Here is a 72,089-nt window from a genome sequence, read left to right on the forward strand (position 1 = left end):
CTTTGGGCTAGCTGTCGTTGTACATGTGCTGAGTCATTTTTCAGCTGCTTTAAATGCTAACCTTTTTCTGTTGTTTGTCTTCTAGTGAGTTGGAGATGGCAGTGACCGAACAACTGAAGCTAACGTGGCAGAATTTGAAGCATTGCCTGCCACCAATCCTCCTTAGGCATTTGATGTCTTCGAATCTTAATCAAAGTTTCATCGGCCTCTGTATACCTGTAAAAATTAGGAGGAATTTCAAAAAGGTGCTTCACCTCACTCTCAATAAAAAACAGGCCTTCAAGTTTATTATATAAGCTCTATCCTGTTGGAGGCCCTGTTTCCTGAGAGGTACTGGCAGATGCAATGATTTGGTTTTCAATATAAGCTGCCATCCTGTTAGCAAATTGATCTCGGTAGATCAGCTTTCCTGCACCGCTTAGTAGGCTGGGCAGTCCTTTTGCTTGCAGTGCTGCCATCTTGTGCTGGTACTCATGTACTTCAGCTTGTATCTCAAAGCACTTTCTCTCCACTGTCTGTACATAATTCCTGAGAGTGAGTACTTTCTTGGCTGTAAGGACGGCCTCTGTTCTGTTGACTATGCCCATGGCTGCCAGTTCCTCCTTTTCTTGCCTGTTCAAAAAATCTATCATTCTGTTGGCCTGTTCTGGCTTGTCTCCCAGTGTTGTCTTGGCCCTCTGAATCTCTATTTGTGCTAGGCCAATTAAATCCATCTGCTCATGTATGGTTTTAATTGATCTCCATTGTTTATCGATGGATTGGCCAATTTTGGCCCACAGAATTCTCCTTATTTCGGCCATGGCACTTTCCAGATTCAGCTCCTTTTCCAAGGCCTTTATCTTTTCTTTTAGGGCCTTTATTTCTCTGCCTTGTTCTGCCACTGTCATCTTTGATTTGTCATACTTGGCATCCAATTCTGCCAATTTTTCTTTGGCCTTCTTTATTTCATCTGCCTGGAGCTCCATTTCCTTAATGGCCTTGGTTAATTCTTCCACACTTGCACTGGAGCTTGGAGCTGTTGCTGCTGCTTCTGTCGTAGGGGCCACTGCTGCCTCTGTAGTTGTTGCAGTGGTTGAAGTAGTTGGAGGAGCTTGGGATGTAGATTCTCCCTGTTTATCTTGCAATGCTCCTTCAAGCTCCTTCTCCAAATCGAGGACCTTTTGATTTAGCTGCATTATGAGGTCCAGTTGCTCATCAGCCTGTTTTTCCTTTTGTAGCTCAGCTGTTTGAGGGTGCTCTGTGGGCTGCAGCTTTAACCTCTTCTTCAATGCATTGAGGTCATCTTCTTTTTTCTTCATAAGGGCCTTTACACCCTTTGGATCCTTAGGATCATGCCCTAGGTCAACAATAATGTCCTCTAGTGACTTTATTCTGTTATCTTTGGCTATGGAGGACATTCTCTCAAAGTCCAACTGAGTGTTGGTATTTTTGAGTGACTCTTTTAGTTCATGGGCCAAGGTTGCCCTCTCCACCAAGGTTGCATAGACCATTTCTCCAGTCTGTTTGTGGAGTTCAATCTGGTCCATTGGATGGATGTCTTTGGCTAAGACCTCCACCCTTGTCTTCACATAATCTGCTGCGGATTTTGGATGGGGCACTGTAGGCTTGAAATGTCTGAGGATCATTTTCTCCTCCTGGATGTCATACACAAACATTAGACTTTCCTTTTGGGCTGGTGTGGCATTGAGAAATTGCTTATAAACCTCCACCCTTAGCAGGTCATTCTGTGCCTTTATTTGTTTGAAGAAGTCCTTAGTGCCTTTGGGCTTCTTGCTCTGCTGTGAGGAGGAGGACACCTCCAAACCAAGTTGTAATCCTTGCTCCTGCTGAAAGGAGCTTGTACCTGTGTGCTGGCTGCCCTCCCTGTTTTTCCTTGAACTGTTAAGGAATTCTTCAGTGATGTCTTCTACCTCCGGGGAATCAGCTCTTGGCCTCTTGGTCTGGGGTTGCTGGGAGGATCCACTAGCAGGAGTGGACTCTTCTCTGGCTCTCTTCGTACCCCTGTCCTCTTGTGCTGGGGTCTACAAAATTGGAGCTGTGGGTGCCTCAGTTTGTGGAGGGGGAGTCTGCTCTTGCTGCTGCTTCGGTTGCTGCCCTTGTGGTTGCTCTTGTTGATGTTCTTGTTTCTGCCCTTGTTGCTGTTCACTTGAAGGGGCAGACTTTTCTTTCATGGTTTCTTCCTCAGCACCCATTAGGCCTTTCCCTTTATCAGTAGCTGGTGCTACTGTGGAAGGTGCCTGTGCGACTGGTGCAGTCCTTGAGGCCGAGGTCCCTTCTCCTGCTGAATAAGGCCATTTGAAAGGTACCTGCTGCACAGAGTCTAGGTCAATAGTTTTTTCAAGCTCCTTTACATTCTTTAGCATTGTCTCTTCTTCAGTTAGTTTTTCAACTAGAGTACCCTGCTGCCATTCTTGCTGGTTGGCATATCTTTCAATGTGTGGGTATTGACAATGCCTATAACCTAGAAGCCTGTACTTGGTTCTTCTAGCAGTAATGAAGCCTTCAGGGTCATAAGGGACCCACCGAAAACTATATGATAACTTGTATTTGTCTTTTAGGATTAGGTCAGCATCTTCCCATCCTTCTTTCTTATTCATGATGAAGGGGCCCAACTGGTGTTTGAACTTGAGGTGGGCCTTCTTTTTGGAGCTGTGGAAGTGGGTGAGGTCGGACTGAATCAACTGCCTGTAATACTCCAAGGCAAATAACCTCATAGGCACATATTTTGGGAGCCTGTATGGACAGAGCTCACAGCCATAGACTCTGATGACTGTATGATTCTCATATAGGTACCAATCACCTATTTTGTATTTTTTGGAAAGCTGCAGAGCTTTCTGTATCTCAGTTGATATTCTGGGAGGAGGGGACCTCATCAATAGGCAAGAGACTGGGTATACAAATTGGTCAACAAATTCACAATAGGAATAGGGTGAATTTGAGACTTTGTGATAGACAGAGGTCCAGAAGATAACAGATCTTCTTTCCCCTCTATAATCCAGCTTTTTGATGTAGCATGGAAAAGCCTCAGACTGATAGTACATGAAAAGGTGATAGATATAGGCCGAGTACTTGAAGACACCCTGTCTATCCACTTTGCCCAACTGATCATGGATCTTGTTAGTTATGAACTTGGCAAAGTTATATTTGCGGGCAGGGGGTTGGCCTGGGCTGTAAACAGCTAGCAATACCAGCATTGTTTCATCCACATGCTCGCTGGTTCTGTATCCCAGCACATAAGCAATCATGTCCAGTAATAGTCTGCCTACTTCAGTAAAATAGACATCCAGATAAGGAGGTGGCCCTGTAGGCTGGCACTCAGGTCTCATGAATGTCCTGGTGACCTTTTGAATCTCCTCACTGGTCATCTTGGCACCAGTGTCCAGCAGATAATTCATGGAAAATGGGAACAGCAGCTCTGTCTGATCAAAATGGAGCATTTTATTGATGGATTCAGGATTAATGTAAAAGAGGATCCTCCCAGATGGAGAGCTAATAGCTCTGTGCTGCACATCATAGTTTTCTGCACATAGGCGAATGATCTCAGGAAAGACATTGACAGAGGGGAGACAATAGTATGGCAGGTTTGACTCCCATATCCCATATGTATCATGACCATTCAGGTAGTCCTCTCTCAATTGCCTGAAGGTCTGCAGAAAGTCCCTGTTACCCACAAAGTCTTCAATGAGGTAGTCTTTGTCAGCAAAGGGCAAGGCCTCCAGGTCTTTATTTGGTGGATTTAATGGAGCTACACTAAGGGCTGAGGGTGCAGGGGCAGCCATTGTATAATCTGATTTTGAACAAGGTGAGTGCAATGGATTGCAAGGTTCCTCAGAGCTTAAGTGATAGACTTACTGTAGACAATGTTTGAAATGTTTTTCACAGTGGAAAAGGCAGGCTTGTTTCTGCAGTTTTTGGTAAATTCACAGGGATTGTGAATTGCTAGGGGTAAATTGCAGAGGGTATGAGATTTACTTTGGTAAGAAGCTGCAGCTGGTCTACACCCGGCAAAAGGGAACAATGCCGGGCACCTCGAGGACAAATTTACAATTTTGGTCCGCGAATTGTCTGTTTTAATGTTAAATTATGGTGCTAGGGCAATGCAGGTTACCTTAGCTCACTTTTAGGTAGCAGACAGAGTTTAATTTGGAATTTGACAATTTCTTTAAATGGTAATTTGCAGAGAAATGGTATGTATGGGCGAAATGGGAAAATTATGGTGAATACCTGGATAAAATCGCTTGACAAGCCTGCGGGCCGAACTGTGAAGGCTCAATGTAGCTGAGTTGATAAGCTTGGACGGTCGCAAATTCAAATTTGGAGGTTCGGAAACAATCTGGCGCGGAAGCAGCGACAAGAGCTCTATGTATTTCGCTCGAAAATGACATAAAACGACTATTTCGGGCGTTTATAACGACAATTTTGGTAAAAGCGGGTTATTGGCGCTTTTCCGCCGATGACGTCAGCATGACGTCATGGCGGGCCCGGGTACGGAGGGTGACGTGGGCGCTGAGGTGGAGGCGAGCGTGGCCGGACACGGTGGCGGGCGGATAAGGTGGCAGGGCTACGTGGAGGGCCACGCGACGCGGGGCGGGAGATGGTTCGACGTCATGGTGACGTGTAGGTGACGTAGGAGGGAAGGTGGTAACGGGGAGGGTGGTAAGCGGTTTCCCCGCACCACCTTTGGGCAAAGGCGGTATCGGGGAGGGGGGCTCCGAACAACCCCGCCACCTGCCACGCGTCCCATGTACGGGGCGGAAAACCACCGTTCCCCGGACGCTAAAGGTCGGCAGATCTAAATCTAGAAATACCCGCCCACCGTTGGATCGGGGGTGGCAGACGATGGACGGCTGGTGGGCCTCCCGACGGATCGTGCATGTTGGGGGGTCCCGCCGGCATATTAAAATATTCAAATTAATATTTTGGGCGGAGAACTTTAGGTTTAAGGGCTTTTTGTGGGTTTTTCGGGGCAAGGGTTAATCTAAGGGGGGAAGAAGGGTTAAAAAGTGGGTTTTAAGCAGAAGGAAGGGGTTTTTGTGGAATTCTTGAGCAGAGGTGAGGTGAGGGCTTAGGGGGAGGTTACCACTCCAACCAGAGGTTAGAGCAATCCCATGACAGGGTTGACCATAGTCCCTGGTGGACTAATGTCTCCCTTTAGACAAACTTATTTAGCTATAGTGCTAAAAAGGGAGGATATTTATACAAAGCTAGGGATTTATACACCATGGTGTTATAATAGTAGGGAAAAGGTAACATAGGGGATTTAGATAATAGAAGTAAGGGGTTAATATGGATGGAAAAGGTGAATGAGGAGTGAAATCACTAAGTTTATGTGCAGATAACTTAGCTTAGGGAGTAGATCAAAATAAAAAGATTTTTAGACAAGAAATGTGGCTTTTAAAGGAATAAGAACCACCATAAAACCTCAAATTCTTCCATGAATCTCAACTGATGAAGGGATGTTAGTAATGAATGTGAAAGGGGAAAATGTGAAGTTAGACATGCTTCTTTGCTTTGCTGCAACATGATGGAGAAGAAGACCTTCTCAATCCATTGATTTTCCTTTGTGAATAGGTTAGCACACATTCAATTGTAAGGAATGACATTTCTGCAACCCCATCTGCCTACCCATCTACTTGCCTAGCATTTTTTGTTTCTTCTTGGAGGGTGCACTTAGACTTGCAGACCCTTATTTGCCTTTTCTTTTCTCTTGGCTTTTTCTTTTGATTTTCTATCTAGAATTACCCTTATTGCTTCCAAGGTCCCAGATTAAGCAGTTGGGAACCTTAATTCTCTACCTAAGCTACTGGTCTGCCAAGATTAAACAGTTTGTACAGACTTCTTTCTCTATTCTACAACAGAAAATTGAAACATGGCATGATCCAGATTAGGCTTTTGGACCATCCATCAAAACTTAGTCACCATAAAGCTATATACACACCTTGTCTCTTTTTTGGAAATATGGGATCTTTGTGTCACCAAAGAGAGCATATTTGGAACTTTCTTTGCCAATCATGAAATATGAAACCTATTGATATAGGTAGCTAACAAGTTCCATAAGAGCCCCAGTCACAATACAAGTGAGTGTCAGACCAAGTAGTCGCTGGTGGCCGAGTTGAAGGCTTTAGAATCAGATGCATGTTCCGACCCTGAGTCAGAACCCGACAAGGGGAATGGAAAAGGAAGCAGATCATTGATGCAGAGCCCAATGCCACTGTTGCCACTACCAAGATCCAGAAGAATGAGCCCAAAGATCCAGAGGAGGGGGGCGTCTTTTCCACTCATAGATGTGGATGAAGGGTTCACCACTACAAGTCATTTTTGACAGTGGGAGCCAAAATAACCTCATTTCATTAGAGGTCATGAAGCGGTTGGGCCTACTAACTACACCACACCCACAGTCGTACAGTATCGGGTGGCTTCACCAAGGAGGAGATATTCAAGTTCGCGAGTAGTGCCACCTTCCTTACAGCATCAAACCCTTCACAGACGAGGTATTATGTGATGTTACACCTCTAGATGTTTGTGATGTATTATTAGGCCAGCCATACTTGTGGAGGCGACATGTTGTGTATGAGTTAAGGCCTCGTGCTATCATTATTTCTTTATGTAATTAATTATACAGGATACCAGAGGTAGACCCACCTACCGCGACCTCTTTGATCACTGCCAAGAAAGGCAGGAAGCTCATCTCCCAGACTAGGAAATTCATTTTCTATCTGGTTCACTCCTAAAGTAAGGGGAAGATCATCACCACATCCATGACCCCCACGAAGGGTTCCTCCACACAGCAGCAGCAGCAGAGGGATACAGTCATGAAAGAACACAAGAACAACTTCTCCTTACCCACAGGGGTACCACACAAGCTTCAAGTGGGAAACAAAGTCTGGTTGCATCTGCAGAAAGAATGCTTTACAAGAGCCCATCAGAAGCTTCGACCATGCCGACATGGTCCTTACACCATTACCAAGGCTGTGGGAAATAATGCTTTGGAACACAGCATTCCCCCATTCCTTCGCTTGTACCGAGTGTTCAATGTGGACCGTCGTCGATCATGCTTCCCACCATTCGAGACACATCAGAGATTAGAGAACAGCTCACCAGGGACCAAGTTCATTCGAAGGAGGAAATCAACGTAATGGGGAACATTGCTTCCTAAGGGGGAGGAATGATCCAGGTGGATTTTGGTGGCCACCCACCTATCCCACTTGGACCCCCACAACTATCTCTTTCAGTTTTTCAGTTTCCTTAATTGTAGCACAATTTACTACTTTTAGCAGTTTTTCAGGTCCTGAACTTCTGGAGCCGTTTTGAGGCCCTAAACGACATTTTTTGGGAAATCTGGGAGCAACATCATGGACCAATGTTGCTCTTCCCAAAGTTGTAGTGCTCGGATAGATCTTTCTAACAAGCTATTTTATGCGTCAAACGAAGATCAGGTGCCAAAGCTAGGACCTCGGAAGTTGATGTACCAACTTACCCAAAACGGGGCCCACAATTTGGCATTTCATCTTCTAGGGTTAAGTTTTAGGATGTTAAGGGTTTTCCATTGTTTCTCAACAATAAATAGGCCTTCGAGCGTCATTGTAACATAGTTCAAAGGCATGTAGCCGCCACATCTCTTCTCAGAGATAAGCTACCATCACCCTAACTGGTTTATTTCCATTTTCTATTTGTAAGCATATTTCAGTATTTTACAGTAATGAAATGAAGTATTATTTCCACTACATCTCTGTATTTATGGTTATCTCTGTAATTTGTTGCGTTCCTATTTAAATTCGGATCAGATCCATAGCTAAATTTCTTGGTCTTACCGCTCTTTACCTTTGTGTTGGACAGCGGATCCCCCCATAGCGGGTTTTTGGGGCTTGAAGCCCGAATTTTGGTTAAGTGTAATGTGAAGGCCCCACGAAATGCGAGCACGGAGCGTGAGAGTCTAGGGTTGTCCACCCTAAAATAATGTAATTTAATGTGTGGTATGTTAGCCTACCCATGGTCTGCGGACCATGGTATTGTATAAATAGAGCGCAGCTCTAAGATGTAAGGGATAGATGTTTTTCTTGGATGAATTAGCTCTGAGTCTGTAAGTCTGAGTCTTGGCTTGTAGTAGTAGGAAGATGCTCTTCAACTGAGTGCACAGAGGCCTGGTAGAGTCCATAGCTGTGTGCGTGGAACCCTACAACTGAGTGTGCAGGGAGGAGTTGGGATTGTACTTGGATAGAGAATTAATAAAGATAAGTTTGATTTGGAATATTGCGCTTCAATTCATAAATCTGTGTGTCTATGCTTCTGTTAGATTTATGTATCCCTTTACACTTTTATGATTGCGCACACTAGTTATGAATGATGAATGATTAATAAGAATATTGGGCCCACATAATTAAGTTAAGATCTGTAATACCACAATAAGGATAAAGGATCTAGACAAAACCTCTTCATGCTCTTTACAGAGCCGCGCAGAAGTAGTTGCACAAGTTGCGAAGGATAGACGGCTACGCGGAACAACGCAAGCACTCAGGTTGGGTTCGCAAACTTCCTAGACTTCATTAAGACATCCCTAGGGTGTGGAAACCTAGTTCCAGCACCCTCCCATACTACCTCTGGTGAGACCTCAGTCCGCACACCGTGAACTGTTGCCGAAAGCGCCGATAATTTTTGGATTTGTTTTGGCTAAATCACTTCTAAACCTGGGTCGGGCCCCAACAAGCCAATAAATGGTTTTGTTGCTGGGACCATGATCTACCTAAGGGATCTTTGATGTCGTGCCACTGGAACCCAACAAGGAAGGAAATTGAAGAGTGGTTGGAAAAGAAGCTTCACGAGTTCGCGACACAAGAAAACAGAACTCTGCATGTATCCTAGAAAAGGTGGCTGGATCGCTATGTATATATGGAAATCCACGAGATCTTCTTTGCATCCTTTCCTTCTGAACTGTATGAGTGGATCGCGAGGTTAGCCGACATCCAGGGAAGGTGTAAGCTCAACTAACCAATAGTGTGGACTCCGGAATTAGTGTGCAGACTAGAGGCATCAGAAGATAAGATCACGCGAGCTATGGACCATTGGCTCGACTGGATAATAGGGGGATTTATCACTGAGTTTGCGATAGACACGATCATGAGCTACAGCGAAGCAAAATGATGTTTTCTCAAGGGACCATGAGGTAAGTGCATTAAATCTTTGAATACCTGGATTAAGATGCTGTTATGTGAAAAGCGGGTCATGCAAATACATTAATGTTTGGAACGATGCATAGTTAAAAGATCTACGAAGGTAGCAGGGAAGTAGGAAACAGTCCCTTAATTTCACCTTCATGAGAGAGCGAGGAAGTGCTCACTCAGGTCTCTCTGAGAAGTGTGGTCAATTTGATAAAGCAGCACATTCCGCAGTTACCACCTCCACCCACGCCACCACCTGCTTCACCTCCGTCACCTCCATCCCCACCCACTCCACCTCCACCAAACCCATAGTTTAGCATGGCAAGCACGATCAAGCTACCTGTATTCAGAGGAGTCGGGAATGAGGATCCAGACTAGTTCTGGTTCGTGGTAAGAGCAGTGTGGGAAGCACAAGGGGTCATAGACAACAAAATTAAGAAGGTTACATGGGTGAGCATGCTGCAGGATCACGCATTGACATGGTATATCAAGCACTCTAGTGACCACCCAAATGCAAGGATAGTAGAGATCTAGAATGTGCTGAACAGAGAATTTAGCTGGCTGAAATTAGAGACACAGTCAATCATCAGATGTAATGAGATCGCGATGCTTCCAAGTGAGACCCCCTGGGATATGGATCAGCGGCTGAAGAGTATGATCCGTGAAGCTAATATGATGTAAACAGATGCACAACACCGCGCATGATTTGTGGCATCTTTGACACCACACCTAAGGACGGTGTTGTCACAATAGAAGCTTTCAACCCAGGCCAAAGTGTTGGAAATGGCGATGGGGTTGCATGAAACATCAATACAAGATCTGGGAAAGGGAGTTCAACAAATCCACACGCAACTACATAATCTCTACCTGGAAATGCAAAGCTTGAAGCGGGATAGGGCACCACGGCCAGAGGCATGCGAGGAAGTGTCGTGCATAAAATGCAAAGGCCACAGCCATGACAAGGATCATTGTCCAGTATTCGTGAACTACTGGGCACGAGGGGGACCAATGCCGTTGAGACCAGAGGCACAGGTAGTACTGAGTGCAACACCCGCGTTATGGTGCACGATCTGTCAAATAGGAGGAAAACACAACATGGATAACTGTCATTTGTTGCAAAAGTATACAAAGACTCCCCAACAGTTGTTTTGTAATTTCTGCAGATAAGTAGGCCACGACGAGTGTACTTGTCGTAACTATGAGTTAATGATGGATCAAACCCTAGCCTATAGAATGTAGACAAAAACACCAGGCTTTGACCCAGCCATAGGGATGGCACATGCTGGATTTTAGGGACAAGGTCGAGGACGAGGAGGAATGGGACCAGGAAGGGGCTGCAGACAGTTAATTTGTTACAATAGTAGAGGACTAGGGCACTACGTCCATGATTGTACCAACCCAACAAGAGTATCCTATTCATATTGTGCTCAATTTGATCATGAAATGGTAGATTTTCCTACGTTGATCACAAAAATGTGCGAGAAAGGGGTACTCCAGCCTCCTCCAACTCAAAACATCCAAATGATGAGAACTGAATCATGCGAAGAAGATCCAAATGTGAACATAGTGCTCAGAAGTGGTGCAACCACAGGGGAGGATAAGGGGAAGAAACCCAAGGAAGATACATGGGTTCGCAAGGCTCCTATAAAGGAACATGAGTTTGACTTGGGACGTGCAAAGGAGACGTTCATGGAAGCTAAGAAGAGATTCAAAGAGGCCTCCACTTCAGGTAGTAAGGATCAACCAGAGCCAGGGATGGATCCTTCTATGCTTACCACCTTTTTGGATATGTGCATGAAACTGTTGTGCGACAATAAGGCAGTTAAGGGACTATAGGAGTTGATCACCAGGTGCGTAGGATCAGGGGAACCACGCGTAGTCCAGAAACTAGGGAAGCATGCATTACGGACCGGAAGGGAGATGAGATTGACAGCGCAGATTGACGAGTATGAAATGGATCAAGTAATCCTAGACCTGGGTTCGGACGTGAGTTTGTTACCAAAATAGACATGGGAACGCATGGGTAGGCCCGTGTACAGTGGTCCCCTATTCAATTACAAATGGCGAACCAACAAAAGAATTTTCCCATGGGGAGGTTGTGAGGGATAACAGTTAATATCGAAGGTGCGAGCACGTAGACGGACTTTGAAGTAATAGAGATTGTTGATGATAGCAATCCTTATCCCGCATTGCTAGGAATAGACAGAGCCACTAATATGAATGGAGTCATTAACCTGAAGAAGTGGAATATGATATTCGAGAAAAAGTCCCTACGTGTAGTAGTTCTGCTAGACCCAGCCGAAGGAGTGCGCTACACTGAACCAGTGTGCGACGATGAAAGTGATGATGAGATGGATTGTGTTTACCAGATAATGGCACAAGACTAGGATTGGGTGAATCCAACTATAGATGGGAGAATCTCATGGCAGTGCAATAGTTCCTATACTTCGGATTCAGACGAAGAAGTAGAATGCTGACAAAATTGGTTGCATGAAGTGACAATGCTGAATTGTAATATGATGATTATATCACTACGTTGTGTGACGACGGAGGCAAGGGAAATGCCAACATATGATGGGGTGACAACGGTGGATAAATTCCTAGACAAATTTGAAAGTGCAGTACCAGAACAACAATGGTACGGTGCGCTGGAATGGGCGCTGCACGCAACACCCTCACGATAGTGGAGTACACATTAGAAGACCATTGTAAACTGGCACAAATGTAGAAGATGGATGCGCTTATGGTTTAAAAGCCCCAGCGTTGAACGAGAGCTGCGCAACCAGGACGAAGAAACTTATGTGTTCTATGCAAGCACATCCTAGACTAAGTATCGAAAATCAGAACCAGATGTGGCAGTAGGAAAAGAAAAAAGCACCACAAATATTTCACATCGAAGCATTCAAAAAGCTATGCAGAATCATGAATAGAGCTCACCAGGTGACACAAACTGACTAGGACCTGTGCGTACCAGCGGTTCGATGGGCCTATAGGACCATAAGCAAAAACTAGAGCACGGAAGCGATCCCGCCACTGCGAGAGGAGACAAAACCATAAGAGTAGAAAAGTCCCCTAAAATAGCTCCCATAGTTGGGATAGTACGCGAAGACCTGGGTAAAGGAATTATGCAGTTACAGGAAGCCATTCAGCAAGGGAACTTGAAACTTCGTGAACTTGACGATGATTGGTTACGGCTGAGAAAGAAAAGTATGATATTGGACGAAGAAATCAACAAACTAGAAACCAAAGTAGTGCAAGTATGATGTGCCAAGAAACTAAGCACGATGGGACAAGGAATAGTCAGCCATACTATTGCAGTAGAAGAAGTTATGACCCTGCTACCATGGCTGCGACCGCACCTTACTAGACAAAGTAAACAAGGGAGTGCATCGGCTAAGGAGGAACGTGAGGCGCTAACTAGCACGAGGATAATTAAGAAGGGCCCACGGACCTGGTTGGAAGGTGACTTGAAGCCTCGCACCGGTGGTGCAACCACCTGAATATCTGTAGGAAGCACAATCTCAGCGCTCCAAACAATTGAAAGAGAGCACGGGACTTTAAGAGAGTCTATATGGGAGCTGCGTGATAAGGAGGTTGCGCGCAAGATCGATATGTCATCAGGGTCGCCGCCGTGCATAAGGGGATGCGTTGCTGTGCGGGTAGGCTGGGAGGTGACCGTTGGTGTCACTGTTCATGATAAGAGGTCCAATTTAAGGCAAAAGGGAGCGGGCGACGGGAAATTAAGACATGAATTAAGAATGAGATTTGGGATGATCTGCCACCAAGGAGGCATTGATGATGTAGAAGTGGGGGGAAAGGTCGAATTCCAATTCAAAGGATGCTATAAAACCTCTAGCGCTAGCTCCAAGGAAACACTTGGTTGTTTGAAAATTGAGCAAGCACAGAGCATTGAGAGCCACGTACTCTTACCATCCTCAAGTGTAGACACAATGACAGCTGCTAGAACAAGAGTGTGATTCGTCGAAGTTACCGTGGAGCCTAGTATGGCCCATGAGAAGCCTGGAGAGGTGAAAACTATGGACGAAGTTCCAAAATCACCACACACGCCATGGCCCCAGAAAGATAAGCAATCAATGGGGCCAATCCGTGTATCCCCAAGAAACCCACGATTTGGAAAATTAACAATGGCAGAGAAGGGAAAGGCCATCACCATTGAAACAGAGGAGGAGGAGGAAGACTTGCAGGCCGTGATCACCCAAATTGAGGCATAGGATGATGAGGTGGAGGATGCCTCCCGAAAGCATTCTGCAACAAAGTTACCTCCTTACATCCCCCCGTGGAAGGGGAAGGCCAAGTGTTATTGGGAAATCTAGTGTCTATGTAGAGCTGCTAGTCCCACTAAGGCTGGTAGCTACCTTAGAAACAAACAAACTAAAACCACTTTCGTTTTCCTTTATGAGAAATAGATAAGAGGGGAGTAAAGGAGACCAACCTCTGTCTTGCGCTTGGTTCCTTGCTTGATTCCTCTCCCTTCTGATAGATCTTTGCCACTCACTTCCTCGTCTACCCAGCTTCAAAGAGCACCTGTAGAATCAAAGCAGCATAACACTATCCAAGAACATAGATCTATTATCATAAACAATATAGGACCAGATATATATTGACCACACAAATGCATATATCCGAGGAAAACTTGAACAACTTTATTAATAATCAAGAATAGCAAAGAGGATTACAACCAGTTGTTCTGACCCAGCATAATCCTCTCAGCAAGAAAGCCCTTCTTCACCTCATGAAAAGCTTAGATCACCCAACACTATGATGTTGCACCAAGAAACCAACAACACTTCCTTACAAGATACAAAATTCCAGCCTCTGGATCTCTGGGATGAGGGATCCATATATAGATGTTTGCAAGGGGGGTGAGCCAGCTTTTGAGATTTGATTAGTGTCCTCTCTCTGATAGTTCCTGATTCCACTTGGAGATTGATGATCTCTTACTCATCCTTGGGCGAATGCAGAGAGGCAAGTGTCACAGGAGAAGTTTCTGGAAGATTCCATGATCCTCCACCTTGCAGATTGACCCTGCCATTTGTCCACTCTCACCCATCATACCCCATAGAATGGCTTTTCAAGATGCATCGCACCTCCTGTGTGTATTTAGGTGGGATGCAGCGCACTTTGACCATGGAGCAGGTGAGATGGTCCAGTTTTGACTAGTTCTGAACAGTTTTTGATGGAGAACTTCTGGGAGAAGATGTAATCAGTTGACCTTGTTCTTTTAGAGGTTGGAACAACACTTTTAGGGACTTAAGAGCCCTTGTTTTATGGACATTTATGATTGGGTTTGCAGTGCCCAAAAATGTATATAACAGTTTCCCCCTAAAGCATGAGGTCGTTAATCTGTTGATGTCGAGTGAAATGCTTTATCATGAGGATCTAAAGTTTTTTCGAGCTGGAAGGTGACCTGTAATAAGATACAATGCAGTACAATATCTTCATAATATTTTCATGATCTAGCTGAGGCAGGCATTCCCATGCTCAGCTTTATAAATTCATTTTCATGTACATAAGACAGGCAATCTTCTGAGTGTAGATTGATGATTCTGGTAGAGCCATCATCCCTTAGGTTGGATGATTATCTGTGCAGTAATGATGTACATTTGATGTCTTTATTTTCCTGAATATATATCGCAGCCCGGATGGATGAAACTAGATCCGGGGTCTTCAATCTCATTCGATCTTCACTCAAAGTACAAGTCGATCCATGTGAGAGATGTTCTGGAGTTGAACATGGAAAGACATCGCCTGATTACCAGCCAATGATGTGAGCTGTTAACAGGCACAAGAGGAATCACCGATAATGATGATGACCCTCAAGGTAATACAGTACAATTCACGTGGTGTGAATAAGGGACTTGGCGTCGAACACTACGCAAAATCTTTCGGTCGAAGGCCATTGATGTAAACCTGTCGCCGAAAGTGAGAAACTTGCCATTGAGGCATGCAAGCTTCAAAGTACTGAAAGGGTTGTTCCTAGATTGACTTCTTGGATAATGAGCTGATGTCGACAAGAAGCGATCCATCATAGGAGGGCCTTAGTGAATCCCACATCAATGACACGGAACAGAGCAAATGATTTTAATGGAGGTGAAAACAATCTGGTGATATAAGGTTCAAGGTGGCGGTCATGAAAGAATGGAGCGTAAATGTATTGCAGTGGGTGAGACACAAGTGAATTCTCTAAGCGACTTCTCTTGAACATATCGGCGACACTGACATGATGGATTGGTAGTGTTAACCCCAAATATGGATGGTGTGATGGACCCATGGTGATATGACCAGTGAATGGAACAACCCAACCCGACTCGGATGCGGAGTGAAAGTGTCATGTTCAAGAGCGACTTGCTACCAATAGAGTTTCTTCAAGTTTTCTTCCCAATTTTTCCCCAGTCATTGCTGACCAGTACCTCTTTATTTTTGTCAAGCTTGAGGAGGATAACATATGCTTGTTCTATAATTTGCCCTTCAGGCAAACCCGTCGCTATGTTTTAACAAGCCTAGTGATAGTGAAACTCGTTCTTGTCTGTATGGACAAGTTTGTCGCTATTCGGTTTTATTGAGTTTAACGACAAGGATAACTCGGTCCTTTTCACTTTTATAGAGTCTGAAAAAGGGACGTAAAGAAAACTCCGATAATCCTTTTTCGTCATATAATCCCTTGAATCTGAAAAAGTATAAAACAATACAAAAGGGATGAATTTTCGGTACTTTTAACGAGCCAAAAAAAACAAGTGCTCGATCTTTTTGTGTAATACTCCCTCAAGTCCAAAAAGATTAAAATCTAAAGGAGGGATAGCACTTCCAGCCGCTTTAATGAGCTGGAGAGGCCAATTGCTCGGAAATCTTTTCATATTTTACGAGTCATTTGAAAAGAGCTTAAAGGAGACTCTTTTGAGGAACGAGTGATAAATTCGGGTAGCAGCTGATTCTAGGTAAGGTTTCGAATTTTCCAATCACGGCAGTGTCACAAGGATGGCTAACAGGATCACTCTTCGCAATTGTTCCTGAAAAGGGGTAAACAATCAAATGGAGGTGAATGATCGACAAAAACAAAGTGGAGGTGATGATGAGAACACGACCAAGGCTTCAAAGGCTGATGATAATATATTCACGATGGTTATTTACCGGAAATTGATTCATTTTTTAATGAGCTTAAACTCTGGGGGAACATTTGCTGATTGCTTATGTTTATTTTTTAACAAGCTTGAAGTCCGCATTAAAATTGCTCGATATAATGGTCATTGATTGTCTTGATTTTACCAGTGAGAACTTTGTTCTTTCAAAGGTTGTACTGCCTGCTCAATTGCTTCATCAAACTAGTTAGAAACGAACAATACATGTTTGAAAAATGAGTTAAAACACTAATATTTTACTTGAATTACGTGAAAAGTAATTTAAAAGTGCTTTTTACCTCTCATTTTACCATTTCATTTGAACTTTGGTTTGTTGGAGCTTTGGAGGTGCTTTCCCCATTGATTTTCACTAGCTGATTCCGGGAGATTCTGTAGACGATTCTCGACGCTGTCTGGACCAGGTAGGAGCTAAACCTGAGCTCTTTAATTTCATCCTTTCCTTTTTGAATTCTGAGCATGTTTTCTGGTTTTTCTGAGCCTCTGGGGTTTGAAAAAATCACCCTGGCTCCATCGTACCTCTTCTACATCGAAAGGTGTGATGCATGCTGGCTTGGCCATTGGCGAGTCAACATGCATCCCACCTAGAACACTGCTGGGGTGCGATGGGTGCAAAGAGGGAAATTTATGCACAATTTTTCACGGAAATTTTTGCCTTTTTTTACCAAATCAGGATCTTGACTCTTCTCTTGTTTGTTTCAGAGATTCATTGGAGAAAAATTCCTGTGACATGGCGAGAATGTGAGCATGAAGAAGAGGACATGCTTGCTTTACATGATCCGGTTACAGTAAATGCACTGTGGAACTGTGGCGTGTTCAAGTTTTTCCGCATCTCTTGCATGAGGCAACAAATCAACCTGTTGCAATATTTTCTCGATGCATGGGATCCTACCACCCAAGTGTTCCAGATTAGGGGCAGGTCCATCCCCTTGACTGTCGTGGACATCTATTTTTTGACCGGCTTATCGAGGCGGGGTGCCCCTATCTCATTATCAGGTTCGGCCCGTGGGGGTGAATCTGTGAGAGATTACATTTGCAGGTATTGCAAAGAGGGATCTCAGCTGAGTAAGGATGGCAAGATCATTATCCGAGATGTCACTGATAGGTCCCTAAGGACCATTCTGTTTACTTTTGCTAGACTGGCTGGTAGTGCGGCTCTTCACGTTGCCAATAGGTCTTATATGTAGTACGCCTTGGAATGCCTTGAACCAAAGGTGTTCAACTGGTGTGATGCAGTACTCTCTGTGATGAAAGAACAACTGACCAAGGTGAAAAATGGAAGATTGAAGAACTTTGGATATGGTTCTATCTTGACAGCTTTTACCTTGGAAAAGATCCCGCTGATGCAGCCGCAGTATGTTTCACTTGGTTTACCTCCACCGTCTGAGGCACAAATGCAGAGATGGGTCGACCTTATGGCCAGACATGCTGGTCAGTCCCAGGTTTCCTTTTCTGATACCTTTTTTGAGTGGTTCAACCATCAGGAGATGGTTTTTTCTGAGTATCCATATGTTGGTATGGATTTCTAGGGTGATCCGGATTTGGTACTGCTTGCTGGCGAGCAGTGGGGTGTCATCGGTAAATTCTCTGACCATATCTCTGTTTATTGTTTATCTTTATAATGTTCTTGTGCTTTCTTCTATCAAGACTAATCAAAACTCATGTGCTCATGTGGATGTTGGACCAGTTCAACCAGTAGTACGCCTGAGAGTGCCAGCTGTCGTGTTATAGGGAAAACTAGTGTCTATGCAGAGCTGCTAGTCCCACTAAGGCTGGTAGCTACCTTAGAAACAAACAAACTAAAACTACTTTCCTTTTCCTTTATGAGAAATAGATAAGAGGGGAATAAGGAGACCAACCTCTGTCTTGCGCTTGGTTCCTTGCTCGGTTCCTCTCTCTTTTGATAGGTGTTTGCTACTCGCTTCCTTGTCTACCCAGCTTCACAGAGAACCTGTAGAATCAAAGCAGCATAACACTATCCAAGAACATAGATCTATTATCATAAACAATATAGGACCAGATATATATTGACCACACAAATGCACATAACATCAATCATACAAGAATGTGGAGGAAAACTTGAATAACTTTATTGATAATCAAGAAAGAGCAAAGAGGATTACAACCAATTGTTCTGACCCAGCATCATCCTCTCAGCAAGAAAGCCCTTCTTCACCTCATGAAAAGCTTAGATCACCCAACACTATGATATTGCACCAAGAAACCAGCAGCACTTCCTTGTAGATACAAAATTCCAGCCTCTGGATCTCTTGGATGAGGGATCCATATATAGATGTTTGCAAGGGGGGTGAGTCAGCTTTTGAGAGTTGATTAGTGTCCTCTCTCTGATAGTTCTTGATTCCACTTGAAGATTGATGATCTCTTACTCATCCCTGGGCGAATGCAGAGAGGCAAGTGTCACAGGAGAAGTTTCTAGAAGATTCCATGATCCTCCACCTTGGAGATTGACCCTACCATTTGTCCACTCTCGCCCATTGCATCCCATAGAATGGATTTTCAAGATGCATCACACCTACTGTGTGTATTTAGGTGGGATGCAGTGCACTTTGACCATTGATCAGGTGAGATGGTCCAGGTTTGACCAGTTCTGTTATGAAACCAGCTCAAGAAAAGATAGAAAAGATAGATCAACGCCTTATAATTCAGCCTCTTCGAGGGGGCAACCTCCTTTACATTACATAAATGAACAATTCTTGGATGATTCAAATGACAAAACCTCCTTTCTATATATAGGAGTCTAGGGAGTCATAATATAATCCAGCTGACCTAACAATAATAATATGAAGCCACAAAAATAACAATAGAGGGATTCTATGGGCACATTAATAACAATATGGGGGCAATGGGGGCACAACAATTTAAATAAGGGGTATAACTACAATAGTAATGGAGTAATCACTAGTATTATAGGGACCCAACATGCCCCTCTCCTTCAAAAAAGTGTTGTCCTCAACGCTTGAGTAGTTTTGGATACTTTTGCATAAAATTCTCATCCTCCCATGTGGAATCTTCAGCGGATAAGTTCTTCCACTTGATAAGGTACTCTGAAATTGATCGATTTCGTAGCTGTCGAGTTCTTGTTTCTATAACTGCTTCCGGTTCCAATATAATTTTTCCTTCCTCGTCAAGTTCTGGCAATATTGTTTGAACTGGGAGCTTGTCGCCTATAACCTTCTTTAAGCATGAAACATGGAAAATTGGGTGCAATCGAGAAGCTGCAGGAAGCTCCAATTTGTATGCCATAGTACCAATCTTTTGCAACACCTTGTACGGACCATAATACTTTGGTGATAATTTATTATCCTTCTTAGCTTGCTTGAGGGACATTTGCTTATATGGTTGTAGCCGTAGGAATACCCAATCACCTACATCAAAACTTCTTTCACTGCGATGTTGATCTGCCTATTGTTTCATTCTATTTTGTGCCAACACGAGGTTATCCTTTAAGAGTTGGAGGACTTGTTGTTGATGTTCGATGTGATGTTCCACTGCCTGAAACTTAGAATTTTCTCTTAAATATGATGTGATGGATGGTGGTTGATAACCATAAAGTGCCATAAATGGGGTCATTTTTGTTGTTCTATGAAAGGAAGTGTTATACCACCATTCAGCCAGAGGCAACCATTTGACCCATTGTGTCTGTTTATCAGATACAAAGCAACGAAGATATCCTTCCAAACATTTGTTTACTATCTCAGTTTGCCCATCAGATTGAGGATGATAAGATGAGCTATGAGCTAACTGAGTACCAAGACAAGAAAATAATTTTGTCCAAAAATTTCCAGTGAAAATGGGATCTCTGTCACTTACAATAATCTTTGGGTTTCCATGTAGCTTTTGAATTGTTTCCATAAATGCAGTAGAAACTGTACTGGCTTTAAATGGATGTGATAATGCACAAAAGTGTACATACTTGGTAAGTCTGTCAACTACCACCATGATGACACTCTTTCCCTCAGACTTGGGTAAACCTGTGATAAAATCCATTGATACCTCCTCCCAACGTTGGCTTGGAATGGATAAAGGTTGTAATAGACCCGGTGTCTTAATTGTTTCAACTTTATTTTGTTGGCAAACCAAACATTCTGCCACAAACTTTTGAATATCTGATTTAAGGCCATCCCAAAAAAATTCCTTCTTAACCCTGTGGTAAGTTTTTAAAAATCTCGAGTGCCCTCCTAAGGGAGAAGTGTGCAATTCCATAAGAATCTTTTGTTTTAGCTGGGAATTCTTATAGAGGTATAAGCGATCTTTGTACCATAACGAATCATTTTTCCAGCTAAATGTATCAAACATACTGGAATCTTGTTGTAGCTTTCGAATAAGTGCCCACACTTCTTCTTCATTCTTCCATTCCTCCCTTGCTTCATTTATCCAATCTGGTTGGATGATAGAAATAGCGCACAACAATGCTTCCACATCCTCATCCTTTCTTGAGAGTGCATCTGCCACCACATTTTGTTTCCCTTTTTTGTAGATGATTTCAAAGTCATAACCCAACATCTTTGTGACCCACTTTTGTTGCTCTTCAGAGGATAATCTTTGTTCTAAAAAGTATTTAAGGCTATCATGATCCGTTTTTACCTTGAAGTGTCTTCCCATTAGGTAGGGTCGCCATTTCTTAAGTGCATGGAGTATTGCCAACATTTCCTTCTCATAAATAGCTTTTCTTAGAAACTTTCCCTTGATTGGACGACTTTCAAAAGCAATGGGTCTTTCATCTTGCATTAGAACAGCACCAATTCCATTTCCTGAAGCATCACATTCCACAATAAAGGTTTTTGTGAAGTCCGGTGTAGCTAAGATCGGTGCTTGGCACATTGCCTCTTTAAGATGTTCAAAGACCTTTGTTGCTTCCGGTGTCCATGAAAATGCATCTTTCTTCAATAATGTCGTTAGAGGTGCTTCTATTCTCCCATAATTCTTAAAAAACTTGCGATAATACCCTGTCAACCCAAGAAATCCACGCAAATGCTTTATGGATGTGGGGATTTTCCATTCCTTAATGGCTTTAATTTTGCTAGGGTCTACCTTAACTCCTTCATGAGATACAATATGACCCAAATATTCCACCTCCTGGACTCCAAGGAAACATTTGGATCTTTTGGCATATAATTGTTTCTCCTCCAATAGTTGTAGCACCCTGTCAACATGTTCAACATGATCCTTCCAAGACTTGCTGTAGATAAGTATATCATCAAAAAATACTAACACAAATTTTCTAAGGAATGGTTTGAAAATTGAATTCATCAAACCTTGAAATGTTGAAGGTGCATTGGTAAGGCCAAAAGGCATGACCAAAAATTCATAATGACCCTCATGAGTTCTAAATGCCGTTTTCGGAATGTCTTCAATCTTCATTCTGATTTGATGATATCCTGAACGAAGATCCAACTTGGTGAAGTAAATTGATCCATGCAATTCATCTAGTAATTCATCAATGACAGGAATGGGGAACTTATCTTTAATAGTGAGCTTGTTGAGCTCCCTATAATCCGGACACATGCGCCATGATCCATCCTTCTTGTGCACCAATACTACTGGAGCAGAGAAAGAACTTTGACTCGGTTGAATTATACCAGCCTCTAGCATTTCTGCAACCATACGTTCAATTTCACTTTTTTGGACATAGGGATATCTGTACGGCCTGATGTTTGGAGGAACACTTCCTGGAATCAGATGAATAGCATGATCATGATCACGCATAGGTGGGAGACCTTTGGGAGTCTCAAATACCTTGGAATGATTGTCCAGGACTTTTTGGAGATCTGGAGAAATAGATGATTCTAATGTGGAAACATCTAGCGAACATAATTGTGCAATTACACCCTTTGCTCCTTTTTTAGAAGCTTTGTCATACCATTAGAGCTGATTATCTTTCCTGGTTTCCCTGCAATACCCCTTAATTCAACTTCCTTTCCTTCCGTAGAAAATTTGATGAAAAGTTCTTGAAAATTAAAAGCTATTGTACCCAAGGATTGTAGCCATTGGACTCCTAGTACAACATCAGCACCTCCCATTGGAATGGAAAGCATTGGGCTAGTCAATACATATTCTCCCATGGATAGCTTGATATTATGGCACTTTCCAGAGTAATTTATTGTTCCTCCATTTGCAATCATCACTTGACACTCTGGTGCTGGATATAGGAAGCAATTCAATTCTTTTGCTACCCTACAATGAATAAAATTGTGGGTGCTTCCTGAATCAATCAACACTATTACCTTTTTCTTCTTGATTTGTCCTTCTATCTTGATGGTTTGAGGAGTGGTAATTCCCGCCAATGCATTACAAGATATGGTCGGATTTATTTGTTCTTCATCTAGGCTTTGTTCCTGGAGCATATCCTCTTCTTTTGACCTTTCTTGCTCCTTTTCTTCTTCCTCTTCACAATCTATGTAGAATAATTTCTTCTCAGCACACTTATGACCTTTAGTGTATTTGCTATCACAACTGTAACAAAGCCCTTTTGCTCTTTTTTCTTCCAATTGTTGTGGTGTCAACCTTATAGGTTGTGGAAGACTAGGGGCAACAACACTTCCGTCTTTATAGTTGTGAGTGGTATGCTTCCTGGTTGCCATAATTTTGCTTTCCATTTTTCTTGCTAACCTGAATGCCTTCTCTAATGAATCAGGTTCCCAAAGTCGAACATCATGTTGGATATTATCCTTTAAAGACCCTATGAACACATCAATCCTATGCTCCTCTGGAATATCTTTTACCCTTATGTTCAACTTTTGGAACTCCTCAATGTGCTCCATTATTGAACCCTTTTGTTTGAGACTTATCAATTGGCTAAAAAAAGTGTTGCTTTTTGTATCCTCATAATGTGCTATCAATTATTCTGTAAAAACTGCCCAAGTGATAAATTGTTTACGAGAGCAAAGCCATTGATACCATACAAACTGATTTGGTTCCAAATATAAAGTTTCCATACGTACCTTTTGTGTGTTTTGCACATTATTGAGATCGAAGAACTGCTCCATCTGTAATATCCATGTGGCCGGATCCTTGCCATCAAACTTCCTCATATCGATTTTTGGAATATGGTGGGTCTTCGATCCAACATTAGAGTCTATGGCATCATGATTAACATTTATTTTGTTCACATCATGAGTTTCCTTTACAACCTTTTTACCATTAGTAAGTATTTCTTGTAGAAAATTTGTCAAATCTGTCTTCAAATCTGCCATGTCTATCTTCAAATCTGTCCTCAAATCTGTCTTCAGATCATCCATCTTAGCTTCCATGCCCTTTATCTTAGATTCCACGCCATTTATCTTAGCATTTGTTAGCTTTTGTGAGCGTGACATTTGTTGCACTTGTTCTTGTAATTTTGATATATCATGTAGCATTTCTTCCTCTTCTTCATGAGTCATGCTAGAGCTTTCAGGTTCCTTACTAGGTGTTTGCATTTTCTTTCCTCGGGGCATCAGGTACCGATAATAATGCTTTACTATGCCCTTTGAATTCCTTCAAACCAAGCTTATGCAAAAATTAAAAAGAAAAACTACACACCTTTTTTTACTTTGTAGAAGCCTGATATTGAATCTGATGTATCTCTGTAATTTCGAATCATCCAGTTCTGAAATTGTGACCTGTAGTAGCCTTCTATGTCCTATTTCCAATGCCACTAGTCTGATCCAAATTTGATTCTCCAAGAAAGAGTTATGCACAATCTCCCGCGGTGACCTTCTTACGAAATTTCAATCCGATGCTCAGAAAGAAAGTTATGACAATTTTCCCCAGGTCACCTGTTTTGAGTGTAATTCAGGAGTCTGCAAAAAGACCAACTTCCTCAGATCATATCACCGAAAATATCGCACAAAAAGCTCTGAAATTCGGACCCAAGGTTCAGCGCAATTTCTTCTCAAACGGGTTTTTTTTGCGACTTCTAAAAGGTCACAGAAAAAAATTATAGCGAAAATGCCACGATGACCTGTTTGGAGCAGCGAAACCCTAGAATCCAAAGCTCTGATACCAAATGTTATGAAACCAGCTCAAGAAAAGATAGAAAAGATAGATCAACGCCTTATAATTCAGCCTCTTCGAGGGGTCAACCTCCTTTACATTACATAAATGAACAATTCTTGGATGACTCAAATGACAAAACCTCCTTTCTATATATAGGAGTCTAAGGAGTCACAATATAATCCAGCCGACCTAACAATAATAATATGAAGCCACAAAAATAACAATAGAGGGATTCTATGGGCACATTAATAACAATATGGGGAAAATGGGGGCACAACAATTTAAATAAGGGGTATAACTACAATAGTAATGGGTAATCACTAGTATTATAGGGACCCAACATTTTCACTAGCTCATTCCGGGAGATTCTGTGGACGATTCTCGGCGCTGTCTGGACCAGGTAGGAGCTAAACCTGAGCTCTTTAATTTCATCCTTTCCTTTTGGAATTCTGAGCATGTTTTCTGGTTTTTCTGAGCCTCTGGGGTTTGAAAAACTCACCCTGGCTCCATCGTACCTCTTCTACATCGAAAGGTGTGATGCATGTTGGCTTGGCCATTGGCGAGTCAGCATGCATCCCACCTAGAACACTGCTGGGGTGCGATGGGTGCAAAGAGGGCAATTTATGCACAGTTTTTCACGGAAATTTTTGCCTGTTTTTTACCAAATCAGGATCTTGACTCTTCTCTTGTTTGTTTCAGAGATTCATTGGAGCAAAATACCTGTTACATGGCGAGAATGTGAGCATGAAGAAGAGGACATGCTTGCTTTACATGATCCGGTTACAGTAAATGCACTGTGGAACTGTGGCGTGTTCAAGTTTTTCCGCATCTCTTGCATGAGGCAACAAATCAACCTGTTGCAATATTTTCTCGATGCATGGGATCCTACTACCCAAGTGTTCCATATTAGGGGCAGGTCCATCCCCTTGACTGTTGTGGACATCTATTTTTTGATCGGCTTATCGAGGCGGGGTGCCCCTATCTCATTATCAGGTTCGGCCCGTGGGGGTGAATCTGTGAGAGATTACATTTGCAGGTATTGCAAAGAGGGATCTCAGCCGAGTAAGGATGGAAAGATCATTATCCGAGATGACACTGATAGGTCCCTAAGGACCATTCTGTTTACTTTTGCTAGACTGGCTGGTAGTGCGGCTCTTCACGTTGCCAATAGGTCTTATATGCAGTACGCCATGGAATGCCTTGAACCAAAGGTGTTCAACTGGTGTGATGCAGTAATCTCTGTGATGAAAGAACAACTGACCAAGGTGAAAAATGGAAGATTCAAGAACCTTGGATATGGTTCTATCTTGACATCTTTTACCTTGGAAAAGATCCTGCTGATGCAGCCGCAGTATGTTTCACTTGGTTTACCTCCACCAATTGAGGCACGGATGCAGAGATGGGTCGACCTTATGGCCAGACATGCTGGTCAGTCCCAGGTTTCCTTTTCTGATACCTTTTTTGAGTGGTTCAACCATCAGGAGATGGTTTTTTCCGAGTATCCATATGTTGGTATGGATTTCCAGGGTGATCCGGATTTGGTACTGTCTGCTGGCGAGCAGTGGGGTGTCATCGGTAAATTCTCTGACCATATCTCTGTTTATTGTTTATCTTTATAATGTTCTTGTGCTTTCTTCTATCAGGACTAATCAAAACTCATGTGCTCATGTAGATGTTGGACCAGTTCGACCATTAGTACGCCTGAGAGTGCAAACTGTCGTGTTATTGGGAAAACTAGTGTCTATACAGAGCTGCTAGTCCCACTAAGGCTGGTAGCTACCTTAGAAACAAACAAACTAAAACTACTTTCGTTTTCCTTTATGAGAAATAGATAAGAGGGGAATAAGGAGACCAACCTCTGTCTTGCGCTTGGTTCCTTGCTTGGTTCCTCTCTCTTCTGATAGGTGTTTGCTACTCTCTTTCTTGTCTACCCAGCTTCACAGAGAACCTGTAGAATCAAAGCAGCATAACACTATCCAAGAACATAGATCTATTATCATAAAAAATATAGGACCAGATATATATTGACCACACAAATGCACATAACATCAATCATACAAGAATGTGGAGGAAAACTTGAATAACTTTATTGATAATCAAGAAAGAGCAAAGAGGATTACAACCAATTGTTCTGACCCAGCATCATCCTCTCAGCAGGAAAGCCCTTCTTCACCTCATGAAAAGCTTAGATCACCCAACACTATGATATTGCACCAAGAAACCAACAACACTTCCTTGTAGATACAAAATTGCAGCCTCTGGATCTCTGGGATGAGGGATCCATATATAGATGTTTGCAAGGGGGGTGAGTCAGCTTTTGAGAGTTGATTAGTGTCCTCTCTCTGATAGTTCTTGATTCCACTTGGAGATTGATGATCTCTTACTCATGCCTGGGCGAATGCAGAGAGGCAAGTGTCACAGGAGAAGTTTCTAGAAGATTGCATGATCCTCCACCTTGCAGATTGACCCTGCCATTTGTCCACTCTCACCCATTGCACCCCATAGAATGGCTTTTCAAGATGCATCGCACCTACTGTGTGTATTTAGGTGGGATGCAGTGCACTTTGACCATGGAGCAAGTGAGATGGTCCAGTTTTGACCAGTTCTGAGTAGTTTTTCATGGAGAACTTCTGGGAGAAGATGTAATCAGTTGACATTGTTCTTTTAGAAGTTGGAACAACACTTTTAGGGACTTAAGAGCCCTTGTTTTATGGACATTTATGATTGGGGTTGCAGTACCCAAAAATGTCTATAACATGCTGCTCCAGCAGGAGAGGGTGCAGGAAGGGTTATCCTTCGTGACCTTGATGTGGTCGAAACTCTTTCAGCATTGCAGGATTAGGTCGAAGGCCTTACTCTTGTTATTCCAGACGTGAGGACTGACGAGCTGCCCTTGAGGCTGCAGCGACATACTACCGGCGTACCGAGTAGGTGGGCTCAGCTTTTATGCATGATTTCACAGGCGGTGACTTGTTATCACCGGCATCATTAGACTAGGGTGCCCCCTAGCGTTTTGAGTTTTGGGTCATTTGACAAATTTTGTCTTGGTTACAAAACATTATGTGTAAACCATAAATAGTCATATATATATATATATATATATATATATATATATATATATATATATATATATATTTGATTTTCGGAGTTTTATTTTGGTTAAGTTACATGATCTTGTTGCAAATACTGATGAATGCTTCTTTTTATAAATGTTGCAAGTGTCTATCTAACACATAATTTGCCAATGAGTCTGTTAATGTGTTTAAGTTTCTAGAAATATGCTGATATTGAATAAAATCAAATTGTCTTTCCAAAATCTTGACCTTTAGCAACATGCGATAGATAGCTGGATTTCGGACGGAGTAGATACTAGTGAGTTGTAGTATGACGAGCAGTGAGTCTAGCCTGACGACAAGTTGGCTTATGCCATGTGTGATGGCATCAGAGAGAATTTCTATCAATGCCCTATATTCAGCGATGTTATTTGTTGACTGACCAATACATACCCCTTTGAAACTTACGAACTCACCGCTTGGATCAAAAATGGCCCAGGCCACAGAAGATAGGTTTCGCGAACTACAACTCGCTCCGTCGGCATATCCAACAAAAGATTCCAATGGGTTCAACATCTGCGACAAATGTAAAAAGTGGATTACTTGACCAAAACAATTACTCTTAGTGAAAACAAAAATGTAACAAAATCATATGGGTTACCACACTGAATTATGCGTAGTAATGCTTAAGGTACAACCCATTATGGGGTTGTGCCAGTGGAATCCCGTCATAATCCATTAACTCGTAGGCTCTGTTGTTGGGAAAAGTATCCAATACGGAATGACCCTATCCCACTCTAAGGGTGATAGTACCTCAGCAACAACCGAATGCAAAGCTATTCAAGATTACTTCTTTATGAGATGTAAGAGAGAGGAGAAAGGGATCCACTAACCATTATCTTCCGCTAATGATTGATCCAATCTCCCCTATTTGCTGCTTGTTCCCAGCTCCTCGCTCTTTCACTGGCCCAGCTACACAAAGACCCTGCAAAAGCACAAGAAAGGGAAACTACAAGAAGCATACATCCATAATTGATTCAAGGATTAGAATAAATCAAATATACAAGTATCAATACGCCACAAAGACACATGCATATAGAAGAACCTCAAATGCTTTATTAATGGAAGAAGTAAAGTTCTGAGAGTGTTACAACCATAAGAGGCCCAATCCAGCAACACCTCCCAGCAGAAAGAAATCTCCTCTTCACCTCCTTCAAAGCAATCACCCAATAGTTCTAAACTCAAACCAACAGCACTTCCTTACAGTCACAAAATTCCCGCCCCCTTAGACCTCATGAGAGAGCTATATATATAGGAGTTTTGGAGAACGGATGAGTCAGCTTGAGGCATGAAGCTGACTAGTGTCCTCTCCCACTTCAGTTATTCTTCAGTTCTTGAGTCCACTTGGAGGTTCTTGCTTCCACTTGGAGATCTAGACCCTCTTACTCATCACTAGGCGAATTCCCTGATCCAAGTGTCATTTTGGAAGCTTCCTGGGCATTGACACCTTGAGGAATGACTGTGCCACTTGGCCAAACTCGCCCAGCGCAGGTAGCCTTCTTTACAGTTGACATTCAGCGTAGGTACAGAGTGGAGCAGTTGACATTTAGCACAGATGCTCAGTGGAGCAGTTGACATGATCCAGAATTAGCTTGTTTTTTAGTGCTTTCAGGTGGAGAACTGATATTTAGTGCTGTGGTTTGCTGACCTTGTTCCTCTAGGGGTAGGAACAACATGTCTAGGGACTTTGGATCCCTCAGATATTGACATTTCATGCTTCATGCTGTAAGGCACAAAAATGTCTATAACAGGCTCCTTTTGCTAATACACGCTTAACAATATAGGGGCCCATCCACAAAGACTTGAACTTACCTGCTCCCAATTTATCGAATTCCTGGTCGTAAGGTAAGACCAAGTCACCTTCTGAGAAGACACGAGGTTTGACATTTTTGTCGAACTGCGCCTTGACTCGTTTCTTATGGGCTTCATTAGCCAAAGCGGCTTCACGATGGGTTTCATCCAATTGGATTAGTTCCAAGAAATGAGCCTCCTCTTCTGAAGTTACGGGGAGAAGGTCGACTGCGAGTTTGAGGGACGAGATTTCACACTGAACTGGTAAGATTGCTTCTAGGCAATACACCAGTTGAAAAGGTGTAAACCCGGTTGAATTTCTTACCGATGTTCGGTATGCCCACAAGGCCGAGTACAGGATTAGGCTCCAACTCCTTTTGTGGACTCCAATCATTCTTTGCAGCATCTGCTTCAGGACTTTGTTGATTGCTTCAACTTGTCCATTGGCCTGCGGGTAATATGGAGTAGAGTTTTCGTGGGACAACCCTAATTTGGCAGCCAATTCGACCATCATGTGATTGCAAAAATGTGATCCATGATCTGTGAATATAGCCTGTGGGACGCCGAATCTGGCGACTACATGTTTGAAAAAGAAAAGGGCAGCTGTTTCACCAGTGTTATCTAATGTAGGAATCGCCTCGACCCATTTGGTAAAATAGTCTACTGCAACTATGATATACCCATGCCCCCCGGTTGAGTTGGGGTTACATGTCATGAAATCAATGCCCCATTTGGCGAATGGCCCAACAACAACTATCGGTTGTAGAGGTGCGGGTGGTTTTCTGGTTTTGCTATCGAAAATTTGACATGCATGGCAACTTCTGACTGCGGTTATGCAATCTTTGAACATTGTTGGCCAGAAGTATCCTGCTCATAAAAATTTTTGCGCTGTAGCATAACCAGATTGATGCCCCCCACACGCGCCTGAATGGAAATCATTCAGGACTTTTTCGACCTCCTCGTGGGTGAGGCACCTCCTAAGAATTGTATCGACACCATGACGGTAAAGTGTATCACCGACGATCATGTAGTCTTTTGATTGGTATCGAATACATTTTTGTTCCGAGCGAGAGGTATTAGACCTATATTTTTGGGTTTGGAGATAGATGATTATATCTCCATACCACGGATTGCTTGAAGATATCAGAAACAAAGATTCATCCACGATGGTTTCTTCGGATATTTCATCGCTGGACGACGATGGGAGATCACATAGTAATTCCGCGAAAACCAGGGATTTCTTTGATTTGGATTTTACAAATTCCATATAAAACTCTTGAAGAATTGCTATCCATTCTGAATATTTTCCCCCCAGCAACTCTCGCAACAATATATATGTCATGGGGTTTGAAATTTGACAGAATGGTAGTTTTTCGAAAGAGGACATAGTGTCGAAATCTCTATATCGCTTGAATAGCTGCGAGAGCTAGCATTTCAACATAGGAATACTTGATTTCTGTATCATTTAAGCTCCCACTCAAATAATATATAGGATGTTCAATTATGTTGTCTTCTTGAACTAAAACCATTGCAATGGTTGTATCCGCTGCAGCCAGATACAGGTTAAAGTCTTTTTGATAATCAGGAGTGTACATTAATGATGCTTTCATAAGGGATTCTTTTAAAGCATCAAAGGAAGCTTGCGTGACCTGATCCCAGACGAAGGGCACTTCCTTTTTCAATAGACGTGTATAACCTTTAGCAAGTTCGACATAATTTGGAATGAAACTCCTCAGAAAGTTTTCTTTCCCATGGAGTTTCTGAATCTGAAGCAAATTTGAAGGTGGAGGAAAATTTATGATTGCCTGAACCTTACATGGGTCGAGACGAATCCTGTCCTTTGAGACTACAAAGCCAAGTAAACGACCAGAACTGACGTAGAACACACATTTGTGTGGATTGAGTCATATCATGTAGTGTCGGCAACATAGAAATATCGCTCTCAAATGCTGTGGATGATCGGTCCACTTTCGCGAATGAGCCAGAAGGTCATCGAGATATGGTTGAACGATGTTTTTGATGTCATGGAATGCATAATTCATTGCCCTCTGAAATGTTGCCCCTGTGTTCTTTAAACCAAAGGGTAATTTGCGATATGAAAATGTGCCCCACGGACAAATAAATGTAGTCTTTGACTAGTTCTATGGGTGGATATTTATTTGGTTATACCTGGAGAATCCATCCATAAATGAAAAGATTTCACATCCGACGAATTCATCAATTATCTGGTCAATAAAGGGTGTAGGGTAGTTGTCTTTCGAATAAGCTTGATTTACATCCCTATAATCGACGCACACTCCAATTGTTCCTTTTTTTTTCATTACAGGAACAATGTTCGATATCCAATCGGTTAGAGGAACTAGATAAATAAAACCAGCATGGAGAAGTTTCTCAACTTCTACCTTTATGGCAGCGGCTTTCTTGGGGTGTACCTGATGTAGCCGTTGTCATACTGGTTTGACATATTGATACATCTTTATTTCGTGCTCAACTATACTCCAGTTAATGCCTGGCATTTCATCATATGACCAAGCAAAGACATCTCTGAATTCGCGAAAAATAGTGTTATATATTTCCAGTTCTGAAGGAGAACAACATTTGCCAACATAAATATTCTCTACAACATCTGTTTTGGTCAAGATATTTATGGCGATAGTCTCTTCAATATTGGACAAGTTTCACTCGGAATCCACCGTGTTTACAGTATTTGATAGGAAATAAAAAACTGAAGGATGATGAAGGTCATCAGGAGTATCTTCTTGACAATCCGGAATATGGGAACGATGGTGGTAATCTTCCCATGGCGCCCCTTCAATTATCATTGACTGAACAATTCCTTCGTCGGTGTGATGCACTTGCAACCAAGGATCTAAAGGGGTGTCATATTCCTTAGACCTATCTATCCAAACGCTTGATGAGCATTGATTTGGGTTTGCCTCCCATGCCAAAAACATTGATTGCTATAATATTTCTATTTGGCTTGGAGGCAATAACTGCAGATGATCCATGCTAATATTGTTTTCTATGATCTTTTGAATAGAAGATATCATATTGCAGGCTCCTATTGTTGCCACTTCCACCAGATTGATTGGAGGTGGAAGGGAAAAAGTCCCCATTAATATAGGGTCTTTTAGTAGGCCTACTCTAATATTTTGAAGCGAATGGGGGCTTCCATGGATCATCGGAATGCTTCCCGTAACTTGGGAAATATTGGGGAGAAATGTTTGTTGGTCGACGATTGTAATTCCTACTTGAAAAGGAAATGCAATCTTCCTAAAGTAGGTCGACACAACCGCAGCCATAGCATATATCCATGGTCTTCCCAGTAGGATGTTGTAATCGAGGTTTCCGTTGATTACTTCGACATCTATTTCTACTGTTTTCCCCCCTAGTTCAACTTGCAAGTTACTTAGACTACCATATGGGGTATATGTTCATCCATCAAATGCTTTTAATGTCGTCGAAGATCATGACAAGGTTGGAGATCCTAAAGTTTTCCAGCAACTCATCGACATAATACATGTAGATTGCCCCTCATCAATAATTGTTCGATAAATAGTTTTGTTGAGGGCTTTCACCTGAATGAGGAAAGCTATTTGAGCTGGTAACTGAGGATCATATCCTTTGTGATTAAAGGACACAAGATTAGAATCCTTTGGGTCTATCCCACCTATAGCTGATAATAAAGCCTGCTTTCGGGATGGGCAATTTTGTAGTACCTCAAGTGTTGACATAGCAGATGGCGATTGGGCCAGATCCTCGACTATGTTATAATGCTGTGTTGCTCTAGCACGAGTATTAAATGTCGACTTGTGTACTACTCCCTTTGGCAGTTTTATTGTTAGCTCTGGAATGATGGGCAGCACAACTTTTGTCAAACCACTAGGTTGATCTTTATCCTTGTTGTTCGACAGCTGTGGATTCCCGTAATCTTTATTCCTTGTCGATATCAAAGCATCATTTTTCTGTTTCAAAACCGACAATATCAGCACTTGGGATGAGGAAGCATTTTCACTAGCAACCAGATTTGTCCCTGGATTTGGAAACGGATCAATCAATACCGCCGAGGTTTTTGAATTCTTGAATAATTTTCTAAGCTCAGCTTTATACGGACAATCTCTTGTCCAATGATCCTCATCACATATTAAGCATGGAATTTTTGGTTTCCTATCTCCAGGAGGGTTGGCAGAAGAATTTTCAGGTGATGATTCCTCCTGTTTCTTCTTCTTCCCTTTGTTTTTCTTCTTGCCTCCTGGTTGCTTGGTTTCTTTGCCTTTATCAGTCGAGAGGGCATTTACTTCTGAGGTGAGAAGTTCTTCTTTTGCATTTTGACTTGAAATCTTACGGGCCTTTTTAGATGTAGCCTTTGTCGATTTCGTGTCTGTCGTACCAATCACGCCATTGCCGGCATGAGAGTCATTGTTCGATTTAGGAGGAGGAGGGACGGAAAATTCTGGTCTAGGAGCGTCAGGGATTTTATCGTAGAGCATGCCAGACTGAGTATAAATCAAGTCTAAATATTCTGCAACGGCAATAACTTGCTCTTTAGTGATGACTCCTCCCTCTGCCACATCTTCTGTAATGGAAGGTAATAATGACTTAATAAACCATTCAGCTAAAAGTTGATCAGGAACATACGTTTTTAGCATTCTACGATGACATCGCCACTCATGAATATGATCGGATATGTGAGTGGTCGTTGTTTGCTTGAAATTGGTAAGAATTTCTGTTCTCATTTCGTACCTTATCGGTAACTGAAAATGGGTTAAAAAGGTTGTGGCTAGGGCACTGAAGTTGTCAAACGAAGCTCTGGGTAGCTTGATATACCATTTTGCTACCGGACCAGTTAACGTCCTCTGGAAAAGGCGAAGCCTAATCGAATCATCGTTTAGGTTGTTTGATGAACACCACAGATGAAATGTCATCACATGATTTGACAGGTCTTCACCCGGATTTCCATCAAATTTAGGAATATCTGACGGAAGTTTATGCGGAATCACTAGCCACCAAGGGGCGTAAGCAATTGGATTGTTTGTTAGCCGATTTAGATCTGGTAACTCTAAAGTTGCCACGAAGGGTAATTGTTGATTCACGTATGGCGAAGCATACCCAGGATAAGATGGAATTTCCTGAGCAGTTGGTCTTTGCATACCAGCATAATGCATTTGATGTTGGTAACTTTGGTAAGGTTGATGGGCATAACCATTGCAGAATGGTTGATTTTGACTGTTTTGAATATACGGCTGCCCATTGTTTGCAAAGATTTGTTGCTCAGATTCTTTGTATACTTCTTGGAATTGTGGTTGTTGGTACTGCACCAGCCATGCTTGTGAAGCCATGTGCTGTTGTCTAATACTGGCCGTTTGACCAAGATGAGGGGTAATTGTACCCGTTTGGGCTTGTGTCATTCCACTAGTTGGCGATTGTGGTTGAGTTGCAGGGACAAGAGGCTGTTGCATTACAACCTGAGAAACCTGAGGTTAGCATACAACAAGCAATGCTTGTACTTGCGACACCGTCACAATAGCCGACGTAGTGGGTATATTTGACATAGGTAAACATTGTTGCATCGAATATACAACTCTTGGTTGTTGAGGTAGTATTGGCACCCAACCGCTAGATATAATTCCAGCATAACCTGAATTTTGTTGTGAACTCTCATATGGTTGTCCTCCCAGAGGAGACAATGAAAGGGCATATTGCCCCCCATACGGCGGTAATCTGGTACTCAAAGGAATTGTTTGTCCTTGAGGACTGGACTACCCAAATTGACACCCTGAAGGATCAATTTGTTGAGACTCAACATAAGAGTTCCCGGATACTATTCCGGATGAACAAACAGGAACGGGCCATACTGTCAAAATAGCCCCTGAGTGGGCCCCTTCTAGCGATTGAGAGCTAGTTGGGACAGATGGTATGCCGGCGAACATTGTTGGAGTGACAGCAGGAAGTTCTGTCATCGCTGTGTCGGATGACACAGTCCTAGATGTCAACGGTTGTTCAGACATTTCTAGTCTATCCAAAAGATTTCCTAGCGATTCTGTAGGAGCTTCCAATGACGGTAGACTAATTTCTGATGAAGAAGGATATAGAGTGATCCCGACTCCAAATCACGATGGAGTACTAGATGGAGGATCCTCCACAATCTCCTCTATAGCAATCAGACCAAGTGGAAGAGGTGGACCGTCAGGTCCGTAAAATATTTCTGGTGCCGAAGAAGGTATAGAATCTATAGCGATAGATGTTTGGGGAATAACACCTTCCGAATCAGCTGTAGATGGAGCTGGTTCAGTAATACAAGTTTTTACCTTCACACTAGGATCAGTTCTACTGTCCTTTGGTGGCTGCTGAACTTCTTTTGTAAAGGCAGGGATACCAGAAATGTTTGGAGTAACCAGAGTCTCCGAAGGTGCTGGAACACTTGTTCTATCTTTACCAGGGGATTTGGAGCCGGTTAAACGAGTTCACTTTGTCCGTAACAGTTTCGATTCTGGAGACGAAGATAGTTGACTCGTAAGCCTCCACGAATTACAGGGTTTCAATTGACTTTCTTCCACGATTGTGGATTACTCGATCAACTAAAAATAAAGGGGAAATATGTTTCCAAATTAAATGAATTTCAGACGCTTTGACACAACTTGCTTTTTCAATTTTTAAGAGTCGAGAAAAAACAAAAGATGACTCTAGTCGCCCTCGATTTTTAATGAGCCTGAAGTGACAAGTGCTGAAATGGACCTTTTCCTTTAAGGAGTCTGAAAAGGAATGAAAGAGACCACTCTGGAAATCTAGACAGAGGGATTACCAAACCAATCACAAAATTGCAGAATACTTTTTATGGTACGACAGTCAATCTTCCCGAATGCTGTGTTCAGTGCATTGCGATCGATAGGGTGGCAGACACGGCTTCCTATGGATAAAGGATAAAGCCTATTGTGGTCTCCCAATATATACTCGATGGTACGTGGGAGCACAAGTCCGTACTGGCACTTATCGTCTCAAAGTGGAGGAATCACCCAACCATCAATGAAAACAACAGTTATCAAGCTTTACGGCGCCAGAATACGTCTCTAGCCTAGACTTCTAAATGTTGTGCGTTAGGTTCCAAAGCGTTATTAGATTCATTAAATTTATTTTACAGTTGATCTTGCTTAAGAAATTTTCCTTTCAGGTTCACCGCGTGATGTAGATGTACAATTCCTAAAATGCAATCTAAGATGATAAAAAATCGTTTAATCTTCTTTTCACAATGAAAATCCTAGCTACTAAGGAAAGAGAGATGATATTCTTTCAACATAGAGGAGAGAGCACACACTATATGCACTGTCCTAAATCAAACCAACAAATAGTCTAAATGCAAATGCACATGCATGTATTTGTTTTCATCCTTCTTAATGTGTGAATGATAAAAAGAAAGCTAAGCGCAAATATGAATTATTTTTCAAAGCGACATTACTATAAAGTTTCTTTTCAAGACAAAATGAGGACAATGACGACACTTTGCGATTTGGAATTGAAAACTTGCTTTTGACACTTGAAAAACTACTAATTCAAATCAAATACAAGAGTAACTGTGTAATCGACTATCAAGAACAATCAGATTCTCTTCTATGACTGAAAATGACACTTGCGACACTTTCAAATCAAGAAACGACAGTTCAATTACGCTACTTCTTTGTAAAATAGAACTGAAAATGGCTGAAAATACATAAAAAAAATTACAGTTCTTTGCACAATGGAGGTGGAATAATGGCAAGGAAGGGGGTTTCAACAGAGGTATACTGACTACAGGCAGCAAAACTCCTAAATAGAGCTCGGAAACCAAAATCTAAGAGCAAAAAAGGCCTTGTCTGATCAGCGCACCTGTAACACAGGGAAAAAGAGATGCAGCGCACCTACTACACTCGGGAAGTGTGATGCATCCAGAATCCAAAGAAGAGACAGCACGATGGACCAAGGACGAGACTTTAACTGGGTTCCGGGTCACAGTTTGCAGCTCAGTTAAGGGATTTAAGCCGAGCAAGTGGTAATCAGTAAATCAATCACAGGGGTAGATCTAAGGAGGTTACTAGAGCCACCACAAGGGCAATTAGAGAGCTTGTAAATTGATTGTTCAGTTCATAAACAAAACCTGGAGATAGACTGAAGCAGCATTGATCTACTTTGCACTTGCATAGAAAATGCAGTTTGAAGGCTAGCTGGCTTGACTTCAGGCTCTGTCTGTAAGTTTATAAAGCAAACAATTGTAGACAAACAAACAATCTATTCGCTCCTCAGTGGAGTCGCCATTTTTTTATCAGGAAATCTAGTGTCTATGCAGAGCTGCTAGTCCCACTAAGGCTGGTAGCTACCTTAGAAACAAACAAACTAAAACCACTTTCATTTTCCTTTATGAGAAATAGATAAGAGGGGAATAACGAAGACCAACCTCTGTCTTGCGCTTGATTCCTCTCCCTTCTGATAGATCTTTGCCACTCGTTTCCTCGTCTACCTAGCTTCAAAGAGCACCTGTAGAATCAAAGCAGCATAACACTATCCAAGAACATAGATCTATTATCATAAACAATATAGGACCAGATATATATTGACCACACAAATGCATATATCATCAATCATACAAGAATGTGGGGGAAAACTTGAATAGCTTTATTAATAATCAAGAATAGAAAAGAGGATTACAATCAATTGTTCTGACCCAACATCATCCTCTCAGCAAGAAAGCCCTTCTTCACCTCATGAAAAGCTTAGATCACCCAACACTATGATGTTGCACCAAGAAACCAGCAGCACTTCCTTACAAGATACAAAATTCCAGCCTCTGGATCTCTGGGATGAGGGATCCATATATAGATGTTTGCAAGGGGGGTGAGTCAGCTTTTGAGATTTGATTAGTGTCCTCTCTTTGATAGTTCTTGATTCCACTTGGAGATTGATGATCTCTTACTCATCCCTGGGCGAATGCAGAGAGGCAAGTGTCACAAGAGAAGTTTCTGGAAGATTCCATGATCCTCCACCTTGCAGATTGACCCTGCCATTTGTCCACTCTCGCCCATCGCACCCCATAGAAGGGATTTTCAAGATGCATCACACCTCCCGTGTGTATTTGGGTGGGATGCAGTGCACTTTGACCATGGAGCAGGTGAGATGGTCCAGTTTTGACCAGTTGTGAGCCGTTTTTCATGGAGAACTTCTGGGAGAAGATGTAATCAGTGGACCTTGTTCTTTTAGAGGTTGGAACAACACTTTTAGGGACTTAAGAGCCCTTGTTTTATGGACATTTATGATTGGGGTTGCAGTGCCCAAAAATGTCTATAACACCAAGGTACCAAAGGACCTAGAGGCCACGAAGAGTGTGCTCCAGACCTTGCTCCTACTCGATGATATAAGGTTTGAAGGTCCACCATTGGGACGAGTACCTACTATGAAATTCGAAGATTGGGACCTCGTGGATAGTGAGAAGTTCCCACAGTTGGCCGCAGAACAATTAATCAAGCAGAAATGGTTGCGCGTTGTGGAAAAGGCTAGGTTACTCCATCTGCGACGGATACCCCACTACCACCGCGCGCCCATCACTATTTCTGTCATCAGGCAGCTGCTGTGCCTGGTGATTGATGGGTATCTTTGGTTGGAGGAGTCGATTCCCATGACGGCCAATCTGATTCACCAAATTTCTCGAATTCCAGTCAAAGGAAACGACCTCGCGGCCATAGCAGGAAAAAGCAGTGACTTGGCCCTCGCAGAAGCTATGAAGGCCAAGTATAAACTAGAAGAAAAGAAAATGAGGGTACACAATAGCAAGCATTAAAGACTAAAGGGTGTGAGCAGCCACCCAACTACTGGCCGGCGAGCTAATGAGGAAGTGTCACATCGATGAGGTACCAGCGTCTTCGATTGCACTGGAAGAGCAATGCACAGAGGGGTTCTATTTCAACTGGGCGTAGTTCCTATGTGACGAGTTGTTGACAAAGTGTAGGGAGGGCCAAGAGTAGGGTAAGACCTTCCGCTATGTGTGGTTGCTCTTATCCATTCTATTGGTTACAGGAGAGCTACTAGCAGAGAACCAGCTTCCCACTACTAAAGGTGACCTACCCGAAGCCGCGAGGTACACCTCGCTCTGGGCTACAAAAGACATGAATAGGATTTGTGAGATAAAGGTGTTCTAGGTATTCGTAGAGGTGAGCATCCGAACATGGATCAAACGCAGGCTTCCCTTGTCCCCTACAGTTCATAATAGCCCGTAAAGTGTGACATAATTCTAGGCGTATATGCATAACATGTATATCTGAGCACACAAGGATCCAACACGAAAATGGGTGAAGCTTCCATTCATTGCAATAGACGATGCGATCTTTATAGTGATGGAGCCATGGCCTCCGGAGTGGCGTGCCCCATACTTGCTGGAAATGGAGAAGGTCGTAGCTCGACAATGCAAAAAGGACACCAAGCTGCACCTTACACAGTTGGCTAAGAGGAAGCGCCAGGAACAAGAAGCAGCCACATGGCAGAAGGCGGCCGATGCAGTAGCAGCAACATAGACGACAAAGACCACAATCGTACCAACCAGAGAAGCTGAGGAAGGCCAGGAGATGTCCTTGGGGCATCGCACCGGGGAAGGGGGCAGGGAGGAGGACCATGCGGACCCTAGTACAACATCAACACAACTCAAGCAGTCGTGCGACCCAGAGAAAACCGTCCCCAAGAAGAAAGGGACAGCCACAAAGATCTCCGACAACCCAATCACACTCACAGAAGGTGATCTATTGGATATCAAGAAATCGATTCAAGAAGTCATAGAGGGCGTGCTCCAGGGATTGCAGATGGAGCAAAACACTATGTTGGGGGTGCTCAGCATGCAGCTACAAGGTTTATAGGTACAAAAAACCCAAACAGGCACAATGGCCCAGTATGTTGCAGCTAGAACCATTGAGGCCAAACAGCTGTTGCATGCCCATATGGGTAACACCTTCATCTTGCCCGAAGGTGCATTAGCAGCAGCAAACGAGGATGACCAAGTTGTGATGAGTAGCATGAAAGGTGTCATCTTGAACTTGGTTGCCCTACAGTGTGAAATACTGTACTAGCTGAAAGATGGGGTCATCACTGAACTCCGCACCTGGGAAGGCCGAGAAATCCAAGTCCTGAATTAGTGGAAAATCAACATGGACCAGCTCAGCATCCAGAGGGATGCATTGGTTGTGTAGGCTAGCAGATTGGAGTAGGCTCTAGAGGATACATGTAGAAGTGTTGCAAATTTGGCCGTGCTAGCAGAACTACCAGCAGCAAAGTGGGTCCATAGACTGGCCGGCAAAGTCCGCGAGGCCTAGGAGGAAATGACAAAGGTTCTGTTGGAGATGAACCTACAAATCGCCGAGCTGCAATTGAAGGCATAGCCCTCCACACCCATAGAATTCAGAGAGCAGCGTGCCTACGCTATCTAGATGGGGTTGGAACAAATTGGCCAGGAAACATAGGGGTGCACCGGGATGTTGGAGCAAGAACTCACCATACTTACACATCTATAGGAAGACCCGAACCTACAGTGCCTAGAGACAGAGGCGTACGAGTTGCAGCAAGAGTACGACAGTGTCCGAGGCACCATGTAGACAGTTTCCCTTACTCAACGACTTGCCAGACTATAGCAAGCAAGGGCACTGAAGGACTGATTAGACGTTTCGCACCAAAAGGAAGCCATGTTTAAAGCACACATCCATCCATGGATCTGTTAAGCGTTCACAATCACAGCTACCATTGAAGGGAAGTTGGCGCAGATGCAGGAACTGTACACGATTGGACAAGAATGTGACCTGTCACATGAAAGTTTAGAGATACATGTGCAACAAGTACAACAAGCGACGAAACAGTGTGCTGCAGACACGCAATCTGCGCGAGACCTGCTGCATGGACTTCGCGCAAAGATCGCCACAATAGCAGAGTGACTCGGGATGAGTCACGATGATTGTGTTGTGGGCCTGTTGGGTAGCAGACCCCCCCATAGTGGGTTTTTAGGGCTTGAAGCCTGAATTTTGGTTATGTGTAATGTAAAAACCCTATGAAATGTGGGCACAGAGCGCAAGAGTCTAGGGTTGTCTACCCTAAAATAATGTAATTTAATGTATGGTATGTCAGCCTACCCATGGTCCGCAGACCATGGGATTGTATAAATAGAGCACGACTCTAAGATGTAAGGGATAGATGTTTTTCTTGGATGAATTAGCCCTGAGTCTGTAAGTCTGAGTCTTGTGTTGTAGTAGTAGGAAGAGGCTCTGCAGCTGAGTGCGCAGAGGCCTGGTAGAGTCCGTAGCTGTGTGCGCGGACCCCTGTAGCTGAGTGCGCAGGGCATAGTTGGGATTGTAATTGGACAGAGAATTAATAAAGATAAGTTTGATTTGGAATATTGTGCTTTGATTTGTAAATCTGTGTGTCTATGCTTCTGTTAGATTTATGTATCTCTTTACAGTTTTATGATTGTGTGCACTAGTTATGAATTTTGAATGATTATTAAGAATATTGGGCCCACATAATTAAGTTAATATCTATAATAGCACAACAAGGATAAAGGATCTAGACAGCACCTCTTCGCGATCTTTACAGAGCTAAGCAGAAGTAGTTGCACAAGTTGCGAAGGAAGACGACTGCGCGGAGCAACGCAAGTGCATAGGTTGGGTTCACGAACTTCCTAGACTTCATCAAGACATCCCTAGGGTGCGGAAACTTGGTTCCAACACCCTCCCATACTACCTCGGGTGAGACCTCAGTCCGCGCACTGCGGACTATTGCCGAAAGGGTCGGTAGTTTTGGGATTTGTTTAGCTAAATCACTTCTAAACCTAGGTCAGGCCCCAACAAGCCAACACTTTTTCAGCTTCTCTTTCAGTCAAGAAAGTACTGCCTCACACCAATTGAATAAAGTTGGATCAAGACACTCAAGTGCATACTGAACATATGATCTATTCACCAGATGAAGTGTCACATTGCTTGCCGACTTTGCGATGGTGAAAAGGATTGTTCTCAAAGGAAAATCACGGATATATTTGATGATTATCTTTCCATCCTTGCTAGGTTATGTACTTGGCCGACAGAATTGTCGAACATAGTCCCTCACTGACTCCCTCCACGAGAAGCACCTGAAAGAGATATGGGGGCACCATGTCTCAACGACTCTGTAAGAAAGTAAACATCATCGATCACAATAGGGACAACTTTGTCTCTTATGTGAAAAGCCTGATCTGTCAAATACCATGCATGAACTAGGAACTGCAATAGTTCTGATTGTTGCCTCATTCCAGACAACTTGAACTATTTGAGCAACTCACAGTTCTTGAGGGCCTCAACTGTACCCTGATCATTTAGGAAACCATGTCTTTTTCTTCATGCTCTCTTTCTCGCCAAGTAATAGACATTCTGATCCAATGAAAGCCTGAAATCAAACCATAAGCTTAGTTAAGATCCTTTTTCATGCAAAAAACTGAAGAAATTTTGGGTCATTTTGGTGAAACAAGTTTGGGAAACCCGCCCAGCGCAACCCAGGCAAGGAGACACTATGCTACAGTGCAGAATCCCTTCTATCTGAGGGCTCGCCAGCCCAGTTTTTGACATGCAAGCCTGTGCTGGTCCCAAGGAAAAAAATTCAAACCCCAGGGGCCCTAAAAACCATAAAAACTTGTATGAAACAATAAAAGAATGACATGAAAAGAAGGAAGATGGATAGATCTCCTACCTGGTCCAGATGACATGAGAAATGATTAGCAAAATCTCTCGCAATCAGCTGAAGAAGATCGAGGTAAAAATAGGGTGAGAGCACACACTGAATGATAAATATTAAATGGTGAAAATAACATGGTAAATTCTTGTTTTTATGTTTATTTCATGATCATTAAATGAGTAAACTTTAGTATTTACCTGTTTTTACCAATGAAACAGGTATGTTTAATTCATTTGTTGTTGCTTTGAATAGATTTATAGCTAACTTATAGAATTTTACGTGCACGATCGTGAATTGTATTTTGATCACAGAGAATACCTTTATCTCTTTTTCGAGCTGTGTTAAACACCGAAAAAGGAACCCCCTTAGAGTCCTCTTTAAGCTCTTTTCAGACTCTTGAAATATGAAAAGATTTATGAGAGTTTGTCATTTTTAGCTTGTTAACGGATTGGAAATGACATCTACACAGTGTAAGTTTAACTCTTTTTCGTGCTGAGATATATTATTTACAAAAAATGGATATGTTGATTGAACATGGTCAATAGGTTCTCTCTTGTATTGTTTTACACTTTTTTGGACTCAAGAGACAAATCTACGAAAAAGAACTTGTGGAGTTCTCTTTTTGTCCCTTTTCAAAATCTCTAAACATGAAAAGGACCGATTTATCATTGTCGTTAGACTCGTTAAAACATCAAATAGCGGCAAATTTGTCCATCATGAGAAGACTGAGTTTCACCTTCGCTAGACTCGTTAAAATATCACATAGAAATGGATTCACCTGAAGGGTGGAATTATACAACAAGAATATGTTATCCTCCTCAAGCTTGATAAAAAATAAGGAGGTATTGGTCGGCGATGATAGGGGAAAAAGGGAAAAGGGGTAAACCACTTTATGGTAGCAGGTCACTCTTGAACATGACACTTTCACTTCATCATTGTGATTATTTTGGTTGGGTTATCTGCTTGATAGTCATCATACCTTGGTCTATCATACCATCCATTACTATTGTTTTGTGTCAATGCTGCCAATCCATTCAATGTCACCAACATGGTCAAGAGAAGTAACTCAATTAAAAGTCATCCTTTGCAATACTCATAAACCTTCATTTTCATGACTGCCATTCCTGAACCTTGTGTCATGAGTCCAATTCTGTCTCCAAAATCATTACACTTGTTTTGTGTCGTTGATGCGGGATACATAAAGGACCTCCTGTGACGAGTCGCTTCTTGTCGACATCAGCACATTATCCAAGAAGTTCACTTAGAAACACCCTTCTAGTACCTTGAGGCTTGCATACATCAATGACAGGTTTCTCGCTTCTAGCAATAGGTTGACATCACTAGCCTTCGACTGAAAGACTTTGTATGGTGTTCGTCATCAAAACATCCATTCACACCATACAAAATGTATTGCAGTACCTTGAGGATCATTATCATTATTAGTGGTTTCTCTCGTGTCCGTTAATGACTTACATCATTGGCTGGTAATCAAACGGTGTCTTTCCATGTTCGACTTCAGATTACATATTCACATGGTTAGACTTGTACTTGAACAAATTATTGAATGAGATAGAAGACCCTGGATCTAGTTTCATCCATCTGGGTTGTGATTTCAGGAAATGTAGCAAATCATCCGTACAAAGGCTTTACATTGATGGTAATTGTGATCATGGGTCTATATCAGTAGACGACTGCCTATGTACTTGTAATGAAAGTTTATATGCTAAGGATGGGTATGCCTTCCCTCAGTAATTCATGAGAAAAAAACAAAATATCATGATATTATGTATTGTAATCGATGCAGGTCACCAACCACTTCGGAACCTCCTCATCACATTGTAAAGCATGTCACTCGACATTATTATTTTCGACTTCATGATTTAGGGGGAAACTATTATAGATCCATTTGGGTAAATCACTCCCATCATTCAGATCAGTACCATTAGGGCTCATCAAACCCTAATTCAGTTGCTACATGCCCTAGACAAGTCACCTCTTTGAATGCCTCCTTCCCTGAGAGTTCTTTGACCTGAAGCCCTCCAGAATTGTCTCCTTGAGGGACCAGCGCAGCCTTGGATAGGGGTAAGTGTGCTTTAGTGTAGGTAGGCCCATGTTAGGGTTCTCTGCAAAGCACCTAGGCCCACTTTGACCTATGCTAGGCGACATTGAGGGAAATTCACATAGGGTTCTAGAAATATTCTTTTCTTCTAGAGCCATCTAAAAGATTCCCACACTTATCATCTCCTACAAGCTCGAAATTGGATAGGGAATGAGTTAAGTAGCCTACTATCTTCTCATCCCTTCCTTCATGGAAACTAACTCTAAGTTTGGAAGGCCATTCAATACCCTCATTCATGACAAAACCTCCTCCATTTGCCTATAAATTGAGCACTCCTCTAAGTGATCAGGGGACGGACTTTGAGAATTTGTAACGAGATATTGTTGGAGTGAGAATTGAGATTGTAAGTGAGCACTTTTATGCTGCCAGAGTGTTATGCTATTGATGTGATGTTGGTTGGAACCCAAGCTGGAAGAGTAACAATGGATCAGACTTCATGGTTGAAATTCTTCCTTCTATCTAATAAATAAGTTTACACCTTTTTCCATATTCTTATCTTGATATATGATGTTTATATGTGTGAATGTATCTGATTCCATTTACTTGTATTTGATAGATCTCTTGCTTTGATTGGTTCTCTGTCTTCTATTTATGCTTGCAGGTACCTTTTGAGTGAGTTAAGTTCAAGAAGCAGCGACGGGAGTCAAACAAAGGAGACAAAAGGAAAGCGAAAGAACAAGTAAGTCCTTTGATTCCTTTGTCTTATTTATCATTTATAGAAAAAGGATAAGCACTTTAAATCTTTTGTTCTAGGTCTTGAGCCCTAAAACTACCTCTCTTCTACATACTCTCCTAGACCCTTTTTCCCACACCAGTGCCTCATAAGCTATCAAAGATCATTACATATTGATTCTAGGAGTGCATTTAAGTGGTTTTCTAACTATATTTTTGTGTTTGCTATTTGACTTAGATTTTTCTCATTAGCCGCGGAATGCAGCCACTTTCCACAGCTGACTCGCGATTTTGCGGCTATTTTTATTGATCTATAGGTTACAGGTGTCGACAAGTAAAACGAGGCACGTGGGCAGCTCAGGAATGATCTAGACATGGACAAGGTCCTATCTGTTCAATCGAATTCGTAAAGAAAAGCCTGGTCAAAGGACGGTCAAACACGAAGTCCTACAGCAAATAGGTCTTTGTTTTCAGCACGTGAAAGGTTCGAGACCATTCCTAGATTCGTGGATCCCTCTTGACAGGTGCAAGCCGTCTCCGCGATGCAAATCCAACATCGACCTTTTGTAGATTGAATGATTATGCCAACCAAGACGCTTAGCTCACGGGTTCTGTCTTTTTACGTGTCCTTTGCTGAATATTTCTCACAAAAAAATAGTGATGCAATTTCCTCTATAAATAACATGTTTGTAAACACAAATAGTTAGTCTGGTTGTTAGTCTTTATGCTGTTGCTGTAGCGTTAGCCCTGCCATTGTAACAAGAAGACATTTCCTCTATTTTGCAATGTAAAACTCTATTTTTTTATGACTACGTAAGCGTGATGTTGGGTTGACAGCGTATTAACCAAGGCCGTGCAGAGGGCCCCTGCAGGCTGAGGTTTTGTTTTTCATTTCTGTAAAGTTTTCATGCATCGTTTTCTTATTTCCATTGTATATATTTCATAGTTTTTTTAACTGTATATGTTTCATAATTCATTTATGGTGTTAATATTTCATTCCTGTACATGATTTTCCAGCATTGCATACTTTTACTAACACTGATCAGTGTGTTTCAGGATAGGTTATGCTCGAGCTTTTTCATATAATTTTTTCATCAAATAGTGACATGAGATTTGCCTCTCTACTAAACTTTGCTTTTAAGCTTTTCAATTTCAGTTATGCTTTGATTTCAATCTTATTTATTTGTTGTTGTTAGCTAGTTTAGATATCAAATTCTTCATGTTATTTGACGTTATCTCTGGAGCCATTGCTTAACCCCGAAAAGCTACTTGGCGAGCTATCGGATTATAAGTGAAGTGATTTGATTTTACTTTCATTCCGCAAGTAGGTAGTTTAGATATCAAGTTCTTCATGTTATTTGACGTTATCTCTGGAGCCATGGCTTAACCCCGAAAAGCTACTTGGTGAGCTATCGGATTATAAGTGAAGTGATTTGATTTTACTTTCATTAATCTGCAAGTAGGTAATTCAGATATCAATTCTTCATGTTATTTGACATTATCTCTAGTGCCATGGCTTAACCTGAAAAGCTACTTGGAGAGCTATCAGATTATAAGTGAAGTAAATTGATCTTGCTTTCATTAGTATGCAATTTTTGGTTTGTTTGAGTGCAATAGTTTAGATTTTATTTCTGTATTTAGATGGGTAGCAGAAACAGTGATTTCATGATTAGTATTTCATCTTTTGTTTGATTTAAGTAGCTGGACATTTACATTCCTGTTCAAGTACTAATTTTATCACTAGCATGTTTTGAGATCTTTTTGAAGTGCTAAGTTCTAGAAGTTATCATCAGAGACATAAACCTCGTCTTAAATCTACATCCGTACTTTCCCTCTAAAAGTATTATTGAAACTTAGGAATAGGATTTCAATTTGCATTAGGAGACCAACAAAAACAAAACCCCAAAAACAAAATAAAAATTGAAAACAATAAAAAGTAATAAAGAGGTTGTCTTGCACATACAGTGTGCCACACTTCATCAGTTTATGACTCCCGGATTCATAATTAATGTAGCAATTTAGGACATGCTAAATTGACTAAACATTTTGGCACCGTTGCTGGGGAAGTGTAACTAGGTTGCCGATCTCTTACATAAAAAAAAAGGGAAAAATTGATAACTTCTTGAAGTATGCTCTCCTCTTGCACCTAGTGTGATCTGGAGGATCAGAAAAGAGAGTTATCAGTTCAATAATTTCTTGAGTATGCTCTCTTCTTGCACCTAGTGTGATCTAGAGGATCAGAAAAAGAATTATTAGCCCAACTAAAAAATCATTAAAAACATAAAAAAATGACATGCATAGAGCAAGAGATTCTAGGGGAAGGTTTATAGCTAGGGCCAAAAGTTTGATTTTCACAACTCCACTACTTTAAGGCATAGACAAGATACACCTCCATCCCAGACTCATAATCCCAGCCTTAGGATTCCTGGAATTCAAGGGGCGGAAATTGAATTAGAAGATTCTCCCACACTATCTATTAAATCTGATCTAAGAGAAGAGCCTTTCTTCACTTCTATATGGGAACATATTGCAGTTGAAGAATTAGAATCACCTGGAGAAGAAGGAAAGGAAGAGACTCTATCTCATCAGGAATTAATAGAAGAACTAGAAGACCCTGAGGAAACTATCATGGTAGAAGAAGTACTAGATGGGGAGTATTCTCTATTTGGAGGAGGGGGTAGAGGTAGAGGTAGAGGAAATAATGGAGGTGGTCGTAGAGGAAATAATGGAGGTAACAATGGAGGAAGTAGAGTTAATAATGGGAGAAATAGGGAAGGAGATAACTCATTTGGATTCCCTATAGCCGATCAGGAAACCCATACAGCAATGAAAAACATTTCACCATCTGTACTCCCAAACTTTTATGGGTTGCAAAGTGAGGATCCTGAAACATTTCTATTTGAGTTTGAAGTCTTGTGCTGAACCTATGACTATATAGAAGACTCTCAAAAACTCAAACTCTTTCCTTCAAAATTGAAAGTAGCTTCTTTGAAATGGTTCATGGGATTAGTCACTCAATCTATTAGGACTTGGAATGATATGAAACAAACATTTTTGGATAGATATATGGATTATTGTATGCCCACTAATCATAAGTATGAGGTATTCAAAATGATGCAAAAAGAAGATGAGAACTTGGAGGATTTACCTGAAAGATTTCAATGCAACTTAAAGAGAGTGAAAATGAGTAATTTAGATGAGGAAACCTTGAAAGCCCTTCTATTGAAATCCATTAGAGATGAATGGATAGATATTTTAAACATGATGGGGAAGGGAGATATTTCTCAACTTCCACTACATGACATAGCAAAACTATGTGTCCACCTCTCAAGGGGAAAATCTAAAACCGGAAAGGGGCCTAGATATCCTTCTCTTATTAGAGCAAACAAATATGCAACTAGATCAGTAAGTAGGGTAGAGATTGGCAATATGCTTGATGAATTCAAAACTGATATTCTAGTGAGCCTTAGTGAACAACTAGGCACCCTTAAAATTCAAAACAAGAAGAAAGCAGAAGTTGATGTGTTAGCCATATTTTGCCCAAAATGTAGAAAGAAACATGCTCTAAGGGAATGCCCCTTGGATGCAAAAGTTGTAGAAGCATGTATGATTTGCTCAGAAAGTCATGAGACCAAGGATTGTCCTTCCATTCCTGGGCTCAAAGCTGTCTTTTAGGAAGATCCAAATTCAGTAGAATCCCTTTGTTTTGTTTCAAGAAGACCTTGACAAGGGCAAAAAAATCAAGGATTTAACAATCCTATGAATTTTCAGCTCCCACCAAATTGGAATTCTTGGCAACAACCTTTTCCCCAACCTCAAAATCTGAATCAATCATGGGCACAAGGGGTACAAAATCCTTATGAGATATTTTCTCAATTTTATGAATATCCTCCATCTTTTCAAAATCAACAACAAAATCCACAACTTCCAAATCAAAACCCACAACTTTCATTGCCATTTCCACAACAACAACCTTCTCAACAAAATCCAAATTCTCAACTCTTGCTTCCATTTCAACAAAAGCCAAATCAACTACTAGCCCAACAATTACCAAATCCCAACAACAAAATTCCTTAGAATGCTTACATGGTAGAAGGACAAAAATTTCCTACCTATATGATTGTTCCTCTTAATGATGTTCAACTCAGATCTGGTATAGTTTTAGAAAAGGAAAAACCTTCTATAGATGTTCAAGAGCAAGATGCCTTTGAGGAGGATTCTCTTAAAGTAAATAAAGGTTCTAAGGTGTTGTGCTCTACAACAACCCGCCATTTCATACAAATTTTATTTTCAAAACTATAATATGAAATGGGTCCCTTTTCATTTAAATTGGCATCACCTTATCATTATTCAAAAAGGTCCGAAACAAAATAAAACATTATAAAACCTTTTTGATAAACCAATTAATCGGTCTTGTAATAAATAATGAGTAATCTTTTATTATTGCGATAAAGCGATCGCAAGATCGCATATCGCAATGACAAAGGATGCATGACTTAAAACACCCATTGATTTTCCCCGACACGACAATACACAAAAGGCTCTCGGATATCGGGAAGGTAAGAAATCATAGCAAAAGGCCCCTTTTCGCTCCGATGCGATATCGCTTTCGGCGATCGGGGATGTACCATGCATGCATCTAAGGCCCTCACTCAAAACTCCCGATGCGAATTGGCGATATCGCTATCGGCAATCGGGGATTCCGAAAGGAACCAATATAACAACTTAAGCTTTCCCCCGATCGCCGATTGCAATAAAGCTAAAGTGCAGATTTCAAAAAAGATTGGTAAAGTCGGGATATTTTATGGTTATTTAGTATTAAAGGCCTTTCTCTTCCCGATAGCGATTCACTTACGCTCAACCGCCAAAACATCAAGGCCACGCTTAAATGAATCATTTGGCCAATAAACGGCATGATGAGCATTTAAAGGATTGACAGGTTTAAACGACCATTTAATGAAACAGTAAGGCTAAAATCTCTTCAGAGATTGTATCCGCGGCCACCTTAAGTTAAATCCTCCATTATTCATTGATTAATATATCTCGTTCATCTTTGGTTTGAGCTACCAATTCTCCGGATTACGTTCATTTTCTCTCATGTGCAGAGCTCTTCCAAAGCAGCAAATTCAAGCGAAATGGGGAAGAAATCTAAGAAAACTGCAACAGCTTCCGCTTCGGCAGCTGCAGGGCAACACACTGCCGATCCAGGAGCAAGCAAAAAGGGACTGATATCCGACACTACATGTCTAGGACTCGGCAAAACTACTTGGCTGAGCACCTACAATCTGATTGAGGCTGAAGAGCCTGAGGTAACAATAGTGCAAGCCACAGCAGACACGACTCAGAAGTTTGATGCTACTCTAAAGGATTTAGCCGACTCTTTCCTTCATTGGATAGCAGCCCGAGAGAAAATTCTCCCATATACAGATGTGGTGAGATAGGCAATTGAAGAAATCCCAATCACAAATAGGACATTTTGCACCATGGACGGGAGAGTCTTCGGCTCGTTTCAACCTGATGATTTGAGGCAAATGTACCATTTGCCTGCACCGGAGAAGAAATACAACAAGGCATTCTTGGGGAAATTCCAAAATGAGAACAACATTGAATCAGAACCCATTCGGGATTGGAGGAAAAATCCAGCAAAACACAAGCATGAGTCTACAGGTAAGTACTCTGTTGATTCTTTGTGTTCTCCTTATTGTTATGCCGGGGTAATGATGTGTAGATTGTGGGGCTGACATGATTCCGCAAACTTCACTATAGAGATGGTTCCTTTGATGGAGGCAGCATGCAATAGTGAAATAATGGATTGGGGAAATATACTGTCTGATAAGCTAGCAACCGCAGTCCTTGAATTTAGAAAAAAATCCCGCATTACTAAAAGGTTCATTCCCCCATTTTACTATAGTGCTATATCTTAGACACCCTGTGTTTTAATTCTGAATTTCATATCCTTGGGTGGAGATGGACTCCACAAGACCCCATGCCCATTCATATATATCACTAGAAGTTATTGAAAGCCCACCATAAGCACCATTTATATCAAGTTTGCAGTGGTTTTATGTTACCCATTCACTATGCCATTTTTGACAAACCTACTCCTAAGATTTCCTACCAAGCGGAGATTGACTTGACATCCATAGGGAGATGGTTCAGAGAAGAAAAATTCACCTATGTAAGAGTTTTCAGCAACCAAGCCAAGCCTCATGTCCTCCCTTTGTATATACCTAACAAACTCTTAGCCAGAGAGGTAGCATATCAAATCACATTCGAAGGAGTTACACAGACTCTAAGGAATAAAAAGAAGCAGGTTTGGCCCTCTTTTCCTCTAAGATGTGGTGTCTACGCTCCGCATCACTTTAAACATGCAGAGAAAGAAGCAGATAAGATCAAGGCATTGAATCTCGCTGCTCTTCCTAATAGGCGATTTGATCCAAACAAAGTCACCTATAATGCACTTGAACAGGCAAAGCTAACTAAGTTTGACCATAAAGATGATATGTTTGATGACCTATTCTCCTCAAGTGAGTCACTATTTTAGTTTAAATCACTAGCCAGAATGAAATATCAGGATGACGGGTTAGTTGAATTTAATAGACTTAGAGAACAGAGGTTGCAAACTCTGCCTCTAGATCTGTTAGCAACGACCCCGATGACAGAATCAAGCGAGCCTGAGCAGCGACTCACTAAGGAACCTCCTGCTACATCAAAAATTGCTGGAGAAATCCAAACAAAAGAGCAGGAGGAAGTGCAGAGAAAAGAGCAGGAGGAAGCGCAGAGAAAAGTGCAAGAGGAAACACAGAGGAAAGAGCAGGATCAGAGCAGCACTGAAGTCAATGTAGATGCCCAGATTGACCCGAAATTGCTCCATGAATGGCAGCAATTCGACTCAATCATAAGTAATCTTGAGAGCTCAAAGGAAGCCGAAACATCAAAAGCGGCTGACGCACAGGAGACAACATCTAAACAGGTTCCAAGTGGAACCAGCGACCTACCCATTTCTACAGGAATAGAGATAATCCCTAAGGATCCTTCTGATCAGATTTTTTTGCAAGTGGAGGAGATACCTCCATTGGAAGTCTTTTACAGCCCAAAGCATAGGGCTGTAGTAAAACGGCAGCAGAAAAGGAGAATGACTGATCAATCTTCCCTATTCCCTGAACAAACAGTGACAGCCAATGTGGTCTGGAAAGAGGAATTTGATCCTTCTGATGACCTTACTAAATTGTCCCAATATGTTGGAGCCTATTCGGCAGCTACCATGGACAAGGCATTAGAAGTGACTAATTTGTTAAGAGAAAAAGGCCAATCAATCGCCTCACTACAACAACAGTTATCAGAAGCACAGCAGAAGGCAGAGAAACTTGAGCAGCAATTGTACACACAACAACAAATAAACAATCAACTGAATAAACAATTGCAGGAAGAAAAACAGAGAATTTATTCAAGTGCCATTCAAAAGCAGAAGGAGCTGTCGGAAGCGCTGGCAAAATTGAAAGCATTGCATGAACAGATGGGGAAATCTAAAGATGAGAAAATTGCTCAATTATCAGCCCAAATAGAAAAGTCCAAGAATCTTCCATAGCCAGTTGAGTTCAGAGCCGAAGCATTACAGATTAACAAAGCATTGGTGACACAAATAAGGCTGTTATGTCAACAAATCGCTCAAATAAGTGATAAATCGGTTGATGCTAGAACATACTTGGAGCAGGCTGATGAGACCTTGACCAATTTTCTTGAGTGGCAAGACACTGATGAGGGACAGGCAGCTAATTTGCCAAAAATCCTAGAATCACATAAAGAGATCCTATTTATGGAATGGCAGTCCCAGTTAATGAAAGCAGAGAGAGCAGTTTCCAGATGCAAGTTAACCACAAGTAATTTGGTTGAATTGATTAATGATACTCTCTATTTATCTAACATGATCTCTCAATGTACCCCAGGTAAATTTCTATTGGCTAAAACATTGGAGCAGTCATGTTATCAAGAGCTGGAGAAAAATGGGAGATTAATCATAGGAATTAACAGTTTGACTTGGGACACCTATTTGTTATAGACATTTTTGTGCCTTACAGCTTTAAGCATGAAATGTCCATAAACCAAGGGATCCTAAGTCCCTAAAAGTGTTGTTCCGGCCCCTAAATGAACAAGGTCAACAAATTACAGCTTCTCCCAGAAGTTCTCCACCAGAAACTGCTCATAATCAGTCAAATCAGGATCATTTCATCTGCTCCACTAGCTAGCTGCGTTGCATAGCACCCAAGTACACTAGCTAGGTGCGTTGCAACGCACCTAAATGCACTACCAGGGTGCGTTGAGCGGGAAATGACAAATGGCAGTGCCATTCCGCGAGGTTGAAAGACAATGGAAGCTTCCAGAATCTTCTCCAATGACACTTGCCTCACTGAGTTCGACCAAGGATGAGTAAGAGGCTCTCAGTCTCCAAGTGGAAGCAAGAACTGACAGAGAGAAGCCACTAGTCAAATCATAAGCTGACTCATATTCCTTGCATACATCTATATATGGATCCCTCATCTCCGAGATCCAGAGGCTGGAATTTTGTACATTGCAGAGAATTGCTGTTGGTTTTGAGATAGATATCAGAATATTGGGTGATTTATGCTTTGTTGGAGGTGAAGAGGGGATTCTGTGCTGGGAGGTTGATGCTGGATCAGGAATCATCGGTTGTAACTCCTCCTGGATCTTCTTGTTATATCAATAAAACTATTTGAGTTTCTCCTACATGCTTGTGTATCATTGATGTTTGTTACATTTGTATGTTTAGCTTAAATCTGATCCTAAGCTATTTATGAATATAAATCCATGTCTTTGTGCAGTTTTCTTCTTTTGTGATCTTACAGGAACTTGGTGAAGCTGGGCAAGTAAGGGAGTAGGTAGCTGGAAGCTGTCAAAGAGGAGAGAGATTGGATCAAAGGACTAGCACAAGACACAGGTTGGTTCATCCTATTCCTCTTCGTTTATAGTTCATAAAGAAGAATACGAAAGTAGTTTTCTCTGTTTTTTTCTAAGGTCACTGTCACACCTTAGTGCGATAGGGTCGTTCTGAATAGACACTTTTCCCGTTAACAAAATGGCGACTCCACTGGGGATCGTGTCTAATTAGTTTGTTTGTGTTTCTCTTGTTGTTTGTTTCGTAAACTTAGAAGTAGCAATCGAACTGCATTTGCCATTAACAAATGCAAAGTAGACATCTGCTACTTCAATCCATTCACTGGATCTGCTTATGATCTGAACAGCTGATTCACAAATGATCTGATTGCCCTTTGTGATAGCTCTTAGACCTCCTTTAAATCTACCCTCTGATTGTGCATTACTGATTGCTTTTACTCGGCCACAAACCATAGATTAAACTGTAAACCGTGACCCAGAACCCGGATAGAATTCTCATTTCTGCCCCAGCGCAGGCTCTGTGAAGAGGTTCTGCATTTCAATGCAGTTCCCGAGAGGGTTACCTGCGCTGAAATCCAGTTTCTCTGTGTAACAGGTGCGCTGATCAGCCTAGCCTTGTGCAGCTAAGGTTCTTTGCTTCATTTTTTTCAGTTTTGTCTCTGATTTTTGCAGCCTGTGATCAATGTATGTGTCTGTTTGAAAATCCCCTTTCTTTACCTTAATTCCGCCTCCTTTGTACAAAAAGACTGTAGATGTTTTTGTGTGTTTGTGGCATCATTTACAGATTTCCATTGCAAAAGTAGAATAGTCATACTGTCGTCCTTTGATTTAGATCTGTCACAAGTGTTGATTTTGATCTTAGGAGAAAGTTTATTTGCTGTTGACAGTCGATTATGCTTTTACTTTTGCCTTTGGTTTGAATTTGTGACTTTCCAGTGTCGAAACGAGTATTTATTTGAAAATCATAAAGTGTCGTAATCATCTCTACCTTTTGATTTCGAAAAGAAGCGTGTTTGTGTTTTTCACTTGAAAGCAAATTCAGATTTGTACATCAACTTTCTTTTTAGGCATCAATATTAAGAAAGTGAAAAAACAAATACATGCACATGTGCATTTGCATATTGACAGTCTGTTTGGCTTGATTTAGGAAAGTGCATTTAGAGTGTGCTCTTTGCTCTTTGTGAAAAGATTGTGTCTTACTTTTCCCCTTGTAGCTAGGATTTTCATTGCTGAAAAGAGATAAAAGTTTGCTTATCATCTTTAGATTGCATTTTAGGAATTACATCTACATCTCGTGGTGAACCCAAAAGGCAAACTTCATAAGAAAGATCAACTTAAAATAAATTGAATGAATCTAACAACGCTTTGGAACTTAACGCACAACATTTAGAGGTCTAGGCTAGAGACGTATTCCGGCATCGTAAAGCCTGGTAACTGTTGTCCTCACTGATGGTTGGGTGATTCCTCCACTTTGAGACGATAAGTGCCAATACGGACTTGTGCTCCCACGTACCGTCGAGTATATATTGGGAGACCCCTATAGGCTTAAAACCTTTTATCCATAGGAAGCCATGTCGGCCGCCCTACTGATCGCAATGCACCGAACACAGCATTCGGGAAGATTGACTGTCATACCGTAAAAAGTATTCTGCAGTTTTGCGATTGGTTTGGTACTCCCTCTACCTAGATCTCCAGAGTAGTCCCTTTCATTCCTTTTTAGACTCCTTAACGGAAAAGGTCCATCTGAGCACTTGTCACTTCAGGCTCATTAAAAATCGAAGGAGACTAGAGTCATCTTTTGTTTTTTCTCGACTCTTAAAAATTGAAAAAACAAGTTGTGTCAAAGCGTCTAAAAATTTGTTTTAAACGGAATATTCATACCCTTTTCCTACGTTGATCTTAGTTTGAGAAAATGGAGTCTACCAACCAAGGAATTCCCCTTGGTGGAAATCCTAGTCCCTTCTCATCTTGGGGAGATGTTGGTGCACCCCATATGGCCACATTGTCGCTTCCAGGACTGACAATTGGCTTGCCAGTATGGCTCTTCTCAACCAATGTCGTTCAGAACACCACCATTCCTGAACAATCGAATCAGCAATTAGACGAGTCCAGAGTTGCCCACCAACCTTACTTCCTCTAATTCTTCCTCTCCTCCTTCCTCTTCGCTTGATGGGGCTGGCAAAGCCAAAAGTCAAGTTCCTAAGGAGAAGAAGGAAAAGAAGAAGAAAGAGAAGAAGAAGAAGGAGCCAAAGGCGAATGGGGGAAAATGAGCGTCGTCTAACAAAAATCCACACACTGCACCGACCAAGCCTAAATCGCCATGTGTCATTTGCAAAGGAGACCACTTTCACAGAGATTGTCCTTGCATCCCTCGGATACTAAGGGACTGGTCTCCTCGTCTGCACAATCCGGTGTCATCAACCTCTGATGATCATGTTGAAAGCACACCGTCAACTAGAAAAAGTGAAGCCCCAGGACAAAAAGGGAAAGCTAGATTTACTTGTAAACTGTGTGAAGGCAATCATGTCGTCCACCGTTGTCCCTTCTTAGACGAAGCGAAAAGAGTTTTGGATGATCGTCTGGTTTCACCGTTACGACTTCCTCCTGGATATAAAAAACTCTTGCCGAGTCCGTCGCTAGTTGAGAATCCAGCTGGCCCGCTCAAGTGGTCGGCTGAAGCGCCTATCGTTGAAGATAAACCATCTGAATCCATACCAGATGAAAGTCAAAAGGTCGAGGCGGCAGTTGACCCGGTCTTGCCTTCAGAGGTTTTATCTTCGGATGATACAGTCACTGAAGAGAACAAGGATGACACCGTCCAAATTCTCTTCATCAACACAGACTCCGACGAACATGGGGGCAATCTACCCATTCCCTTACTGCAGGAGGGAAGTTCGTCAGAGCCATACCCGGCCGTCTACTCGGTCCCACCTCCAAGCAACCTAGTTGTCTCCTTCGACTGGAATCAACTAGGCAGACCCCGTTTACCAGCAAGCATACCATTCCGAATTATCGTTCAAATATATAGAATGGTCATGGCTGGTACTGTTACACTAAAAAATGTCACCATGGCTATTTACAGTTAGTATGGCTCTATAAACAGTCATGCTATCCTCTTAGGCAAGTCTTATGCCTCTGCTCTCCATGTCAAACTCCAAAAAGAGAGAAAGTCTTTATAAATGTATTTATCTCTGGGTACGCAGGTTCTCTCAACCTTACCTGCGGGTACGCACCCAATGTTCACAAAAGCTGCGTACTTGTACGCTCTGTATGTAAAGGGGAAGGTGCGTACCCCTGTAAAGGTCAAAATGCGCAAGTTTCATCTTTAAAAAGTTACTTGTGGTCATTTCTAGAGCATTCTAGAAGGTTGTTCGACGTGTATTGAGCGCCACCAGATGGTTCATGTACCCCTACCAAAGAGGAACTTATCCCATCAATGAGGGAGCTATCCCATCCAAAGAGGGGATTATCCCATTGATGGTGGACCTGAATAACTTCCTCTAGACCACTATAAATACAGGCATTGGGCCAGAAGGAGGGGAGGTTGGAAGCTAAACATTTCTAAGGGTAGATGCTGCTGGAATTAGGACTCCCATTTAGAAGCTTGTGAGGAGAGATTGCCATCTTTGCTTGTTCTATTTGGAAGTGGGTGAGCTTTGTCAAAGTAAAGGAGAACTCTTGATGGACCCTGGGAGGGACTTGCACAACACCAAGGCTCAGGTTGTAATTGTTCATTTTGTTTCCTATTAATGCAAATGAGTCCATTCTTCTCAATAACTTGTTATTTATGAGTTGTTTATGTACTCCTTGGTCTATGTGTTAAATATGTTTTATTCTATGAGATTATCAAGTGCTATTTAATCGTTTGATTGTTAGTGGATGCAGGTTTCAAAGTGAAGGAGGAGCTCATCCGGATCAGTGAGGCTGGACTGCTACAACAGCGTTGGACTACAGGTAGGATCTAAACACTTGATTTCTCGTATAGTAAATGCATGTTTAGAGAAGGATCGCTCTTGTTTGTCTTGTTTGTCACTAGAGAGTCTTAGGCTCCTAGGGAGGTTGGTTGTGTCTGCACTATCGACTCTTTCCGCCTGAAAAAATGGCGACTCCACTGGGGAATCCATTGATGTGAAAGTCTTTTCCTTTGTACGCAACTTTGATCTGAGAAAAGTCATTTATTTTCTGGTTTTTGGCTCTGTGACTTTGTTTTTGGGTGGGTTAGCTTAGGGATAGATTGAATTTAGTTTTTCTTGGTTTTTTCAGGAGTACGCACCCTCTGAGTATTGCACAGTGCGTACTTGTACGCACTGTTTCTGTGTGCACAGAGCGGGCCCGCACCTGGCTTAACAAGTTGCCTGCGTACCCTGCTAAAAATTAAGAAATTTCCATTTTTTGCATTTTTTCTCTTAGATTTTGCTTTTTCTTAGTTTTTACTGCCCAGATCCATTAGTCTCTTGTCAAAGATCTTCACCTGAACTTGTTTCGATAGCATTGAGTGTTTTAGTGGATTTCATAGAACTTTAAGCCCTAGGGTTTGATTTTTGAGTAGGTCTTGTAGTGACTTTGGCGGTAGAAGTTGTCAAGCCTTAGATCTCTCTGGTTTTGTCAGCCTTCTTAGAAGTCGGACCTGTCATAAAGTCTACCTGTGAGAGCAACTTACCTTTGAGTTGTCTCTTTGGCAAATTTCGAAGTACTTGTTGATTGAGTATTGAATTCCATTTTACAAAAAGAACAAAAAGATTTGAGTTTTGTTTTGACTGGTCTTTTGATTCTGCATTAGCTGGTCCTTGACTTGATTTTGGTCAAGTAAAACCACCTAGAATCATCTTTGTAGGCTTTTGCCTCGTTAGGTTTGCTTAGAGTAAATTTCTTTTTGATTTGCTTGTGAGTCAAGTTTTCATAGATTTTATAACTTTTGAGATTGATTTTCGTTAAAATAAATTTATATGCTTTATTAAATAAGAGAAAATACAAAACATCTCCTTTGAAAAGTTTTGTTTCAAGTAGCTTTGAGGCATTTTGAAAGAAAAAGAGTTTTTCGTGCACGTAAGGAGTGGTCATGTTTGTATGCTTGAAAAGATAAAGAGAATTGTTTCTTTGATTGTCTTTACTAAGAAAGTTGTTTTCTATAAAATTTGCATTTCTCAACTCTCTTAGTTAGGAATTTCATTGAAAGAGAAAAGTAGCTTAAATCATCTTAGGTGCATCTTTGTAGTGGTTTGAGTCGAGTCTACACACCATTGGTTTCACTTCCGATACCTTTTGTCTTGAAGAAAAACCATAAAATTAACACTTAAAGTAAAATCAACGTAGTAACTTTTATTTACTAGGGCTCTGAAACACCAATTTAGATCAGGCTAGTGTCTTGGAGTAGGGGAGTAATTAACTCTCCAAGACAACAAAACCAAACAAGTAGCTTATCTTGTGATAGAATAAATCCAATTGTCTCATTTGTACTCTGGGAAAGCTCCTCTTAAAGGAGAAGCACGAGCTCGTGTCCGAAACAGTGAGGGGATCAATCCCCCCTCGTTGGGAACGACGCCAGACACGCACGTATTACAAACGGTAAACCTCGGATTAACCATTGTCGAGGAGCCAGGGGTCACTTGTCGGTAAACCTTGGATTATTGTCAAGGAACCGGCAAGGGGATTGAGCTTGATACTCTGCCCTTGCGTGCTGTCGGAGTGTAGACTGTTCCCCCAGGTGCATTTGTTGCGGTTGGTAACCTTAGTGACCATTATCTTTAGGATTCTACCGAGGTGACGGTGGAGGGAAGATCCCACTGTACCTGGAGCAGACGTCGGCTAGACTCACTTGGATTTTCCGGGGGGTTCACTTCACTCGAGACGGTTAAAGTGGAGGAACTTGTGCCGGTCTATTCATTAAGCAGGTTGCCGGGGTAACTGTTCCACCCGCCACTTCTGTACTGAATCCGGCGATGTTGGGTTTCATCTCCAACTAGCGTTTTCGGTCTGGAAGGCTACTGTTTGTGCTTGGTTTGACGCCCTAGATTCTTTAGGCGTGTGATTCAAATTTGTTTGGTTCTTTAGAGACTTTAGGTGGTTTTGTTTTGAGATTTTACTTTGTTTTCGTGTGTAGTAGTTAAAAGTTTTTAACTGTGGCGGAATTACCGAGACAGTCCCGTAGACTTCGGGGCCAGTCTCCTGAAGTTGTTTCTGTGGCTGAATTGTTGAGGAGATCCCGTAGACTTAGGGGTGAACCTCCTCGAGACGACCCCAGTAATCTAGAAGGTTTGAAGGTCCTTGTAACTCCTCCTAGTGGTAGTAGAGTAGGTTCACCTGAAGAAGGAGAATCTTCCTTGGTAGTCCATTCAGATTACCAAGGTCTAGAGATAGGTTATAATCCCGAAGCTGTTACAGTTTCTGAGCTTGTTGGTAGTTTTTCGTCTGCTAGTGATACAGGCGAAGAACCTGAAATATCTGAACCTGTTACTCCGACTTCTAGTGTTCCAGATTCACCAAAAGTAGAACGAGTTATCACCGAAAATCTTCCTACTGGTCTGATTGCTATCGAAGAACTTGCTCCAGAGGAAGAAATAGGCGTCTCTAACCTTGAAGATCAACTTACTATTGAGCTCAGGGAGCGTGAATCTATCTTTTACAGTCCTCCTAGAAGTACTACTTGGTACCTTTCGTTAACCAATTATTTAGACAACTCAGGGGTAGGTTTTTCTACACCTCGTACTCCCTTTCCACCTGGAGGTATTTATACTCCTGTAAATATGTCTGGTCAGTCGTCCGTGTTTACTCAAACTCCTGAATCTTTCTTACACGGCGGTCCTTCTGTTCCCACCGGGTATCAATCACTTTCTGGTACTTTTGCGGGGGCATCTCCTCAACCCGTTGATCATGGGTTATTAGCTGGAAACAATGGTAATATACCATTGGGTGTAGGAGACATTTACATGATGACAGGTTCAGTTCCCGTTTCCCAACCTCAAGGTGGCCAATTACCGCCTGGGGGGCAACCTCAGTTAACGCCTTGGGGGCAACCTCAAGGTACACAAATCGTGTCTGGGGGTCAACCTCAAGGTCAGTATGTACCTATGGTGCAATACATGCCTCAAGGTCAACCCCAGCCTCAATATGTACCCGAGGGTCAACCTCAGTATCAATATTTACCTCAAGGCAAGGGTATCAACCCTCAAGGGTATCAACCTCAAGGTCAAGGTCAACCCCAGTATCAGTATTTACCTCAAGGTTATCAACCTCAAGGTCAATACTCGAGTCAAGGTTATCAACCACCTCAAGGTCAGTCATATGTTCAAGGTATGGGAACTGCACCTTTCAATTATCAATCCTATCCTCAATCCGGTTATGGATCTCAGTATCCTCAACCTGTTACGGGTCAATACCCCGGAATGTTAGTGTGGGATCCATCACAGGGTCAACAGGTGTTGCAGCCAAGTATACAGTTGGTACCTCAAGCTGGACAACTCGTAGTTTCTGGTCCACCCCAGCAACCGCAACCTGTCCAGTCAAATGTTCAAACTTCTGTGACTTCGGTAGTTACTCAGCCGCCAATTGCACCTAGTACTCCATCTCAAACGGCTGCTGCAACTACCGCTACATCTACCGCACTTACTTCTGGAGTATCGACAGCTCCGGTTTCTACTGTCTCTGTAACCACTCCTCAGACATCTTTACCGTTGTCTAGATCTACGATTCAAACCACGGTCCAGATGCCTACAGGTCAACCTGGTATAAGTACGGTTGTCACTACTCAACCTCAATTTGTTCAACAATCGTACCAGGGACAGTACCAACATGGGCAAGCTGTCCAACAGCCGGTTTACCAGTATCAACCGTATCCTGGGTACACTTATCAACAACCTCAACAACCCCAGTACAGTCTGGTTAATCCTGGTTTTCCAAGAGGATATAATATCCCTAATGCGACTCCTGTTCCTAGTTATCCTGGATATCCTCCTCCTGGGACTGGTCTTGTGACCCAGAGTTTTAGAGATCCTAACCGGCAATTACCGTTTATCGCAACTTTGGATTTACCAGACTTGACGCGCCTAACGAACGATCCAATTCAATATCTTCCGTTCTGGCTGCCAATGCCAAATAAGTTGCCCAGTGATATACCCAAGTTCGAAGGTAATTCTGGAGAGGATCCGTCCAATCATGTGATGACTTACCACCTCTGGTGTGCTTCAAATTCTATCTCGGATGATTCGATCCGCTTACGTCTTTTCCAGCGTACACTCATTGGTCTCGCGGCCAAGTGGTACATTGAGTTACCACGGGCCTCTTTTTACAATTTCAGCCAGTTAGCTACCTCGTTCTTAATTCACTTTCAGTTGCCGGTCAGATACGATAACGGCACGGAGCTATTAACTTCACTAAAACAATCAACGTCCACGTATATTTCTGATCACATTCATGAGTGGAGACGTCGAAGAAGGTTAGTGAAAGTTTTTATCCCGGACCAAATCTTAGCTGAATGGTTTGTTAAATCATTATTACCGAAGATTACTGAAGATGTAGCTAAGGCCGGAGTAGTTACTGAGGAGCAAGTCATTGCTCAGGCGCAATACCTTGACTTAGTTTATACTCAGTCGGGTACGTTACACGAGAAGATTCCAGATCTTCCAAAATCGAATCAAATCGCTGCTGCTCCTTCGGGATCTCATGCCGCTGATGGTATGATTGGTATCGTGAATACAAAGAGTAAGAAGAAGTCTTCCAAGAATTCTACTACTCCTATAATCACTTTACCTGATTCCCCGACAGGAGAGTCATCTTCTCCTGAAATTTCTGCCGATATTCACGCTGTAGAGTCATCTACGGCCAAATCAAAAAACGGTGGAAAGAAGAAGGGTAAGAAGAAGGCTAAAGCAGACAAGGCTCCGAAGGAGAAAACGGAAAAGTCGGAAACCAATGACGAAAAGCGCAAACCTCGATATCCTTGTCTTATTTGTGAAGAGGATCATTTTACAAGAGATTGCCCTCATCGGGCCGAGGTTGTGAAAATAGTCAAAAGATCCATTTCCAAAGCAGGAAAGTAAGATGATAGGTTCTTCCTCGACTGCCAGTGAAGAACCCATTTTGATGATGTCTCATGTGAGGATTGCGACTCGATCGCAAGATTATGGTAGTAAGAATCCTGTTGATGGTAAGGAAGCAGAATCTTCTCATTCTAACCCGTCAACCTCAGCTCCTGGTTCCGATCCACCACAGATCGAAAAACCTAACCCGGACTTAGTAATCAAACCGCCCGCCAAGGGTGTACCTCGAAGGTCTGCTTTCAATCCACATGCGAGAGCAGCCCATAATTACAACATTGTTGAAGACTTAGCTGTTTCACCCTCAGCAATGTCGGCTTTAGAAGTGCTGCAATCATGCCCAGCACAACGAAATTACTTTTGTCGGCTATCGGAGCTGTCGATGTTCAGGATCCGAACCTGATAATCTTCGATCTAGAAAATAGTACACCGCGTCTACCCCATCAAATGGCTTTCCAAATTCCAGTGATAGTCAAGAACAGGCCTATTCATTGGACTGTGATTGATGAGGGAGCTTCTACATGTATTATGTCGATTCAATGTTGGAGATCACTTGGTTCTCCTTCGTTGAACCAATCCCCGACCATCCTTAAGGCCTTTGATGGCCGTGGGTTCCGTCTGTTTGGTATTCTACAGGAATTGCCTATAGGGGTAGAAGGTAAAACCGTTAGTCTGGATGTGGAGGTGGTTGTTGCCCCTCTAGACTACAACCTTCTTTTGGGTCGAAGTTGGTCATATGTTATGACAGCAGTCGTTTCATCGGTCTTTAGAGTAATTAAGTTTCCACATAACGGTAAGATCGTGACGATTGATCAGCTGACATACTTTTCATCCGACCCAGCCTCTTCAGAGAGTATCCAGCATGTCGGTAAGACGACAATCCCTTATAGGGACGTTGGCGTAGGTTTAGTTAAAGATTCCGGTTTACTGGGAACTTTTCCTTTCCCTCCAATCAACGCAGACCCTTCATTTGCATCAATTCATATGATTACATCAGACAACATTATTTATGATGATCCTTGGATTGTCCCATCTGAATCTGAGATAGACTCATTCGGTGATGCTATGCCTTTGAGTCCATATGAAATTGCTTATGAAGCTGTCATGTCTTTTACCGACTCGCGTTCAACCCAAATCGACCAAATGAATGTGGTCAGTGAAGAATCACTTTTCACATCAACCTTAGAATGGATAGCGTTTCCCGAAGTCGTGTCATCTGACGAGCAACTTCGCGAAATCCTAAGTGTAGACGATCTACCATGGGAAGATCTTCATCACAGATCTTCGTTTTTACCTAAGGATGATGTTTTTGAAAATGATTTTTCATCTATCTTTACCGCTGAATATGTCAAATACGCTCAGAATCCAACGAAACATTCTGATTCAGAGTTGAATTTAGGGAATATTTCTCGCACTATTCCCATTGATATTTCAGTGAAGCCCGGAATTGAGGAAAACATTCATATAGGTGCCTCATGTACAGAAGATGAAATTCGAACTTACAAGGCACTATTCCAAGAATTCCGCGATGTGTTTGCCTGGTCTTACGAGGAAATGCCAGGAATCGATCCTGCCATTGTTGTTCATGAAATAAAGACCTATCCGGATGCTAAACCCGTCCGGCAACGGTTGCGTCAGATTCACCCTCGGAAAGCGGCTGCGATTAAAGCAGAAGTCGAGAAGCTGTTGAAAGCAGGTTTCATTTATCCAATCCCGTTAACGGATTGGGTATCGAATATTGTTCCGGTCAACAAGAAACAAGGAACAATAAGAATCTGTATCGACTATAGGGATATAAATCGAGCTTGTCCAAAAGACAACTATCCTACGCCTTATATCGATCAAATTATTGATGATTGTGCCGGAAGTGAAATGTTTTCCTTCATGGATGGTTTTTCGGGCTATAATCAAATCAATATTCTACCTGCCGACCAACCAAAAACGGCATTCATTTGTCCATGGGGGACATTTGCTTATTGCAAATTACCTTTTGGACTTAAGAATGTCGGGGCCACTTTTCAACGGGCGATGTCTTATGCATTTCATGACATCAAGCACATTGTGCAACCGTACCTCGATGATTTGCCTGCTCATTCTTTACATCGAGCTGATCACCTTGTCCACTTACGAGCAATCTTTATGAGGTGTAGGCATTATCGAATTCGGTTGAATCCCCACAAGTGTGTTTTCTGTATAGAGACGGGTCGATTGCTGGGATTTGTTGTTTCAAAAGCCGACATTCGCGTCGATCCCTCGAAGGTCGAAGCTATCATCAAATTGCCTCCTCCTTCGAGTTTGCGCCAACTCCAAAGTTTGCAAGGGAAAGCGAACTTTTTACGCCGATTCATTCCAAATTATGCCGAGGTCACTAAAGGTTTTACACGGTTGTTGAAACAGAATGCTCAATTCTTTTGGGATGAGATCGCCCAACAATCTTTTGATGCACTTAAACACGCGTTGACCCATGCACCATTGTTGCATCCTCCCAACTACAACCAAGACTACTTCTTATACCTCGCAGCTTCGCATTCCACCATTGGAATGGTGTTAGTTCAAGAAGATGAATTCGGAGCGGAACATGTGATATATTATCTTAGTAGGACATTAAACCCCACTGAGCTAAAATATTCGCATGTGGAGAAATTGGCCCTGGCAGCCGTTCAAGCTGTCCAACGTTTTCGTCACTACATTCTTCTCTGTAAAACTACAGTTATTTCGGATTGCAACCCTATGATTTATATTTTGACAAAACAACTGCTAGGGGGCAAGTACTCTAAATGGATCGTTATCCTGCAAGAGTTCGACTTGGAGTTTGAAAAGTCCAAGTCTAAGAAATCCTTAGTTTTTGCGGAATTGATGTGTGATTTCCCGCATGCTGACACAGAAACTGTGGCAGAGGAGTCCATTGCGGACGAATCTTTGTTTCTTATCAGTACTTTAGATCCGTGGTACGGGGATATAATCATCTATCTCCAAACCCAAACCTTTCGGCCTGAAGCTTCAAAGTCTGAACGTCGAACAATTCGGTTTCAATCCCAGCAATACAAGATTATTGGAGATACACTTTATCGCCGGGGGGCAGACTTAGTTTTTCGACGTTGTTTAACTCACGAAGAGGCTGAGAGGGTTTTGAATGATTGTCACTCTGGAGCATGTGGCGGTCATATGTCTGGGTATGCCACAGCTCAGAAGGTGTTGCGCGCTGGCTATTTCTGGTCGTCCATGTTTAAAGATTGTATAATTGCGGTCCGGAAGTGCCACAACTGTCAAGTGTTTGATCGCAAGATGCGCGCACCACCTACTCCTCTCCATCCTATAATTGCCGTTGGTCCTTTCGCCAAATGGGGTATCGATTTTATTACTTGTAACCCTCACTCGGCCGGGGGGCATGCGTATATCATCCTCGCGGTTGATTATTTTACTAAATGGGCCGAGGCGATGCCTACATTCGACGCAAGCGGCAAAACAGCTGCAGTTTTCGTATTCAATCATATTATAACTAGGTTTGGTGTCCCACAAGCAATCATCACTGACCATGGGAGCCATTTTCGAAACATCATGATGACTGAGCTTACAAGCCAGCTTGGTTTGCGCCACGATAGCTCTACTCCTTATTATCCGCAAGCCAACGGTTTGGTTGAGTCTATCAACAAAGTTCTGGTTATCATGATCCGACGAACCATTGGTATTCATCGGTCGAATTGGCACAACATGTTATTTTCAGCGCTATGGGCATACCGAACCTCAGTGAAAACTTCAACAGGGTTCACTCCTTTCCAGCTAGTTTATGGCTTGGAAGCTGTGTTACCCATTGAATGCGAAATCCCATCACTTCAAATGGCTGTCGAATTACTTCCAGCTACTTCCAAAGAGGAGAAGCGTTTATTATACTTAGCTAAATTAGATGAGACTCGACGTGACGCTGCATTGGCAATCGAGACTCACGCGAAGCGAATGAAAGCTCAGTATGATAGAAATGTGACCCCTCGAAGTTTTTCGGAGGGAGACCTAGTGCTATTATATGATCAAGCTAACGATAAGCTAGGTGCTGGAAAATTCGTTCCTATGTGGCATGGACCCTACATTGTAAAGCGAAAGCTGGCAAAAGGGGCCTATGAGCTGGTAGATTTTGATGGGGACTCTTCAGGTAAACCCAGAAATGGACTTTACCTTAAGAGGTATTATGCTTAAATGATGGGTATGGAGAATGTTAGTTAGGTTAGGTTTTCTTTCTATCTAGTATGTTTGTTAGTTTAGTCAATGTGCTTAGCTTAGAAAGTGTGTTTTTCGTCGTTATTCTGGCTTATCTTGGTTTTACTCTTGATATTGCAGATGTCAACGCCTCTCCAAACATACATCGGATTTGCTGATGGTGCTTGTCGTAGTACACAGAATATCTCTTCCGCAGCTTGGGTTATCTATTCGCCCTCTGACGAGTTAGTTTCTATGCATGGGGTAAGCCTCGGTCAAACAACGAACAATATTGCAGAATACAGTGCAATGGTTGAATTATTATCTGAATCTATTTCATTTGGAATTCGACGTTTGATAGTGAGGTTAGATTCTGAACTTGTTGTATTACAGCTTAATAGAGTATATGCCATTAGAAATCCTGTGTTATTAAGGTTGTTTTTGAGAGTGCGTCTCTTGGAACGTGAATTTGATTACATTGAATATCAGCATATTCCAAGGTCTTTAAATACATTAGCAGATGCAATTGCTTCTCGAATGTTGGACAGACATTTACGATAATCATGCAAGTAAATTTAAAAACATTTCATCACATATGTTAAACAAGATAAGCCGGTAATAATGATATAAATATATAGATAGGAGTGTGTCAAAAAATATACATCGTCTTCGATCATAGGTTGAAAAACACCTTATGATCAGCAAAAATGATAAGTACAAAAAACCAAAAATGTCATATGTGTCTACAAAAGCGACTAGCCAATCACTGGTGGTGCTCTCTATACGAGACCACTGCTCGCGCTACCCTACACAAGAACCTCCTAAAAGGTCCTGGGACTACGACCACATAGCGCTGAAGTCGAATGGGAATGTCATCTATGGTTGTCTCTGGTATATCCGCCGTCAGACGCTCTAGATCCTGTTCCATCTCGGCCAAGGTCTCTGCGGCCGCATCCTGTGGGGCTGGTGCTGGTACAGCTGGTGCTCTCCTCTCAAAAGCCCGAAGGTTGGCTGGACGCCGTGGACCTACATCTGAATTTTGAAAATTTGTACTGTCAGTTTGAGGCGATATATATAAAAACAAAAAAAATATATAATTTGAAAACTCGTGAAAAATGAAATACCTCTGTCGTCCCACTGTTCTCCCTGTGGAAGAACCATGTCCGGATCATTCCGAAAATCCATTCCGGCATAAGGAAAGTCCTGGATAGCAAAGACCTGGTCCTCTAACCAGTGAAAATAACCAGCAGGGAATCGAACAACTGCCGCGCCCTCGTCAGGATGCCGGGCCATCACCGTAACCCATCGTATCAGCTTTGGCTCCCGAGGACCCAAGATATCAACAGTGAGATGCTGAGGGATCAACATCGGAACTCTCTCTAAGGCAAAGCTCACAACTAGAGGCCCATATCCAAAGGTCTTCAGTTGTCCGTTCTTTGCCCTAGTCAGTTGGCCCTTCATGTTGGCCGACACAGCATCGCACCAGTTGAAGATGGTGCCTCGAAAACAGTCAATCGCCATCCGCATTTGGGACCCGGTGGCAATATGTAAAGCGGCTGCGCCGCAAATTCTGGTAACCGTGAAAGCTATAACCATGAGTTCACGCCGAGAGATGTATTTGATTTCTATGCCTTTCGCATGGTTTTGATTGGGTATGCACCACTCTGCCCGGAGACTAGCAAGGGATTGGCCACCCGGCCTAGTCCCGGCTAGATTGAGTTGCTCGCCCCTATTTGGCAAGCCAGTGAGAAAGTATATGTCAGAGGGCTCTATCTCGAGCTGGTGCCGTCCGATGTAAAAGCATTGCTCATGAATGTTCCATCTCTCAACCAGCCACTCCAAGAATCTCACCTGAGCCCTCATGCCAGGTATGGCCCAGTATTTATATAGTCCGCATGCTTTTAGGGCATCAATGGAAGGTTGGTGACCAATTGCGGCTAAATCAACGTCCTCGTGCTCTCTTTCTCTCCAATCCAACATGGTGAGTGCCCTACACACCAAGAAATAAAGATTAGAATTAATTTGGGAAAATTTAAATGGTTATTTTTGGGGTTTGGGGTTTCAAATTCCACCCTTCGCGGGGTACGCACCCCGCGTTTAGGACACAGAGCGCCGGTACGCAGCTGGCCTGAAGGTGGGCTGCGTACCCCGACCTTTTTCCTGTGTAGGAAAAGGTCGGGGTACGCAGGTCACCCTTAGGGCACCTGCGTACCCCGCAGAGCGGTTTTTAAAACCTAAAACCCCCCAAAAACCAAAACTAAAAACTAAAACAAAATTTTAATCGGATGAAATTGAATAGGGGGATGTTGTGAAATACCTGGAAGAGACGGCGTTCGATTCTGACGGTCGGATTCTCCGCAATGACCACGGGAAGTTTCTTGCCAAAAGCCCTTTTCTCAACCTCAACAGTAAAATGGTAAAAATGACATGGTAAAAAGTCTTTTTATAGGTTTTTTGGATGAATGAATGCTAGGTTTGTTTATTTTTCACCATGGAAGGATATTTTTCAATGTATTTTTGCCTATCTTAAACAGGTATGAGTAATGTGTCGTTTTTGTGCAGGACAAAGGGATTTAGAGGGAAAATTGTCATTTTTCACGAACCAAAATATCAGAGCCATCTTTTAAGCCCTTTTTAGACTCCTAAAAAATGAAAAGATTGCCGAGCATTTCTTTTACACTCGTTAAAATGGAATTAAAAGACGGTCCCCTTATAGCCCTTTTCTGACCGTAAAAACAGGAAAAGGTTGTCGGGTTTTTGTCGTTTCAAACTCGATACTGGAAATAAAACGACGTGTCCTTGATCGCTTTTTACTTTTCAGGTCAGTGGCACTAATTATGAAAGTACTCCTTGGTCGCAAGATCAAGCGGTTCCCCCAGGTATTATTTTATACTTTTTCGGGCTTGAGGGACACAAATCTACGAAAAAGTTCAACTTGGAGTCTTCTTAAGTTTTTCAGACTCTCTAAAATTGAAAAACGCCGAGTTTCTCCTATACTGGACTCGTTAAAACTTCACAGTAAAGGACCTGTTCAATTACAAACAGGAACGAACCACTCCTTCCTAGGGTTCGAATCAAAACTAGGTTGGACTCATCCGAAGGATGAGCTTATAATCAAGCATATGTTATCCTCCTCAAGCTTGTTAAAAATAAAGAGGTACTTGCCAGAAATGGTGGGGGAAAAGAGAGAAGAATGAGCCTATTTGTTATCTTTTGTCTCAGAAGAAACTTTATTACCACTCTTGGGCACGACACTTTTCATTCACCTGGGTTGGGAAATCCTTTACCTCACAGTTGATCAAACCACTTTGAAAGACTTCAGCCGGGTCGCGGGGATTAACTTTGAGTCATTCATCACCAAGCCATCTGTCGTGTCGTTATGTGTTCAAGAGGTCTGCAAGCAAAACTTTCATCTGCAAAATACTTGTCATCCATTTGACCATCCCTGAGTCAGTCCTTACAGCAACATTTCTTCAACTTGAACAAATGATTTCGTGTTGTGGGCTTGCCTGCAACGGGTCGCTTTCTATCGACATCAACACATTATCTAGAGAGATGACTTAGAAATCGTCAGTACCTTGAAGTCTGCATGCATCAATGGCAGGTTTCTCGCCTTTGACGACAGTTTACATCATTGACTTTCGATCAAAGGATTCCGTGAAATGTTCGACATCAACTCATTCATTCACATCTCATGGATTGTACTGGGTACTTTGAGAACCATTGACATTACTGGTGGTCTCTCTCACACTTGTTAACAGTTTACATCATCGACTGGTAATCAAGTGGTTTCTACCATGTTCGACATCAACTCATTTATTCGCATGGCTAGAATCGTACCAATTCGGGAAGCAGAAATGAAGACCCTGGATCTAGTTTCCACCATCCAGGCTGCGAGGAGTTTTGTATTCATTATCTAAGTAGACTAATCATAAACAGATGGCTGCGCCCATACTGTGTCTACAAAAGTCTATGATTATGATGTACTGCAAGATCATTCCTGTATCAGAGTAGTTAGTCTGTTAGTTAAAGTTTTGATCTGAGTATGGGAATGCCTACCTCAGTGATGATATAATCTTATACATGTATTTTGTGTTGAAAATTGCAGGTTCTGACCAGGCTCTCCACGAGATAATCCTTGAAATGATAAAGCGCTTCACCCTTCCTAGATAAATACAAAACCCTAATCTATTACAGGCTTCGCACTTTAGGGGGCAATCTGTTACACTAAAAAATGTCACCATGGCTATTTACAG

This window comes from Pinus tabuliformis, chromosome 1_2 (assembly GCF_031772625.1).
Source record: "Pinus tabuliformis cultivar Carrire ecotype Pingquan chromosome 1_2, CPIR1, whole genome shotgun sequence".
In the NCBI taxonomy this organism is placed as follows: Eukaryota; Viridiplantae; Streptophyta; class Pinopsida; order Pinales; family Pinaceae; genus Pinus; species Pinus tabuliformis.